This window comes from Pinus tabuliformis, chromosome 4_2 (genome assembly GCF_031772625.1).
Source record: "Pinus tabuliformis cultivar Carrire ecotype Pingquan chromosome 4_2, CPIR1, whole genome shotgun sequence".
NCBI classification, from domain to species: Eukaryota; Viridiplantae; Streptophyta; class Pinopsida; order Pinales; family Pinaceae; genus Pinus; species Pinus tabuliformis.
Genome location: NC_142304.1, coordinates 925,032,778 through 925,104,866, shown reverse-complemented (window position 1 = coordinate 925,104,866; position 72,089 = coordinate 925,032,778). Strand labels below are relative to the sequence as shown.

The 72,089-nt window shown below is 36.9% G+C and overlaps 2 pseudogenes; both read right to left on the bottom strand.

Moving 5' to 3' along the window:
- Positions 1-22,830: 22,830 nt before the first annotated feature.
- LOC149172720 (trihelix transcription factor ASIL1-like) lies at positions 22,831-23,858 on the bottom strand (annotated as a pseudogene).
- Positions 23,859-32,645: 8,787 nt separating this feature from the next.
- Positions 32,646-33,163, bottom strand: LOC149172719 (NDR1/HIN1-like protein 1; annotated as a pseudogene).
- Positions 33,164-72,089: the final 38,926 nt, after the last annotated feature.

Here is a 72,089-nt window from a genome sequence, read left to right as displayed (position 1 = left end):
AATAAATATGATGACACATTAAGAAACCAAAATTTAGACTATGGCTAAGAGAAAACCTATTTTTTCAAAAAAATCTAGGAACTGCACAAGCGAGTAGTATAGTCCAGTGTGCATGTGTGTAGTTGCTGGGGCAAAAAATGCACAAATATGCACTCTGTTGATGAATAGAAACACACAGAAATGGGAAGTCCCAGAAAAAATAAAAAATAAAGAAATCAAACCAGAAGATATGAAAGATCATAAATTTGCTAACACTTAGGTCCAACTAAAGAAAAATGATCGGAAAGAAAAACCAAGGAAATATAAGAGAATAGTAACGGTCCCCAATGGAGTCGCCATTTTGTTTGGCGGATAAATCCCTCTTGCTAACAAGAGCAATCTCCTGAGATCATAAAGGAAACTAGAAACAAACAAATAATTGAATAAATCTTTTCCTAAGCTTACCCCATTTGAATTGTAAATACAAGAGAAGGAAAATAAGGCTCTTAGCTATTCACAAAATGCTTGATGGAGATCCTTTCTCCATCCCGATGCATCTTCTCAATGGTAAAAAATATTTGCAATCATAGACATAAGAAACATCAAAGGCATATGCAATATAATAATTCAAACAAGCTTAATCTAATGATCAAGGAGACTAGAAATTGGAATCATCTTAATGAATATCAAAAGAGAAATAAATCATTCATCATTTCAGTAAGACAATACAATGGAAAAACTGATTCATTTGTATTTTCTTAAGGATAAAGAAGAGCCTTAAAACTTCTACCTTGATGTCATGAGGTTCCTCCCAAATGCCTCCAACCCTCTCCTTAGATGGTAAGCCTTCCAATCTAAATCCAACAACATAAGTCTATCTCTTTTGAACCTCCTAATCCCTCTAGCATGTAGTCAATTTATAGGCCAAGAGGAAGAAGTTTCAGATACTATAATTGGGGGATTAGGGTTCCTTGATGAGAGGGAATTAGCTCCATGATCTGAGGGGTATGGCTTGAATAGATATAAGCTAGAAGCTTTCAGTTGGGATATATTCGCCCACAAATGCTTATGGAATTCACTTTTTATTTTTACTTTTCTTTGAGTTATCTACGCGGTCTATAGTGGAAGAGAGAGCATAATTCTGCACGGGTTTCAAGGAGAGAAACTGTAAATGCATAGAAACTAACTAGGAAAAGTGCACAGGTCAAACTAAACAAGTTATGTAGCCATTTTATCCAAAATTCACATCTTCTTCAAGGGTTTTTTTATTGTTTTACCTCTAAGGGTGCGTAATGGAACATGTTTATGGATGGTGAGAGATCCATTTTAACAGTCAAGCGTCATGGTGATAAAATGATGTGTAACAAACATATTATTTATTTTTTATGCATGCAGATAACATATTTCCTCTCAAGAAATATCAAGCATAGTAGTTCTATTTTGTGCATACAAATAAGTTATTTCCTCTCAAGAAATATCTAGTATAATAAATCTATTTTAGTGCATGCAAGAACCTATTTCCTCTTTAAAGGTCTAGTGGTTCTCTTTAGGAATCATGTGAATAACTTCAAAGGAACTAATAGTCTAATTTCCCACACATAATTCCATGCAATCTCTTTTTAATAAAATAACTCAATTTCTTTATATTTTCCGAAACAAAGGTCACATGCATTCTTTATGAAAAATAACATGACTTAAAATATTTTTGTGCATGGAACTTGTGTTCTTTTAACACAATCGCCATTCCTTCTATGCATAAAAACAAAATATTTTCTAAAAAAAAACATGGGTTCTTTTCTATATGCAAATGTTTTATAAGCAAGTTTCCAAGAAAATAATCTTGATTCTTATCATTTAATGCACAAGAATCTTTCCAAAAATAAGCTTAACACAATATATAATACTCATGCATGCAACTACATATTTTCCAAAAGAAAGCTAATCACAATAGCTAATGTTTATGCATGTGAATCCATGTTTTTTCTTAGGAAAGAAACACGACTCCTTTACATTTTTACTACATTTGAACACATGCTCTTTCTTAAAAAAACAAAGCTTCCTTAACTTTTAATGTATATAAGTACTTATTCCTTTTCAAGAATCTCTAAGAACCTAATATTTATCGTCATGCCTCCAAGAATAGGAATCTACATTTTTTTTGGTATTGTTTGTTTGTATCCAATCATGTTAACGCATGTAGTAATAAATTTTCACTCGTAAAAGAAGGTTCCTCTTTTTCCTACCTACTACGCTTATTAAATAAGAAGAATGCAACAATTTCTATCACTAAGTTTGCATACATAATTAATTCACATGAAAGGTAAGAGAGTACATACTCATATAAATATTCCTAGGCAACATATCAATATGCTCAGAAATTCTCACCAAACCATCTAAGAATTTCAATAATGTGAGGTTAGAACCCATGCCATAATAAGAAATAATATTCCCTCTATTCTCCACAAGGAAACAAACTCCAACACTTCCCTCCTTCTTTCGATTTATCTCTTTCATTAAAAAGAATGGCAGTATTCCTATTCCATTGCCATTGAGACAATAATGTGTCGCCATCTCCCGAATGTGTTCCACAAATAGGTGAATGTCGAGGCAACTTATCTCCCTAAATTTTTCTATATGCCTAGCTTAGTTATATGCTTTTGTGATTAGAAGGGAGAAATAACTAAAGGATAGGAGGAGGGTATCCCTGAGACTCCCTTCCCCTCGATATTTTTTTTTAAATGCTGTCTTTGATCAACGAGTGATCTAATGATCCAAATGGATGTTGGTGGCCACCCACCTATCCCACTTGGATCCCCATAACTATCTCTTTTAGTTTTTCAGTTCCTGTAATTGTAGCACAATTTACTATTTTTAGCAGTTTTTCGGGTCTTGAACTTCTGGAGCCATTTTGAGGCCCTAAACGACGCTTTTTGGGAAATTTGGGAACAACATGGATCCATTGACTTATGTTTGTCTTCCCAAAGTTATAGTGCTCGGATAGATCTTTCTAACGAGCTATTGTACACGTCAAATGAAGATCGGGTGCCAAAGTTACAACCCCAGGAAGTTGATGTACCAACTTACCCAAAATGGGGCCCACAATTTGGCGTTTCATCTTCTAGGGTTAGGTTTTGGGATGTTAATGGTTTTCCATTGTTTCTTAACAATAAATAGGCCTTTGAGCCTCATTGTAACATAGTTCAGAGGCATGTAGCCGCCACATCTCTTCTCAGAGATAAGCTACCATTGCCCTAGCTGGTTTATTTCCATTTCTATTTGTAAGCATATTTCAGTATTTTACAGTAATGAAATGAAGTATTATTTCCGCTGCATATCTGTATTTATGGTTATCTCTTTAATTTTTTGCGTTCCTATATAAATCCGGATCAATGGTATAAGAGCGGTTTGCTTTTTCTTTGTTTTTCTTTGCATGTCCCCAACGAGGTTATGATATAAGGAGTTAGGGCTTGAACTAGTCAAACCTTTGCAAGACCAGCCTCGCAAATCCCAATGGCCTCCATGGTGGATGAAAAGAAAGACGAGGGGGTAGGAGATCCTATCAAAATCTTACTCAAAGAAGCCCTCGAGCGACAAAGGAACGCGATGATGGACAACTTTGCGGAGATCCTTCAGTGGCTACCCAGGGGCGATGCATCGACTTCCAACAGCTACTCTAGAAATGCCACACCATTTAAGGTACAAGTTAATTTTGAGATCCCCATATTCGAGGGTCAGATAAACGCAGATGTTGTCGATAAATGGTTAAATCTGCTAGAGGGTTATTTTTTTTGTTCATGATTTTTCCAGTCAGGAAAAGATTATTTTCACTCTTCTCAAAGCAGCCCCCCATGTCAAGGACTAGGGGGAAACCTACTACGAGCAGAAGGATGAAAATACAAGCTCACTATTTTCAACCGCACCCACTTAGAATTCATTCTGGATGCCATCAACGAGCAATACTACACTGTCAAAAGCTATAAGGAAAAATACATAAAGTGGACCACGCTGCGGCAGGGAAGGGACCAAGATGTGCCAGAGTTCACAAACATTTCTCGTACCCTTCGTACATAGTTGGGTATCAAGGATTCTAAGCTACATTTGGTACTCAAATACCGTGACTGTCTACACAAGTACATCCAGAAAGAGATGGAGTTCCTAAGAATCTCCTCGCTCGGAACGACGTACCAATACGCTGTCAAAATCGAGCAGAAGTTTAAACAGAAGAAGTAAGACTTTGGATCTACAAATCCGAAGACCAAAGGACAAAGCCAAGGCGGAGTGACCCAAGACAACCCGTCGAAGCTGCAAGAAAATAACAACACCATGAAGTCGAAGAAGGACATAGGAAAGTGGTGTTAGTTCCACAAGAGCCCCACTCACGACATAAGTGAGTGTCGGACCAAGCAGTCGCTGGTGGCCGAGTTGAAGGCTTCAGAATCAAATGCATGTTCCGACCCTGAGTCAGAACCCGACAAGGGGAATGGCAAAGGGAAGCAGATCATTAATGCGGAGCCCAGCGTCACTATCTCCACCACAAAGATTAAAAGAATAAGCCCAAAGATACATAGGAGGGAGAGTGTCTTTTCCACTCATAGATGTGGGTGAATGGTTCTCCGCTGTAATTCATTGTTGACAGTGGGAGCCAAAAGAACCTCATTTCAGCAGAGGTCTTGAAGTGGTTGGGCCTACCAACTACACCACACCTGTAGTCGTACAGTATCGGGTGGCTTCACGAAGGACGAGACCTTCGAGTTTTCTAGCAGTGTTACCTTCCCTATAGCATCAAACCCTTCACAAATGAGGTATTGTGTGATGTTACACCTCTGGATGTTTGTGATGTACTATTAGGCCAACCATACTTGTGGAGGCGACATGCTGTGTATGAGTCAAGGCCTCATGCTGTCATTACTTCTTTATGTAATTCATTATACAGGATATCAGAGGTAGCCCCACCTACCACCACCTCTTTGATCATGTCGGTTTTAACCATGTATAGAAATTACCTGCATACCAATTCTAACACACATAAAATAAGCAATGCGAGAGCATAACACATAAAACACATATACATAAAGATTTTCCCTTGGATCCCAAAACCGGGACTACCAGATTGATTTTTCATTATGTTCCTTTCAATGCTACAATACATATTTATACATGCCAAAGCATCCAATACAATGGACCGAAAAACCATCGTGTCCAAAACCATGGACCGAAAACCATCGTGTCCAAAAACATGTGTGAAAATCATGCACAAAACCATAGGTGGGTCCGCCCAACCTAACATGGGATGCAAAACCAAAATTTCCCGGGGCGCTGCCTCGGACCCCATAAAGTGGGGTTACGGGTGCCCCTCAAACCCCCTGTGACCTCCCCCCCCCAACCCCCAGTTAACTACATGGGCTAGTCATGGAAAGAATATAACACAACCCCAACATTCTCCCACTTGTTGTTTTCTTTCCATAGGGGGCTACAAGAGAGCTTAGTCATTTATCCAGCACTGCAACACCCATTGCTTCTCTACACCAAGAGAACTTCTCCTAGCTCATAGATTTTTTCAATGCATCTGCAGTATTCTTCAAAGTGTCCACCTTTACCAACAACACCTTTTTGTCTTCTATCATATCCCTCACAAAGTGATACTGAACATTAATGTGCTTTGTCTTTGAATGATATGCAGGGTTCTTTGACAAGAAAATTGCACTTTGGCTGTCACATTCTATCCTTATAGCTTCCTGTACTAACCCCATACTTGAACACAATCTCTACAACCAAACTACTTCCTTGCTTGCATGAGTGGCTGCCATGTATTTTGCCTCTATAGTTGATAGTGCCACTACATATTGCTTCTTACTCATCCAACTCACTGCACCTCGAAATAGGTTAAACACATAACCCACTTGTAGATCTTCTATGATCCAGATCTTCAGCCCAGTCTGCATCAACAAGGCCACAAATATCTAACACTCTGTCCAATCCTGGTCTTCCTTGGTAGCACAAACCATAATCACTAGTGTCACGCAAATACCTAAAAACCCGCTTCACTATTCTCCAATGCTCCTTTCCTGGTTTTGACATAAACCTGCTCAATACTCCCACTACATGTGCAATGTCTAGTCTAGTACAGACCATTGCATACATCAAGCTGTCGACTGCACTTGCATATGGAACATGGGACATGTCTTCTTCCTCTTCTTTTGTCTTGGGACACTGTTCAGCATATAACCTCACACCTATAGGAATAGGAACCTTCATCGATTTACTATACTGCATATTAAACCTCTACAATATTGTCTCGACATACTTCCTTTGGTTTAACCAGAGCTTCCTCTTTGCCCAATCTCTTTTAATTTCCATGCCCAAAATATAGTTTGCAGCAGCAAGATCTTTCATGTCGAATTTGGAGGACAATTGGGTCTTCAAATCCTGGATAAATTCTTTGTCATCTCCAACCAACAACATATCATCCACATGCAAGACCAGATAAATAACATGGTCACCAATTAATTCAAAATACACATAGTGATCTGCTTTGCTTTTGGTGAAGCCAAGTCCCCGTATAAATGTATCAAATTTCTGATACCACATCCTTGGTGACTGTTTTAACCCATACAGAGACTTCTTTAACTTGCATACCGTTATTTCTTACCCTTCACTGCAAAGCCTTCAAGTTGCTTCATGTAGATCTCCTCTTCCAGATCCCATGAAGAAATGTTGTCTTCACATCCATCTGTTCTACCTCAAAATCAAAAGCAGTAGCAACAGATAAAAGTAATCTAATAGAAGTTACCTTGGAAACAGGAGAAAAAATATCACCAAAATCAATTCCCGGCACTTGGGAATAACCTTTTGCTACCAATCGAGCTTTGTATTTCTCCACTTTTCCTTATGCATTTGTCTTCTTTTTGAACACCCATTTGCTACCAATGGGTTTCCTTTCAGCTGGCAACTCCACTAGATCCCAAGCCTCATTTTTGTGCAAAGATGCCATTTCATCAACCATGGCCTCTTTCCAGAATTTTCCATCCTCTGAATCCATTACTTCCTTCACAGTTCTGGGATCATCATCAGTGACAAACAAAGTAAAATTTGAACAAAAAGTAGATGGGCTATACCTTTCTGGCTATCTTCTTTCTCAAACTGATCTTCTCACAACCAGAGTTTGTGGCTCTTCATCTTCTGATTCCTCCTCTGCTATAGAGTCTAATTCTTCCTCCTTTAGCTCAAACTCTATCTTCTCAAGTTCCTTTGGTTGGACTTCATGTTTAATAACATCTTTCACCTCTCTGAACACCACATCTCGGCTATACACAACCTTCGTTATTACTGGGTTCCAAAGCTTATAACCCTTTAAACCATCCTTATACCCAATAAAGATGCACTTTTTAGATTTACTATCCAACTTGGTTCATTTATCCTTTGGAACATGTACATATGCATCACATCCAAATACCCTTAGATGTGAAAGAGAGGGTTTCTTACCAGTCCATACCTCTTGTGGAGTCTTATCCTCCAACGCTGATGAAGGTGACCTGCTGACTGGGTAACATGCAGTATCCACCGCCTTTGCCCAGAATTCTTGTCCTAACCCGGCACCACTGAGCATGCCTCTTGCCCTTGCCATCAACATATTGTTCATTCTTTCTGCAACTCCATTTTGCTGATGTGTATATGGAGTAGTCTTCTGCCGTGCTATACCACACTTCTTACAGAATTCTTCAAATTCCTTGATGCAAAACTCTCCACCATTATCTGTTCTCAGCACCTTTATCTTCTTCTCTATCTAATTTTCCACGAGAGCCTTAAATTCTTTAAACCTGTCATAGACTTCAGATTTATTCTTAAGGAAATATATCCATGTATTCCTTGAGAAGTCATCTATAAATGATACATAGTACACAAACTTACCCAGTGATGGAACCTTCATAGGTCCAAACTGTGCACAAGCTCTAATATATGTTTCACCCTCTTACTACCAGAGGGGAAACACACTCGATTCTGCTTCCCATATACACAATTTTCACAGAAATCAAAATCTAGAGAGCTATTACTCATACCTTCTACCATACCTTTACCATGAAGTATTCGAAGGCCCTTCTCTCCAATATGTCCAAGCCTTTGATGCCACAACATGGTATTTTCTCCAAAGACCACTAGATTTTCTGCTCCACTTTCAGGAACCATAGAACTATTGCACCATCAATAATAGTGCTACCTTGTAGCTTGTACAGAGTTCCAATCTGAACTTCCTGCATCAATACCAGTGCTCCCCAAACCATTTTGTAGGTATCCTTCTCGAACACTGTTTTTACACCTGCATCATCCATCTTGCTTATAGAAATAAGATTTCTGGCTAATGCAGGAATATGTAGAACACCCGGAAGTGTTCTAACCCTTCCACCTTGCAACTTCAACTTTACTTTTCCGTGACCAACGATTCTAGCCTTCCTGTCACCCCCAAGAAGACATCACCACCATCATATTTCTCATAGTTGCAGAACCACTCTATATGGGGAGTGAAGTGAAAGGATGCATCTGAGTCAATCAACCATGCCTCATGATCTACATGTGTACTTGAAGAAGCCAAGTACACATCCCCACCTTCATCTGAGGTGGTTTTCGCCTCTACAGAAGGAGCATCATTAGATCCCTTTCCTTTATCAGGAGCTTTAGATTTATAGTCCCTTTTGAAGTGCCCTTCCTTTCCGCATTTCCAGCACACCACCTTTACAGGTTTTCCTAGAGATTTAGATCTCCCTCTAGATTTAGATCTCCCACTCGATGACTTATTTTTGTTTCTGTTTTGGGACCATCCTCATACAGTCATGGCATCACCATTCTGTCTCTCCATATTTTTCCGTCTCATCTCCTCCATCAACAAGGTTGAGACTATTTCATCAAACTACAAGGCAGTTGCATTGCTACCTATTGCAATAACCAGACTATCCCATGAATTTGGTAGAGAACACAACAAACTAATGCACTTATCTTCATCTGAAATTTCAATATCAATAGATGCTAACTAACCTACCACAGTATTAAATGCGTTCAAATGCTCTGTCACCAAGTCTCCATCTTTCATCCTCAGGTTATACAGCTTTTTCCGCAGGAATAGTTTATTCACCAGAGACTTATATTGGTACAAGGTCCCTAACTTGTCCCACAAAGCCTTCGCTATAGCTTCCCTTGATACATTCAACAATACTGAATCTGAGACACACAATCGTATTGTTCTCTTTGCCTTCCGATCCAACTTCTTCCATTCTTCATCGAACACTCCCGTGGTTTAGTACCCAGAACTACCGCGATCCACTGATCTTTATCCACCAACAAATCCTCCATCTTGAGTTTCCACAACTCAAAACTCTGATCATTAAATTTCTCGATCTCTATCTTTCCATTGCTCGCCATCATCTTTCACCACCAGAATCGATCTCGCAGATCTCCCACTGAACAGGGTCTACCACAAGCCCGAGTGAAACCCCTCAGCAACAAAGGCATCCCCTTGAAGCCAAAATTGCTCTGATACCAAATGTAGGTTTTAAACCCGTACAGAAATTACCTACATACGAATTCTAATGCACATAAAATAAACAATGTGAGAGCATAACACATAAAACACATATACACAAAGATTTTCCCCTGGATCCCAAAACCAGGAATACCAGCTTGATTTTTCATTATGTTCCTTTCAATGTTACAATACATATTTATACATGTCGAAGTATCCAATACCATGGACCGAATAACCATCGCTTCCAAAACCATGGACCGAAAACCATCGCGTCCAAAAACATGTGCGAAAATCATGCATAAAACCATAGGTGGATCCGCCCAAACTAACATAGGGTCCAAAACCAAAATTTTCCGGGGTGCTGCCCCGGACCCCATAAAGTGGGGTTATGGGTGCCCCTCAAACCTCTTGTGACCTCCCCCCCTCTAACCCTAAGTTAACTACGTGGGCTAGTCGTGGAAAGAATACACAACCCAACAGATCACTGCTAAGAAAGGCAACAAGCTCATCTCCCAGACTAGGAAATTCATTTTCTGTCTAGTTCGCTCATAAAGTAAGGGGAAGATCGTCTCCACATTCATGACCCCCGCAAAAGGTTCCTCCACGCAACAGCAACAACAGAGGGATACGGTCATGAAAGAACATAGGAACAACTTCTCCTCACCCATAGGGGTACCACACAAGCTTCAGGTGGGCAACAAAGTCTGGTTGCATCTGCAGAAAGAACGCCTTACAAGAGCCCATCATAAGCTCCGCCCACGCCGACATGGTTCTCACACCATTACCAAGGTTGTGGGAAATAATGCATTGAAGCACAGCATTCCCCCATTCCTTCGCTTGCATTGAGTGTTCAATGTGGACTGTCTTCGATCATGATTCCCACCATTACTAGACACATCAGAGATTGCAGAACAACTCACCAGGGACCAAGTTCAGCAGATGGAGGAACTCAACGCAATGGGGACCATTGGTTCCTAAGGGTAGAGGAATGATCTAGGTGGATGTTGGTGGCCACCCACCTATCCTACTTGGACCCCCAAAACTGTCTCTTTTAGTTTTTCAGTTTCCGTAATTGTAGCACAATTTTCTATTTTTAGCAGTTTTTCAGGTCTTGAACTTCCGGAGCCGTTTTGAGGCCCTAAACAATGTTTTTTGGGAAATCTGGGAGTGACATGGGTCCAGCTATTGTACGTGTCAAACAAAGATCGGGTGCCAAAGTTACGACCCAAGGAAGTTGATGTATCAACTTACCAAAACGGGGCCCACAATTTGGCGTTTCATCTTCTAGGGTTAGGTTTTGGGATGTTAAGGGTTTTGAATTGTTTTTCAACAATAAATAGGCCTTCAAGCCTCATTGTCACACAGTTCAGAGGCATGTAGCTGCCACATATCTTCTCCGAGATAAGCTACCATCACCCTAGCTTGTTTATTTCCATTTATATTTGTAAGCATATTGCAGTATTTTACAGTAATGAAGTGAAGTATTATTTCTGCTGCATATCTGTATTTATGGTTATCTCTGTAATTTGTTGCGTTCCTATTTAAATCCAGATCATCTAACTAGTTACAAGTTTGGTTCCATAATCATTTTCAAACCCTAACATGATCTTGACATCACTCAATTTAGAGCACAATAATAATATAATTCACGTTAATCATATATGCCACGTAGGCTAGCTGGAGATATTACATCTCTCCCCCTTAAAGAGAACATCATCCTTGGTTTTTATCACTAACTTTTACATATGATATAACAATGAAAACACAACCTTTTTGTTTGAAATGAAGGATATATTTCTAGGAAATATTAATAAGACAAAAGAAATCATTTTTTATCAATAAGCATAAACATTTGTAACTATAAAATAAACAATTTATACTTTCTTATCACTTAGTCACTATCAAATTCATCAAAACAAAACATAAACTCTATACAAACTTAATGTACTTACCAATTACTCTTGGAAGTCATAATCACTTTTATGCAAGCACTCTAAGAATGGTTGGGAAACCCATCAACACTCCATGGTAAGTACCCTGTAATATATGATTAACAAATTCAATCACATTAGTCACAACATTTTCAATCAAATGAAATATTTCCGAGTATCAATTATTCACGCAATGTCAAGTGATATTTTAATCATAGTAATTCCACAAGTACTTAGAGAGCACCAACCCTCTAATCATCAAAATGATAACCCACTACGCCACATGCACACTGTCTTAGATTTTTCTAAAGACATACAAATAGTACTTCTAAAAGTATTCAGTGATCACTTAGCTCTCTAATCATTGAAATGACCAATAAATTCACCAAGTGCATACTGTCGTAGCCCCTACTAAGACATCGAATTTTTTTTAGTAATACAATAAAGGAACTTACACTTCCAGTAATTCCTTCAGGAGTCATAGACTCCTTTCCTATCAATATGTACATAATATTTACACAATTATATAGAAAATTCACTTTTAACGTACCACATAACTGATTAGTTAATTTGTTCTGCTATGAGAACTAAAATGGAAAAAGGATGCTCCTCCCCACCAATGGGAATTGGTTTCCACAACCTAATCGATCCATTTTAACATCCAAACAATTATTTGACAGAGACCATAGCATGTCTAGTCTGGACTTCCATTGGTTAATGAGATCAATAATTCCAATGACCATATAGGATCCAATACAGGATTCTTCTTGGAAACATCTTATATATTCCTCTGACAGCATCCCATCTATGAGGAATTTTGGGCCTTCTCCAATAGGGTCCAAAATCAATAGAGTTTCCTCATGCATTTTCCCCTCTTCACCATTTTGGCCAACTCTTTTCCCTTACCGAGATAATCTATCTATAGAGAAAGGAAATCTTGGCAAGAAACCACCATCAACCTAAGCCCTTCACAATCTTCCACAACTGTCTGGCATGTTAAATTTCTATTTTAGCAATCTTTCCCACAATAATTTACATAATGAACCATATGCACATTATACATAAAGCAAAAGAAACTTTTATGTACATCATACATCAAACATGGCCCTCAGCATGGCTCCACAATATCTAGATTGGTAGGGAACATAACTGACATACAGGTGATATATGTTATGATTTTCTAAATAACACAATCATTCATATCATAGAATTATATTGTCTCACATATGTTTGAACTTTAAATTGCAACGTTTTACCTTTACATGTACTCAAGTTACCATTAAGCCACCCCTCCTTAATCCTGTTAGGATATTCCGACACATAGGAAATAGTTAAGTATAACTTGGTCTGGTATAGAGTTAGGTAAAGTGTGTTTCTTTACTATGTACTTTTGTAACTTACAATCCGATGGTCACGATATGTAGTGATCCAACGGTTCATTCTCTCCTCGGTATTACTGACACTTGATCCATGGCTTAACACCCGATTGGTCCATGATCTCTATTTAAAGAGCATGGAGGGTCATTTGTAGGTTAACCATCCATGAGAGAAGCTTATGTAAATTTTCATTCTTTTATTAATAAATTGCCTGAAGTGGTCGCGTTGGCTCAGGCCGTGGACTGTTTCCCTCTTTGAGGTTTTTAACCACGTCAAAAATACTGGTGTATTGATCTGTGATCTATTTGTGAGCGGTGTCCTTTGGTGTTCTGTCTGAGGAAATTACCCTGTAAATTCTGACATGGTATCAGAGCTATTTGAGGGTCGCGTCCGTTGGTGATCCAAATTTGAAGCCGGTAGAACTGCATCTAACTACCATTTCCTAGATCTACTGTTTCTGATTGCTTTCAGGCCGAGAGGACTACTCTGCTATGTTAGGAGCATCTGTTTCAGTGAGGAGCCCCTTTTGTTTTACGCGAAAAGGTTTCTGGTAGCCCTAGCTACGTCATTTTTAAGATCTAGAGGTATATAATGTTTATTTGTAGTTTCTAGTTATTTTCTCTCTGTTTATTATTTCGTTTTATTTAGGTTTTTTTATTATCAGATCTATACCTTTCATTTTTGTGTATGCTCTTTGCCCTGCGACTCTGTGCGATCTAGGCAAATCAGAAACAGAGAGGAAGGATTTTTCTCATGCATATGCTCTTTTCCACTGCGCCTTAGTGTGATCATGGGAAATCAGAAACATTGAGGAAAATATTTAGTTTCCGGGTAAAGCTAACCTCAAGCCGTAAGGCTTGTTTGTGTTTGTATGTCCTTGTTTTGGTTTTGTGTTTTTTTGTTTTGTAGGGAAAAAGAGCTTTCTCAAGCAAGCACGCAACCCAAAGCTTCAGTGACTAAAAAAAAACACCCCCCCCCCCTCTCTCTCTCTCAAACTTTTAGTTTATCTCACTTGGTCCAAAGCTAATTTATGAGAGTAGAGGTCTTGAGTTCAAGTCTCCTTTTTGTGGGGGCAGATTTTTCATTTCCGCACATTCCCGCACTTCGTCGGCATCTTCATCAACGTTTCTTCAAAAAGCCATAACTTCTTCATCCGGAAGCTGTTTTCAGAGCCGTTTTTTTGAACCAGCCTAATTTTTCGAGATCTTTCCATTGGAATGCTTATTTTCAGCATCTATAGCTTTAGTTTCTATTAAAATGGAAAGTCCATGCCAAGTTATTCTTGACAACACCAACTACTTCCAATGGTGGTCCTACATTGTGGATTTACTTAGAAGTAAAGGTCTCTACAGAATAGCCTCAGGCCAAGAAACCAAACTGAAAGATGAAGATAAGGCAGCTAAATGGGAAAATAGGCAAGATCAAGCACGTGGGTTGATAGGGATGTCTATTTCTCCAGATCTTAGATTCCATATTTCAGAACTTGATACTCCTGAGGAAGCAATGAAACAGATCACTAAAGTTTTTGGAATTAAAAATGAACTTAAAGCCCATCAACTCGAAAATGAGTTTCTTACATTGGACCCCAATAATTTTTCTTGCATTGAAGATTTTTTGTCCAAGTTCAAGACCCTTAGACTTCTCTTGGAAGGTGTTAAGGTTAAGGAAGAAGATAGTAGCCTTATCTATTCCATTCTTACTAAGTTGGGACCAGCCTATTCTGTGTTTGTTTCCACCTTCCATTCTACAAGAGAAGCCTTCATTTCTCAAGGACAAGCCTACAAGTCCCCTTCCTTTGATTCCTTTTGTGATTCTTTAATAAGAGAACAAGAAAAACTCTTACACCTTGGTCTTCTTAATCTTGGAAACTCTTCTAAGAAAGCGTTAGCCGCCCAGCAACAACCAAATTCAAAGAATCCTAAGAAGTTGTATCCTAAAAGGAATGCTCCTAAACCAAACAAGGGTCCTAAGCAATTTCAGCCTCAAAATGAAAAATCATTTCAACAAAATGATAAGACAAATAAAAACAAAGGGAAGAAGACTGATAGACATTGCAACTTTTGTAATCGAGATGGCCACTTAGAATCCAAATGCTTTAAGAAAATGGAAGCCTTGGAAGCAGCAATGAAGAAGCATAACATCCATTTGGAGCACTCTTCAACTTCAACTTCATCTTCAGGAATAGCACTTTCTGCATGTGGTTGTCAAGCATCTCGGTCTGGCTATGCACTAAATGTATCTTCTTCTTCTCATTCTCATGAGTGGCTCATTGATTCTGGAGCTTCTTATCACATGGCCAAAAACAAAGCCATGTTTTATTATTTAAATGATTGTAACACCAAAAATATATATGTTGGTGATGATAGATCTCTTAGTGTTGTAGGGACTGGAACTGTTCATATAGACAATGGTCAATTTAATGATGTATTATGTGTTCCAACCTTATCCTGCAACCTTCTATATGTATATTAGATAACTCATTTAGGTGAAGGTAAAATCGTTGAATTTTCACCTCACGATGTTGTAATTAAGGACCTAAGAGATCCTAGACAAATTTTAGCTACTGGCATTGCTGATGATTCTATAAGGTTGTATAAGTTTCACAACTTTGGGTCATCAAATATTCCCTCAGTATTTGTTGCTCATAATGATGAAGTGAGAAAACTTTGGCATGAGCGATTTGGTCACTTAAACTATCGCTCCCTTCAGAATCTATGTAAAGAAAATATGGTGACAGGACTTCCAATGGTATCTTGCAGAGATGGTGTTTGTTCCGGATGTGTACTCGGAAAACATCATCGGGATAGTTTTGAAAAACGTGCCTCTTGGAATGCCTCAGCCCCTTTATAGCTCGTGCATAGTGATTTATGTGGTCCACTTCCAGTTGTTTCATTCTCTGGATACAAGTATTTATTAACTTTCATTGATGATTTCTCCAGACGCACTTGGGTATACTTCTTAAAACTCAAGAGTGAAGTATTTAACATGTTCTTGGCCTTTAAGGCCTTTCTTGAAAAACAATATGGACATCAAATTCTTAAGCTAAGATCTGATAATGGCGGAGAATATGTTAATAAAAAATTCATCAACTTTTGCACTGAGAATGGAATTCAAATGCAACATACTGTTCCATATACTCCACAACAAAATGGTGTAGCTGAAAGGAAGAATCGCACCTTAAAGGAAATGGCTAATTGTATGCTTCAATCTAAAGGACTTGGTCTTAATTTTTGGGCAGAAGCAATTAACTGTGCAAATTACATAATAAATCGCACTCCTACTAAGGTTTTAAAGAATATCACTCTAGAAGAAGCATGGAGCTCAATTAAACCAGATGTAAGTCACTTTCGTGTTTTTGGAAGTGAAGCATGGGCCCATATTCCAGATGAGAAACATAAAGCTTTAGAACCTAAGAGTGAAAAATGTATTTTTGTTGGATATTCTGAAGATGTCAAAGGATATAGACTTATTCCACTTAAGTCCAAAAATGTTATCATTAGAAGAGATGTAAAGTTTTCTGAAAATATATCGGCCTACGAGCCTAGTTCGGCGGATATGCCACCTCTCCCTATCTCTTCTACTTTTGAAAATATTTCTTCTTCAGATGATGAAAGCGAGGAAGAAAATCCTCCCCCACCTTCTCAGGATCCTCCTTTAGCTCCTTAGCTTCCAAAATGGGTCCGTGCTACTTGGGATGCAACAGGTGATCTTGCCAGCGATCCTACAGATCAACGACGTACATGTTCTCAGTTTGATAGAGCCTCTTCTTTACTGGATCAAGCTTCAGTGAATTAGGATCCTGACACCTTTGCAGAAGCTTCAGGCCATCCAGATTGGGAAGCAGCTATGAATGAAGAATATCATTCATTATTGGCAAATGATACATGGGATCTTGTTCCTCTACCAAAGGGATGAAAACTTGTTAGATGCAAATGGGTTTACAGAACCAAGTATGGACCAGATGGGAAAGTTGATAAACATAAAGCTCGTCTTGTTGCTAAGGTTTTTTATAAGTTGAAGGCATTGACTACACTGAAACCTTCTCCCCTGTTGCCAAAATGAACTCTATCCGCCTTGTTCTTTCCCTTGCTGCCTCTTTCAAATGGGAAGTCCATCAAATGGATGTTAAATCTGCCTTCTTGCATGGGGACTTGCATGAAGAAATCTATATGGAACAACCTATTGGCTTTATACAAACAAACTCTAGCCTTGTATGTCGGCTTAAGAAATCCCTTTATGCTCTCAAGCAAGCTCCTCGAGCTTGGTATGCCAAAATGGATAACTTTCTTTTAGAAAATGGCTTTTCTAGGTGTCATTTTGACAATACTGTCTACACCAAGAAAGTGGGAAAGTCTCTTACCATTCTTGTTCTCTATGTTGATGATCTTATCCTAACTGGTAGTGATCCCAACCTTATAAACCATGTGAAGTCTAGCCTTAAAAGGAAGTTTGAAATGATAGACTTATGACACTTACATTATTTTCTTGGTCTTCAAGTCTTGCAATCCAAGGAAGGTATTTCCCTTTCCCAGTCCAAGTATGCCTGTGATATTCTACGCCATTTTCACATGGAAGACTGTAAGCCATCCCCTTCTCCCTTTCAGTCTGGAGTCAAACTTTCAGTCACTTGTACTTCCCCTGAAGTTGATGCTACCTTATATTGTCAACTTGTAGGAAAACTTTTGTATCTAACCATACTCGTCCTGACCTTTCCTTTGCTGTTGGCCTTGTTGCTCGGTTATGCAAAACCCACATGAAAGTCATTGGAAAGCAGCTAAAAGAATACTTCGTTATGTTCGAGGTACAGTTCAGTTTGGGATTCATTACAGTGCCGAAGCATCTCCTCTATTGGTTGGTTTCACTGATTCCGATTGGGCCGATGACCCTGATGATCGAAAGTCTACTACAGGTTATGTGTTCACTCTTGGTTCAGGACCTATTACATGGGCTTGCAAGAAACAAGGTGCCATTTCTCTTTCTTCAACAGAAGCAGAGTATCGTGGTGCTATAGAAGCCAGTAAGGAAGCCTTGTGGCTTCATCAGATCTTGTCAGAGTTTGGCTTTCAGCAGCAACATCCGACTACACTTTGGTGTGATAATTAAAGTGCCATTCAACTATGCAAAGATCCAGTCCAACATCAGCACAACAAACACATTGAATTGCACATGCACTTCATCGGAAAGCTCATTCACGACCATTTTCTTGAAGTGCAATATTGTTCCACAGATGATCAAGTTGCAGACATCTTTACAAAGGCTCTCACAGAGGCGAAGTTTACTAAACTTCGATTTATGGTTGGAGTTCAGGAAGTTGTCACTAAGGGGGAATAGGATCTAGTGCCTCCTTCCTTCTCCTATTGTGTCATATTTGTAAATCCTTCAATCCTATCCCAAGTTGTTCTTAAGGGGGGATGTTAGGATATTCAGACACATAGGAAATAGTTAAGTATAACTTGGTCTAGTATAGAGTTAGGTAAAGTGTGTTTCTTTACTATGTACTTTTGTAACTTACAATCCGATGGTCACGATATGTAGTGATCTGACGGTTCATTCTCTCCTTGGTATTACCGACACTTGATCTATGGCTTAACACCCGATTGGTCCATGATCTCTATTTAAAGAGCATGGAGGGTCATTTGTAGGTTAACCGTCCATGAGAGAAGCTTATGTAAATTTTCATTATTTTATTAATAAATTACCTGAAGTGGCCGCGTTGGTTCATGCCATGGACTGTTTCCCTCTTTGAGGGTTTTAACCATGTCAAAAATACTGGTGTATTAATCTGTGATCTGTTTGTGAGCGGTGTCCTTTGGTGTTCTGTCTGAGGAACTTACCTTGTAAATTCCTACAAATCCCATCAACAACATTAGTCATAAATATGCATTGTCTAAACAAGTATTCACTTTCACAACCATTTTAGTTCATGCATACACTATTGTAATGAATAAAAGTATATACAAATATTCATTAATATCTAAATGCCAATAACAGTTAGGATAAAAATCCAAACATATCCAATTCCCACAAGGTATTGTTACCAATTGACTAACAAATGAAGTAACTACCATAATCATTTATTTAAAACTTGCAATAAGCTTCAATTAAAACCAATCCATGTGTATAAGCTTTATTGGTTAGTCATGCAACACTAACTAATCAATGCTACCAACCATATTAATGCAACCATGAACAGACTCAATCAACAACTAGCTATTATCTAGTCAAGTCTCACTACTTGACTCATTGTTTAACATCTTAAGTTTTTTTTTTTTTTCAATGTCCTTTTAAAATGATCTATCGTCCTCTTTAAGGACATTGCCCATATTTTACATTCATGCATTTATTTTATATAAATAGTGCATTGTAACTTTATTCATGTTCATTTAAATCTATCAGTAATATTATCTTATATGCCAGTCAACTCCCATTTTCACTAGTGAGTTCTTAGGATTGTTAATAGGTGCAACAACGATTTTATTTTCTTCTATCCTCAATAAGATTCAAATGTCATCAACACAGTTTTGTAGCAAACATTATTAGTTACTAATTTTCAATGCAGTTATAAACATTCATCATGCATCTCATCTCAAAAGTAGTCTACTACACATTTCGATATATAGATTGTTAGAATCATACATAAGTTGATGTCCCCTAGCATCATACCTCAATCTCTTTTCCACTTACCAATTCCCAAAAGGTGACAGTGATCCAACTTTCAGCTCTGATACCGCTTGTAATAATATCACATGAAAATTGATGGAGTTAGAATTTTTTTACACAATTTGCCCATGGGTAACTATCCAAGTTACTATTACAGATTCCTCATTAACTATTAGATATAATCTTCAACATTACATAGAGTAACTTTAGTAAGGAATAATGAGTTACATAACCATTAACAACCACTATTGTAGCATATCAAAATATACGTTTTGACATAATATTGCATCATTTTGATGATTCGTTTAACTATATTATTTAATCACATATTTTGTATTATAAACAACACAAATTTCAAGGAATCATCATGACAACGCAATAAGTCATCACATCATTGAACACTGATATACCCTAAAAATCTTGTAGGGTGAAAACCAACAAACATTTAATTTTATTATTAAACACCTGTGAGGGTGTTCACTCCTCACTCAATGACTTATAAGGGAGTCCATACGTTAGCCATTGTCATAAAATATTACAAGGAAATATCATTTAAATACAACATATCTAGTTACAATAATCATGATATCATTTACCCATAAATATTCAATATCTTTGTTGCCTCATGGTTCCATCAATGGGCCATCCCGCAACTCACACTCACCTGCATGGACCATTAGTTCTTTACCTACCACAATACCACACATCATATATCCTTTGCACAAGTCACCCTTCTTCCCTCCATTGTTATTGTAAGCATATGTTGATATCATGATTACAAAAAGTATTAATCAACTAATAATCAATCTTTAATAGTAATTCTTCAACATATACTCACGTGCATACATGAAATGTAAATATAATATCACAACATGCTTCTTCTAATGACACTTGTCATGCATTAATTATAAGAAAATAATTATCAAAGCATGTCAAAATAAATACCACCTTACTATGATCATTCTCGCACAAACACATTCATTTTCATAAAGTTAGCCCTTCAGCTTCTTCTTTGTGCATGTAATAGATACTATAATCGTGCATGTAAATGCAGGTCCCTTCTCCAAAGCATCTTTCTGAATATAGAGGTATTTAGAAACTCTATTGTACACACAAATAAATGCTCTATTCTAAAAGAAATCTAATGTGTTAGTTATTATTTCTTGTGTGAACATATATGTATTTTTCCAAAGGAAATCTAATGCATTTATTGCATGCAATTACTTGTTCTCCTTTCCAAGGTCTAACATAACAATTATTCTTTTTTGCATGCCAATTCTTGTTTCTCTTCAAAAAGTCTAACATAATAATTATATTTTTTTCACCATATTTCTTTTTAAAGAATCCAACATCATAGGTGTACTTTTCATAGATGCAAAGATCATATTTCCTTTCAAGAGATCAAAATTTCTATTTTTCATGCAAACAAATAACATATTTCTTTTGAAGAAATATCAAACATAATATTTGTCTTTTGTGCATGTAAATAACTTAGTTCCTCTCAAGAAATATCAGGCATAGTAGTTCTATTTTGTGTGCACGAATAACTTATTTCCTCTAAAAAAATATCTAGCATAATAAATCTATTTTAGTGCATGCATGAACATATTTCCTCAAGAAATATCAGGCATAGTAGTTCTATTTTGTGTGCACGAATAACTTATTTCCTCTAAAAAAATATCTAGCATAATAAATCTATTTTAGTGCATGCATGAACATATTTCCTCTTTAAAGGTCTAGTGGTTCTCTTTAGGAATCCAATGTATAGGAATCATGTGAATAACTTCAAAGGAATTAATAGTGAAACTCCCCACACATAATTCCATGCAATCTCTTTTTAATAAAATATCACACTTTATTTATCTTTTCTCAAAGAAAGCTCCAATGCATTTTTAATGAAAAATAACATGATTTCTTAAAATATTTTTATGCTTGAAACATGCGCTCTTTTAACACAATCACCATTCCTTCTATGCATATAAACATAGTGTTTTCTAAAAACAAACATGGATTCTTTTCTATATACACATGTTTTATAAGCAAGTTTCCAAGAATAATCTTGATTCGCCCAAAAATATTTCAAAAAACACTTAACACAATAGATAATACTCACGCATACAACTACATATTTTCCAAAAGAAAACCAATCAGAATAGATAATGTGAATCCATGGTTTTTCTTTACGAAAGAAAAACGAATCCTCTAACTTTTTACTTTTTTACTACACTTAAACACGTGTTCTTTCTTAAAAACATATAACAAGGCTTCCTTAACTTTTAAGGCATAAAAATACTTATTATTTTTCAGGAACCTCTAAGAACCTACTTTTCGCTGTCATACTTCCTAACATAGGAATCTATTTTTTCGTCGTCATACTTCTCTTTTTCTTTTTTTTTTGGGTGTTGCCTGTTTGTATCCTATCATGTTAACACATGAAAATAAGTTTTAGTTGGTAAAAGCAGAATTTTTTTCCTATTTATTATGCTTATAAAATAAGACCATATAATTAGTGTTTTTTAACGCTTAGTTTAATAAAATATTTTAATGTAATGATGTGTTGTATGTACTCCAAACAATAATAAAATTGTAAAATAAGTTATATGAATATTTTTTAAATATTTTTTTTTTTTTAATTTTTGTAATATAATTAAACATTTTTTTGGTAAATAAAGATTATACACACATACATATATATAATTGACATTGAAGAGAATGATAACACGTTAATAATTTATTAATTTTTTTTTTTTTTTTCTCGAAGGTGGCAAAACCTATCAAACTCAGGTGTCAAACCAACAGTGAGGACAACCATCTCTCGCTGCTATCCGCGAATGTCGATTTGACTCATCACCGTTATCAAGGAAAACCACGCCACCTGTAATAACCCGCTGGTGGTCCGTAAGGGAGCAGGCTTTCACTCTTGCCAGATGCCTCTGGGTCTTGGGCCGTTAACGTGTTTCCTTACGTCCGAGGAAGACGAGCTCTTATAGAATGATGATTTTTTTTTTTTTTTTTTTTTTTTTTATAATACTCATATTATAGTACACATATCATGTCATTAGAATATAGATTGATACACTGAGAGTTGTATAAATTGTACAAATGTTTTTATTCTCTATTTCGCAACAGTGTGATAATACATTCACAATGCATTAATGTTAACATTAAATCTAAATTCATCAAAAAAAAAAAAATAAACAACAAAATATATATATATATATATATATATATATAATTTTTCTACGTTTATTTAATGATAATGATAATATAGCTGCCAATTATTTCATGTTTGCCCTAGATCCGTTATTACATCAACAGCAACGCCCACTGAATAAATGAAGGAAAATAGATCCCCAAGGATTCTGGCATTTAATGTAACGGACCGGAAGGCATTAACTGCAATTTATTTTCTTCTGAATCTGAAGATGCATAGCTTGAAGAAACTGAAATGGAACTGAAGTCGGAAACGCCACCGCTGCCGTTCTTTCTTCTCCTCTTCCGGAGTCTCTGACGAGCTCTAGATTCATCTTCATGAAAAGCTCCATTTTAGCGACTTCGATTCGGCTATAAACCTCTGAAAATCCCACCAAAGCGTCCGCCAGAGCCTCGACTGGGTTATTACCATTGCTAGCGGCCTGTATTTGACTATTAGCGCCCGACTGATCAAAGCCGAGCCCTTTGGATGACTTCCTCCGCTTACAATTCTGCGGCTCCAGTAATTCCACTCCGTTCTCATGACCTACAACATTCAACACAACATCGCAAAGCCCGTCCGTGCTTTCCAGCGAACCCTTGCCCTTGTCTTTCGAAGCAATAAGATCAAGCCGGTTATTATTATGTTCATTACTGCTCCCATGGATACCGTTCCTGTTATTCATAAAACTATGGTGCTTATTGCGGTCAGTTTCGAAGGCTTCCTCGAAAAACAACGGCTCCATGAGCTTGAACGAGTGGCAGTCCGAGATAGCAGTGTCGTTTCCGTTTCTTTTCAGAGAGTGCATGATCTCATCCAGTTTCTCGTATAATGACCACTCCACGTGACTCCAACCTCGAAACTCCGCTTTCCGCTTCTTCATGATCTCATCCAGTTTCTCGTATAATGATCACTCCACGTGACTCCAACCTCGAAACTCCGCTTTCCACTTCTCCACCTTGTAGCGCCTTTTCAAGTTGTCCACTTTTTCTCTGCACTGCTTCATAGTTTTTGCAGTTTTGGAACCCTTGTACTGTATGTTAATGTAATTGATGATTTCTTCCCAGTCTTTCATCTTCAGGTAGCCTTTGCCTCGGGAACATTTTTCGGCATAGCTGTCCAGCAGGCGGGACACTATCTCCGGGTGCCATTCGTAGCGGGAGCTCAGGTTTGCCTGTCCAAAGTAATCCTCGTCGCAGCCCATGGATTCGAACCCTTTAACTCTTTCAATGTTCGCACTTTTTGAAGCAAATTTTCAGCATTTGATGCATTCCTTGCGTCGATGTGAGTCGAGTCTGGCCAGCAGATCGATCCCTCTACAACAAGACACTGAACTAGAGTTTCTGCTCCTTTCAGAAAGAAACTTGGTGTTCCGTCATTGGACAAATATTTTTCTGTTTTCTATTTTGTGACAGAAATATTTAATCCGATTAATTGTAGTGGACCAAAACAATTTGACATCCTACGATCACCATTCGACGGACCTATGCGCTTCATTTACTTGGATTAAATGTCTGTCAAGTTGGCCGCCAGAACTTTGGCAGATGGTCATATCGAATGGCTTATATGGTCCTATGGAGTGAATTCCTCTTTTTCTTGATTTTTCAGTTGACTCCTTGGTGTTGGATTCTAACTCGAAGTAAACTACACTCAACAACACGTTAATTAAAACCCTTTTTTATTATTCCCTGCCGCATCAAGGTAATAACGTATTCACAATGTATTGTTGTTGACATTAAATCTAAATTCACACAAACTTAAACCACTTTTTTAAATCTAATTTTTCTACATTCTAATTGGTTAAATTGTTTGGGGTCTTATTTCGTAATGATAGCTATATTTAACCATCATTATTGCATGCTTACCCTAGATCCATTATTATGTATGTATATCATCATTATTGCATGTTTACCCTAATCGATTATTACATGTGTACCACATGCATGTTTACCCTAGATCCATTATTACATGTGTACCACATGTCTAGGTAGATTTTGTTTTAATAAAATAATTTAAATTCTCTATCACGTAAATTCAATCGGCTACCACCATCTCAAGTGAGAATGAATGATATGATGGTGTTCAGAAATGGTGGCGTTTAACAAATAATGAAGCTCTAGCTATTAAATATTTATATTTATTATGTTGTGCATTAAATTTTTTGGGGTCTTATTTCGTAATGATAGGTTTAAAAAGAGGCGGAGGAGTTGCCCAAAAAATTATGGAAATTCCAGTTATATTTAGAGAAAATCTGGTAAGGATTTTTGTAAATCTAAGTTATAGTTGTTAAACTTCAAAATTTTAGGTGTCTTAGACGTTTTTGATGGTGCTGAATCCATTTCCACCATGCTGAATCCATTTCCACCATCAAAAACACAATTCAAACACTGCCGCTACAAGATGTTTTGAAATTTTTTTCTCGGATTCCGACCACTTTTGGCCGTCCGGGCAATTCCTCTGCCTCGTTAGACAACTCCTTTAACAAATAACGAAGCTCTAGCTATTAAATATTTATATTTATCACCATACATTGACGGATACCATCATTAATCATTATTGCATGTTTACCTTAGATCCATTATTACGTATGGATACCACCACCATATATTGACAGAGACCATCATTATTGCATGTTTACCCTAGATCCATTATTACGTATGGATACCATCATTATTGCATGTTTACCCTAGATCCATTATTACTTGTGTACCACATGTCTAGGTAGATTTTGTTTTTAATAAAATAATTTAAATTCTCTGTCACATAAATTCAATCGGCTGCCACCATCTCAAGTGAGTGAGAATGAATGAAACCATATAAATAATTTAAATTCTCTGTCACATAAATTCAATGGCTGCCACCATCTCAAGTGAGAATGAATGAAACCATATAAATAATTTAAATTCTCTGTCACATAAATTCAATCGGCTGCCACCATCTCAAGTGAGAATGAATGAAACCATATGATGGTGTTAAGAACTGGCACCATCTCAAGTGAGAATGAATGAAACCATATGATGGTGTTCAGAACTGGCACCGTTTCAAGTGAGAATGAATGAAACCATATGATAGTGTTCAGAACTGGCGGTGTTTAACAAATAACGAAATTTTGGCTATTAAATATTTATATTTATTATGTTGTGCATTCGTCCATCAACAGTTACTCTAACATGTGTTACTCTAACATGTGTCCATGGATGCAGTTGTACATAATTGATTTATTATGTTGTGCATTTGTCCGTCGACAGTTACTCTAACATGTGTCCATGGATGCAGTTGTACATAATTGATTTATTGATTTATTATGTTGTGCATTCGTCCGTCGATAGTTACTCTATGGGGTTGTACATTGCATTCATTACTCTAACATGTGTCCATGGATGCATTCATCGACAATTACTCTAACATGTGTCCATGGATGCAGTTGTACATGATTGATTTATTGAATTTGTAAAACTTTCTCTTATATCTATTCTTTGAATGATAAAAGTTTACGCACTCGTAGAATAAATCATGTGTAAGAGATAAAGTAAATGAAATTATTCATTAGTCAACACTTACTCTAACATGTGTTACTCTAACATGTGTCCATGGATGGGGTTGTACATAACTGATTTATTGAATTCGTAAAACTTTCTTTTATATCTATTCTTTGAATGATAAAAGTTTACGCACAAAATAAATCATGTGAAAGAGATAAAGTAAATGAAATTATTATTGAATTTAACATGGCATCATGATGCTAACTTCAAAGTTTTCCGAGTTGCGATAAAGAAAAAAATTAATACCTCCACTTACTAGTGTTATAACAAAGTTTTTAAACTTTAATTATAGTTATTCTTATCAAATTCTACACTTGACCAGTGCTAGTGAGGCCCACGTCCCTATGGTATTCACTGGCATTGATTGCATGGGGGATGGTTGCACACCTGCAAAGGAGAAACAAGATAAATAGATTACAAGATAAGATAAATAGATTACAAGATTTCAGTAAGGACATATCAAATGTTTACATTTGAGAAAATTGTAATTTTTATTATTATTATTATTATTTTAATCTAATTTTTCTAAGCTAGATAAGTCGTTGTTTCAATAATATTTAACAATATTTAACATGACATTGCCAATATAAATTAACATGTCCATAAGTGTGTACCAGGTACAATTAACATTTTTTATATAGTTTTTTCAAATTAAAAAATAAAACCCATAAAAATTGTATATTCAATGCTTTACACCAATGAGAAAATGGAATTTTGAATTTAATTACAAACCATTTATGTTTATGGTACATAGTAATTAATATATAATGTTATTTTTCAAACTATTTATATTTATTGTACATAGTAATTAGTGATATAGTATATAGTAATTAATAATAGAGTATGCATTACACAATAAGATGGGAGACATTTCAACCAATCAAATAATATTTGAGATAAATATAAATAAATTTTATTTAAAAATAATAAATTTAATTTCATAATGTTAAAATTTGAATAGATTTTAAATTTTTTTACTCAAAAAAAACTAATAGCTAGTGAATGAAAAACTGAATACATTATATATCCTGCCTTATATCTTGCCAACAAGAGATATAATAAGCATACTGCAACAATTTCTATTACTATGTATATCCTGCCTTATATCTTGCCAACAAGAGATATAATAAGCATACTGCAACAATTTCTATTACTATATTTGCATAAATCAATGAAAAACTGAATACTTTATATATCCTGCCTTATATCTTGCCAACAAGAGATATAATAAGCATACTGCAACAATTTCTATTACTATATTTGCATAAATCAATGAAAAACTGAATACTTTATATATCCTGCCTTATATCTTGCCAACAAGAAATATAATAAGCATACTGCAAAAATTTCTATTACTATGTTTGCATACATAATTAAAGTCGATAAAAAACTAAATACCTTATATATCCTGCCTTATATCTTGCCAACAAGAAATAGAATAAGCATACTGCAACAATTTCTATTACTATGTTTGCATACATAATTAATTCAAAAGGCAAGGTAAGAAAGTTCATACTCATATGAATATTCCCATTCAACATGTCAGTACGCTTGGAAATTCTCACCAAACAATCTAAGCATTTCAAGAATGTGAGGTTAGAACCCATGCTACAACAAGAAATAATTTTCCCTCAGTTCTGCAGAACGAAACAGACTCCTACGCTTCCCTCCTCCTAGCGATTCATCTCTTTCATTAAAAAGAATGGCAGTCTTCCAATGCCATTGACACAGTATTGCCTCTCCATCTCCCGATTGTGTTCCCCAAACACGTGAATGCCGAGGAAACTAAAATGATCTCCATGAGTTATGCTAGATGCCTAGCTTAGTTCTAATATGCTTTTGCGATTAGAATGGAGAAATAACTAAAGGATAGGAGGAGGGTATCCCTCATACTCCCTTCCCCTCGATATTTTTTTAACGACTTTCTTCGATTGACAAGTGATCTAACTAGTTAGAAATTCGGTTTCGTAACCGTTTTCGAACCCTAACGTGATCTTGACATCATTCGATTTAGGGCACAGTAATAATATACTTCATGTTAATTATATATGCCACATATGCTAGCTGGAGATATTACATGACATAGACCACATCCCTACTATAATGTATATTATAGAGTAATTTAACATGTTAATATATTATAGGAAAAGTGCTCTATGAAAATTTTATGAAAGGTTCCATGTTTAAAGTGTAACTTCTACTCATTATAATAGACCAATAAAGTTTTAGGAATGAGTTAAATGATTATCTTTTAGTATAATTTATTTTTTATTATTAATTTTTTTTGGTGGTTTAATTGACAAGTATCTTAAAAATGAAGCTTTATGTATGTTGAGATTCAAATTTACCCCGTGTGCGCAAACGGGTCATCTGTAAGTTTTGACCCAGGTTACAGGTGTACGAAATCTACTACAAAAAATTAATTCAATAACTATTATTTAGTTATCACTAACCCTATTTTTGTTTAATTATAAAAAAATTATATTATTGTATTTATTGTTTTAATATCAATTTCAAATTAATAAATTTTAAACTTTTAAAATATTTGTTTTAATAATATTAAAATTATTATTTCAAAATTTAAAATATAAGTTTTATTTTTTATAGAAATCCTTATAAGTTATAACTAGTTTCTTAATATCATCATTAAAATTATAAGAACATTTCTTTCCCTCTTGCATTTTCTTACTCATGTAGTTAATGTGCTAAATGAATTACATAATTTTCAAATAACATCTCAATTGCAATTGCTTCTCTTTTTAAACTTTTTTGGGCCATATATAGTAGCAATTGCACCAAATTTTGCAATGGAAATGCCGTAAGTTGGTAGCATATCAAAAAAGAGCATAGATGAAGAGTGAATCCTCAAAATAGATTCTTCGAGGGAACACCCACTATTTTAGAGTGGATGTTTTCATATCCTTGTGAAGCAGTAATTCAGAATGGACATTCCCTATTGGTTCAGCTTCCAAAAGCATATCACTATAGTCTTTGATTCCCCAAAACAATGCATTGTCATTTGTAAAGGCACCATCAAAGATATAAACAAGATTGGGGATATCTTAACTTTATAGCACTTAAATGATAATTTGATAAGGTGTTGTTAGAAACATTGAAGTGTGAAAATTGGGGTCTAAGTTGTTGAAATTTGAAATACTCTTTGTAGTTGAGCTTGAAATGCCATTGTATTCTAATTTGGCACATGTTAAAAGTGCAACCATAGTATAAGTTACTTTAAACTGTGACATGTAATACTTAATTTTTATTGGACAAATTTGAATATAAATGTATGCTAACTTTGACAAAGATTAATAACAAATGAGTCATCAAAAATACAATAGAAATTTAGATATAAAAAGGTATAAGAAAAATATAATAACAATTTTGAATTTTGAATTCAATTCTATCTTCTCTTATGATAATATTTTTTCTATAGATTTTAATATAATTTCATTGAATAATAAAAATGACTTAATATATATCAAATAATAAAAAATAATTAATAATATTATTGACAACAAAATAATAATAATTATTATAACTAATAATATTAATTATGTGGCATGCTTATTTTAGAATAAAGATATTTTCATTTTTTGAATAACAAAAATTATGTGGATGAGTGAGCTTTAATAAAAAGGGTATATTCTCTATCAAAATTCCTATATGGTTTGGTTTCATTTGTGGTTCAAATCATGATTTAATAAAACTAAGAGTTAATGTCATATGGCAACCTTGGCATATTTTTTAATTAATGGATACTGACAACCCTGAAGGAAAAAATGGTTCCGCTAACAGGTCAAGTCAGGGTTCAATAAAACACGAGATAAATCGGTGGCAGATACGATGAATTCCAGTGACCTACAACGTATTTTTGCATTCCCACTGGTAGACTCTTTCAACGTCATCAAAAAGACCAATGACTTCAAAGAAATTCCAATCTTTCTTCACAGTGGAAACTTTTAACATATTTTTTTAACCCTTAAAAATGACAAATAGAGTCGCCCTTTTGTCACACAGAATTGAGAGGCTGTGAAAATTCATGATCATGATAATTTTGGAGGAAGAGATTGACATTAATATGATTAACATGAATACAAAGTTAAAGCTATTTCCATGCCAACACTCGTCTCTTTTCACTGTTACAAAATACAAAGAATTTATAGATAATGTGATAACTATATCCCAAACCTTTCAATATGACTCAATATTAAAATTTCAAATCAATTTTGTTTAGAAAAACATACTTCCATCCCTTTATGTTTACATAAAAATTAAGAACATAATTTCTATTTCTTTTTGTGCATATGTATGCTGGAAATAGTTAAGTTCAAATCTGTGGCTGGTTAATTATAAGAGAACATACCTAATAAATATCCATTGAGATGATCTCATTAATTGCAGTGGTTATCTAGTCAATATCCAGAGAGATGATCTCGTTAATTGTAGTGGTTTCTTCAAAAGCTTTGGCTTCCTCCGAAGCTTTTTGCAAAGTATAGATCTTCAGAAAATGAATTAAGTAGATCGAAACTTTAACAGCGTAGTCAAACTCATGGACAAAATCATATGATAATTTCTTTATATCAAGCATATGACAATTTTTTATTATATATTGTAACAGGTTGAGCACCAAAACCTTGAGGTATTGGGAATGTTCTATAAACTGTATTCTGCCTCCAAAGTGTCGTAAGTATGTGATTATGCACAACATTATAAAAAATGCATTCGAAAAGAACCTCGTCGTATGTCATTGCAATACTGATAGTGATTCGATACCCACAAATTAAAGAAGATTATAAGGCGGCAAATTGAATTTGTGGAAAATAAAATAAAATGTATCAACTATCAAAATAAAAAGCCACTGTGATTGTGCTAAGGCCAATGCATCATTCTCTTTTGAGAATTATTTGTGAAAATAAAATAAAATTTATGAACTGTCAAAATGACAAGAGATTGTGATTGTGCATAGGCCAATGCATCATTCTCTTTTCAGAATTTGGTGAATCGCTAAAATTAGGGCACCCGGTCATCTCATCATATTGAATAAATGCGTACCACTATGAATATTTAGTCCTTAAAGTTCTTTGTAACTTACATATTATAGAGATTGCACCATTTTATTCTCTCACTAAATATTCAAAATAAAATACAAAACCATCGCAGTTGTATGAATTTTTTTTATCTCTCATGTTTCATTTTAAAATTTGCGAGTGTACAAATTTAAAAGCAAATCTGTAAATTTCCAAGAAAAGTTTGCTTGCCCCTCTAAGCCCCACTAATTGGTAAAAAACTATCTATCTTGGCCCGAGTGAAAAATAAAAAATAAGGAAACCTCCACATATTTTGTAATTACTTCAAGTGACTCGGATCCTTCATCTACTAGACTTCCTGTCACGGGCTTTGAAACATGTATATTGTTACAAAAAAATCCAACTAAAAGCTAATTTTGGAAATTGACAAGCTTGGCCAAAAAAATAATAATTTAAAAATAGAGTGCATGTCCCGTTTAAAAAATAATATACAATGGATATCAGTAATGACTATCGTAAAATAAAATGGCAATTGTAAATAAAAGCTAAGGTCAAAACTACAACAAAAATATATGCTATAAAATTCATAATCAATGAAAATTATATAAACCATAGAAAGAGCTAACATGAAAACTCAATACAAAACCTTACTCCCGACCAACCTTTTAAACAAAATGAAATATAAAGCATAAAGAAAGAAAGTCATCCATTCGCCGTGTCGACAAGGCACCTCGTGAATTTTATCTTTACAGTTAGTACTTGTTAACTATTGTTTAAATTTCACACTTGGGCTCTCTACTATGTGTATCCCTCCCTAGCAATGCCTTTGACCCAACAGGGCTTCTATTTGCATTCTATGGAAAAAACAGTTGTCCAGAATAAAGACACTGTCAAAGTCAGAAATTTGGAGATAAAATTTATGGAAAGATCCCAAATTTTAATGAAGCAGGGAAACCTCTATGAAACTAGGAAAGATAGATTGCTACATATATACATTGTATTGAAACTATTTTTCCATAAACAGGTACCTTGAATTAAGTTATTACTTCTTGTAAACTTACTACTTCTATGAAATGATGCCATCAATCTCCAATTATGAGAACTAAAAGCTTCCAATATCTGATATTAACTCAGAAAATGATCACCTTGAAATTAGAAGAAATTGAAACTTGATCACATATGGGTGTAATGCTTATCAACATCGAAAGATTGAAATAGAATTGAATGATTCAACTATACAAGGTTGTCCCTTTTTTACATATCAGTTTCTTCTATAGATGTTCAAAACTATCCCTACAATAGAAAATAAATTTCCAGCTGCACATTATGCTCTAAACTAGAAATTATAATGTCTATACCATAAGCATTACAGATAATCTGCGGTACAATAATATGACAACTGTACGACCCTCGTGATCCTCACTTCCACTTAAGTTTTATTTTAATCAACAACCCTTTCAACCTCTCGTAATTCAGGTGCTCACAGATGACAGGAGCTAGGTGAATGGAATTCCCGTATAAAATGGGAGCCAAGACAGTGATATCCTTGGGGTCTTGGTAGAAAGGGGCAACAGGCACTCGGCCTCGATCTGCTAATTGAGATATGAGGCGTAGGTGCTCTGGCTGTCATAGATGACACCGATCCTATAATTGGGGTTGTGCAACACCACGGTGAATTGCAGGCTGGAAGTGAGCAATCTGTCGCTCACATTCAGCTCGCTGACCGTAGCGTTCTGCAGGTAGAACCGTGGCTTGTGCGGATGCAACACCAAGAAGATGACGAGGATCACGAACAACACGATGAAGAGCAACGCCAACAAAACCTGCAAAAATATCCTGAAGGGGAACTCTTCCCACCAGTGGCAATGGCGGCCACAAACATTATGAGTCACACATCGCTTGGTGAACAAGGCTGGGATTTTCTGCTTAGTCCCCATGCAAAATTCTGACCATGAAAAGCACCAAATTAGCACTATAATGCTCAAAGCCCTACCACTTCTGATGCTTGGCATCAATAAGGAAATAAGAAAATTGAGTTTGAGAAAACCCAGGAAAGACAGACTCTTAAAGAATGAATTGAACACAACGTACTACTAGAAGTTTCAGTGCGCTTACAGAGAAAATTCGAGTGGGCAGTTACGTAATGAACTACCATAACTTATATCGCAACATTTATGATAACCATTTATGATGATCTATCACAACATTTATAATAATCGTTTATGATGATCGGATGGTGAAAAACTTTTTGATTGTCTAACATATCAATTCAATGGTACAAGACAGTACACGGTGGCACGAAGGAGAATTTATTTCAAATGGAAATGCCTTACAACATAACAAGAAGCACTTACAATTGAGATGTTATTCGAGAAATATGTAATTCATTTATCACATTAGCTACATGAGTAAGAAAATATTAGAGAGAAACAAACTGGAAAATCAAATATACAAGAGAGAAAGAAATTGGAAAATCCATAGCTAGAGACAAAGGTGAGAGTAACAAATTTAGAGGGGAAATATGTGATTTAGGTAATCCAATCTATGATTGATTTGGAGAATAATTCCACCACTTTTTCCCCCACCTATCTTAAGTCCAAAGAAGTTGCAACTAAAGTCTCTCCATTGACGCCACCCTAGGATGACCAAGTTCAAACTGTGTCACCCGAAGCCAAGGAGTTTACCCTGAAGTCCACATGGTATCCCAGAAAATGGGGTACAATGACAAAGGGCTTGGTTGATGTGAACAAGCAAATGTAGAATCATTTAATCGATTATGAGATTTTATGAGGAAAGTTTAGGTTTTTAGAGGACAAAATAACATCCTCCCCTTATATTGAGAGCATGATTGTGCACCCTTATAAACAGGTGCTTTAACCTAAAGGCTATGTTTACGTCACTTTTGCTTTACTGGTTTGGATCTAAGTTTCATAGGTAGGTTGTGGAAAAAAAAAGACTTATCCATCCTAGTCATTGTTATAGACATTTTTGTGCCTTCCAGCTCCAAGCATGAAATGTCCATAAACCAAGGGCTCCTAAGTCCCTAAAAGTGTTGTTCCAACCCCTAAAGGAACAAGGTCAACAAATTACAGCTTCTCCCAGAAGTTCTCCACCAGAAACTGCTCAGAATAAGTCAAAACAGGATCATTTCAGCTGCTCCACTGGCTAGCTGTGTTTCATAGCACCTAAACACACTAGTTAGGTGCATTGCAACGCACCTAAATGCACTATCAGGGTGTGTTGAGTGGGAAATGACAAATGGCAGTGTCATTCCGCGAGGTGGAGAGACAATGGAAGCTTCAAGAATCTTCTCCTATGACACTTGCCTCACTGAATTCGACCAAGGATGAGTAAGAGGCCTTCAATCTCCAAGTGGAAGCAAGAACTGACAGAGAGAAGCCACTAATCCAATCACAAGCTGAATCATCCTCCTTGCATACATCTATATATGGATCCCTCATCCTAGAGATCCAGAGGCTGGAATTTTGCACATTGTAAGGAATTACTGTTGGTTTTGAGATAGAGATCAGAGTATTGGGTGACTTATGCTTTGTTGGAGGTGAAGAGGGGCTTCTTTGCTGGGAGGTTGATGCTGGGTTAGGAATCATCGGTTGTAACTCCTCCTGGATCTTCTTGTTATATCAATAAAACTATTTGAGTTTTTCCTCCATTCTTGTGTATCATTGATGCTTGTTACATTTGCATGGTTAGCTTAAATCTGATCCTAAGCTGTTTATGAATATAGATCCATGTCTTTGTATAGTTTTCTTCTTCTGTGATCTTACAGGTACTTGGTGAAGCTGGGCATGTAAGGGAGCAGGTAGCTGGAAGCTGTCAAAGAAGAGAGGGATTGAATCAAAGGATTAGCGCAAGACACAGGTCGGTTCTTTCTATCCCCCTCTATCTTTAATTCATAAAGGAAATACAAAACTAGTTTTCTCTGTTTGTTTCTAAGGCAGCTGTCACACCTTAGTGGGATAGAGCAGTTCTAAATAGACACTTTTCGTGGTAACAAAATGGCGACCATATTGGGGACGATTGTCTAATTAGTTTGTTTGTGTATCTTTTTGTTGTTTGTTTCATAAACTTATAAGTAGCATTCGAACTGCATTTGCCATAACAAATGCAAAGTAGACATCTGATGCTTCAATCCATTCACTGGATCTGTTTATGATTTGAACAGCTGATTCACAAATGATCTAATTGCCCTTTGTGATAGCTCTTAGACCCTCCTTAGATCTACCCCTTGATTGTGCATTACTGATTGCTTTTACTCGGCCAAAAACCAAAGACTAAACTGCAAACTGTGACCCGGAACCCGGATAGAATTCTCGTTTCTGCCCCAGCGCAGGTACTATTAAGAGTTCCTACATTTCAGCGCACTTCCCAAAAGGGAAACCTGCGCTGCAATCCAGTTTCTCTGTGTTACAGGTGCGCTGATCAGCCTAACCCTGTGCAGCTGAGGTTCTTGTGATTCATTCTTTCCAGTTTTGTCTCTGAATTTTGCAGCCTGTGATCAGTATATGACTGTTTCAAACCCCTTTTCCTTACTGATATTCCGCCTCATTTGTACAAAAGAACTGTAGATGTTTTTGTGTGTTTGTTGAGTCATTTACAGTTTTCCATTGCAAAAGTATAATAATCGTACTGTCGTCCTTTGATTTAGATCTGTCGCAAGTGTCGATTTCGATCATAGGAGGAAGTTTATTTGCTGTTGATAGTCGGTTATGCTTTTACTATTGCCTTTGGTTTGAATTTGTGACTTTCTAGTGTCAAAATGAGTATTTATTTCAAAATCATAAAGTGTCATAATCATCTCTATCTTTTGATTTCGAAAAGAAGCTTGTTTGTGTTTGTCGCTTGAAAGCAAATTCAGATTTGTACATCAACTTTCTTTTTAGCATCAATACTAAGAAAGTGAAAAACAAATACATGCACATGTGCATTTGCATATTGACAGTCTGTTTGGCTTGATTTAGGAAAGTGCATTTACAGTGTGCTCTTTGCTCTTTGTGAAAAGATTGTGTCTTTCTTTTCCCCTAGTAGCTAGGATTTTCATTGCTGAAAAGAGATAAAAGTTTGTTTATCATCTTTAGATTGCATTTTAGGAATTACATCTACATCTCGTGGTGAACCCAAAAGGCAAACTTCATAAGAAAGATCAACTTAAAATAAATTCAATGAATCTAACAACGCTTTGGAACTTAACGCACAACATTTAGAGGTCTAGGCTAGAGACGTATTCCGGCGTCGTAAAGCCTGGTAACTGTTGTCCTCATTGATGGTTGGGTGATTCCTCCACTTTGAGACGATAAGTGCTAGTACGGACTTGTGCTCCCACGTACCGTCGAGTATATTTTGGGAGACCCCTATAGGCTTAAATCCTTTATCCATAGGAAGCCGTGTCTGCCGCCCTATCAATCGCAATGCACTGAACACAACATTCAGGAAGATTGACTGCCGTACCATAAAAAGTATTATGTAGTTTTGCGATTGGTTTGGTACTCCCTCTACCTAGATCTCCAGAGCAGTCCCTTTCATTTCTTTTCAGACTCTTTAACGGAAAAGGTCCATCTGAGCACTTGTCACTTCAGGCTCATTAAAAATCGAAGGAGACTAGAGTCATCTTTTGTTTTTTCTCGACTCTTAAAAACTGAAAAAACAAGTTGTGTCAAAAGTGTCTAAAATTCATTTAATTCGGAAACATACTTCCCCTTTTTATTTTAGCTGATCGAGTAATCCGCAATCGTGGAAGAAAGTCAATTGAAACCCCGTCGTTCGCGGAGGCTTACGAGTCAACCGTCTTTGTCTCCGGAATCGAAACCAGTACGGATAAAGCGAACTCATTTAACTGGTTCCAAATCTCCTATTAAAGTTAGAACAAGTGTTCCAACGACATCAGAGACTCTGGTTACTCCAAACATTTCTGGAATCCCTGCCTCTACAGAGGAAGTTCAACAACCACAGAGGGACAGTGATACTGATCCTAGTCTGAGAGTAAACACTTGTGTTACCGAACCAGTTTCATTTACAACCGGTTCGGAGAGTCTTGCTCTTCAAACATCTGTCGCTGCCGATTTCACACCTTCTTCGGCACCAGAAATATTTTACGGACCTGACGGTCTTCCCCTTCCACCTGGTCTGATTGCTATTGAAGAAATTGTAGAAGATCCTCAAACAAGTACTCCAACGCACTTTGGAGTCGGGATCACTCTATATCCTTCTTCATCAGAAGTTAGTCTACCACCAGCAGAAGCTCCTGTAGAATCGCTAGGTAATCTTTTGGATAGACTACAAATGTCTGAGCAACCGTCAACATCTAGGACTGTGTCATTTGACATAGCGACGACAGAACTCCCTGCTATCACTCCTACAATGTTCGCCAGCATACCATCTGTCCCGACTAGCTCTCAACCGCTAGAAGGAGCCCACTCAGGGGCTATTACGACAGTATGGTCCGTTCCTGTTTGTTCATCCGGAATAATATCCGGAAACTCTTATGTTGAGTCTCAACAAATTGATCCATTTGGAGGTCAATTTGGGCAGTCCGGTCCCCAAGGGCAAACAATTCCTTTGAGTTCCGGATTACCACCGTATGGGGGGCAGTATGCCCTTTCATTACCCCCTCCGGGAGGATATCCATACGTGAGTTCACAACAGCATTCAGGTTACACTGGAATTACCTCAAGTGGTTGGGTACCTATACTACCTCAACAACCAAGAGTTGTGTATTCGATGCAACAATGCGTACCTATGTCGAATATCCCGACTACGCCAGCTATTGTGATGGTGTCGCAAGTTCAAACGCTGCCTGTTGTATGCCAACCTCAGGTTTCTCAGGTTGTAATGCAACAGCCCCTTGACCCTGCGACTCAACCACAATCGCTGACTAGTGGGGCGACACAGGTCCAGACGGGTACAATTACCCCTCACCTTGGTCCAACAGTTAGTATAGCGCAACAACACATGGCTTCACAACCATGGCTGGTGCAATACCAACAACCGGAATTCCAACAAGTATACCAAGGTTCTGAGCAGCAAATCTTTGCGAATAGTGGACAGCCATACATTCAAAATGGTCAAAATCAACCATTTTACAATGGTCATGTCCACCAACCTTACCAAACATACCAGCATCAAATGCATTATGCTGGTATGCAAAGACCAACTGCTCAGGCAATCCCATCTTATCCTAGGTATGCTTCACTTAACCTGAATCAACAGTTACCCTTTGTGGCAACCTTAGAGTTACCTAACTTAAATCGGTTAACAAACGATCCAATTGCTTACGCCCCTTGGTGGCCAGCGATTCCGCATAAACTTCCATCAGATATTCCTAAATTTAATGGAAATCTGGGTGAAGATCCATCGAATCACGTGATGACATTTCATCTATGGTGTTCATCAAACACCCTAAATGATGATTCGATAAGACTTCACCTCTTTCAGAGGATGTTAACGGGTCCAGCGGAAAAATGGTACATTGAATTTCCTAGAGCTTCGTTCGACAACTTCAATGCCTTAGCCACAACCTTTTTAACCCATTTTCAATTACCAATAAGGTACGAAACGAGAACAAAACTTCTTACCAACTTCAAACAGACAACGAACACTCACATATCTGATCATATACATGAGTGGCGACGTCGTCGTAGGATGGTAAAAACATACATCCCCGATGAGCTATTAGCTGAATGGTTTATCAAGTCATTACTACCTTCCATCACGGAAGATGTGGCAAAGGGGGGAGTCGTAACAGAAGAGCAAGTTATCGCTCGTGCACAATATCTGGACTTGATTTACACTCAGTCCGGCACGCTCTACGACAAAATACCTGACGCCCCTAGACCGGAATTCTCAATTCCTCCTCCTCCTAAATCAAACAATGACTCTCATGCTGGCGATAGCGTGATTGGCACGACAGACACGAAATCGACAAAGGCTACATCCAAAAAGGCCCGTAAGATTTCAGGTCAAAATGCAAAAGACAAACTTCTTGCTTCGGAAGTAAATGTCGTATCGACAGATAAAGGCAAAGAAACCAAACAACTAGGAAGCAAGAAGAAGGGCAAAGGGAAGAAGAAGAAACAGGAGGAATCATCACCTGAAAAATCTTCTTCAAACCCTCCTGGAAATAGGAAACCAAAATTTCCATGCTTTATATGCGATGAGGATCATCGGACCTCAGACTGTACATACAAAGCTGAGGTTAAAAAATTCTTCAAGAGTTCAAAAACCTCTGCAGTGTTAACTGATCCGTTTCCAAATCCAGGAACAAATCTGGTTAAAAGTGGAAGTGCTTCCCTGTCTCAAGTGCTAATGTTGTCGGTTTCAAAACAGCAAAATGATGCTTTGATATCGACAAGGAACAAAGATTATGGGAATCCACAGCTGTCGAACAATAAGGATAAAGATCAACCAAGTAGTTCGACAACAACTTCGACAGAAGTTGTGCCACCCACCATTCCTAAATTAACGATAAAACCGCCAAAGGGAGTAGTACACAAGTCTACATTTAATCCCCGCGCTAGAGCGGCACAGCATTATAACATAGTGGAAGATTTGGCCCAATCGCCATCCGCTATGTCGACCCTTGAAGTACTACAAAATTGCCCATCCCAAAGGCAGGCTTTATTATCAGCCATTGGTGGGATTGACCCAAAGGATTCCAATCTTGTATCCTTCGATCATAAAGGATACGATCCTTAGTTACCAGCTCAACTAGCTTTCCTTATTCAAGTGAAAGCCCTCAACAAAACTGTTCATCGAACAATTATTGATGAGGGGGCATCTACATGCATTATGTCGATGAGTTGCTGGAAAACTTTAGGATCTCCAACCTTTTCACGATATTCGATGACATTGAAAGCATTCGACGGAAGGACATATACCCCATATGGTATCCTAAATAACTTGAAAGTTGAACTAGGAGGGAAAACAATAGAAATAGATGTTGAAGTCATCGATGGGAATCTTGATTACAACATCCTACTAGGAAGACCATGGATATATGCCATGGCAGCTGTTGTGTCGACCTATTTAAGAAAGATTGCATTTCCCTTTCAAGGAGGGATTACAATCGTCGATCAACAAAACTTCCTCCCCAATGGTTCTCAAGTTACTGGAAGCATTCCCATGATCCATGGAAGCCCCCATTCGCTTCAAAATATCGGAGTAGGCCTACTAAAAGATCCTATACTAATGGGAACTTTCGCTCTTCCACCTCCAATCAATCTGGCGGAAGTAGCAACGATAGGAACCTGCAACATGATATCTTCTACAAAGATCTCAGAAAACGATATCGACATGGATCATGCAGTGGTTTTGCCCCCAAGCCCAACGGAAATATTATAGCAATCAATGTTCCTAGCATGGGAGGCAAACCCAAATCAACGCTCATCAAGCGTTTGGATAGATAGGTCTAGAGAATATGGTACTCCTTTAGATCCTTGGTCACGAGTGCATGTCACCGACGAAGGAATTGTCCAATCTATGGCAATTGAATGAGCACCATGGAATGATTCCCACCATCGTTCTCTTCTTCCAGATTGTGAAGAAGATACTCAAAATGACCTTTATCATCCTTCAGTCTTTGATTTTCTGTCAAATACTGTAAATACGGTGGATTCCGAGCGAAACTTATCAAACATTGAAGAGACTATAGCCATAAATATCTCGACCAAACCAGATGTTGTAGAGAATATTTATGTTGGCAAATGTTGTTCTCCTTCAGAACTGGAAATATATAACGCTCTTTTTCGTGAATTCATAGGTGTCTTTGCTTGGTCATATAGTGAAATGCCAAGCATTGACTCAAGTATCGTTGAACACGAAATTAAGATGCATCAGGATGTCAAACCAGTACGACAACGGCTAAGGCAGGTGCACCCCAAGAAAGTCGCTGCCATTAAGGCAGAAGTTGAAAAACTTCTACATGCTGGTTTCATCTACCCAGTTCCTCTAACCGATTGGGTATCAAATATTGTCCCTGTTATGAAAAAACAAGGGACAATTAGAGTGTGCGTCGATTATGGGGATGTAAATCAAGCTTGTCCAAAGGACAACTACCCTACACCCTTCATCGACCAGATAATTGATCAATGCGCCGGATGCGAAATCTTTTCATTCATGGATGGATTCTCCGAGTATAATCAAATAAATATCCGCCCAAAGGGCCAGTCAAAGACTGCATTTATTTGTCCGTGGGGCACATTCGCATACCAAAAATTACCCTTTGGTTTAAAGAATGCAGGAGCGACGTTTCAGAGGGCAATGAATTATGCCTTCCATGACATCAAAAACATCGTTCAACCATACCTCGACGACCTTTCGGCTCATTCGCAAAAGCGGACTGATCATCTGCAGCATCTAAGAGCGATATTTCTACGTTGCCGACACTACAAGATACGACTCAATCTGCACAAATGTGTGTTTTGCGTCAGTTCTGGTCATTTACTTGGATTTGTAGTCTCCAAGGATGGGATTCGTCTGGACCCCTGTAAGGTCCAGGCAATCATAAATTTGCCTCCACCTTTGAATTTGCTTCAGATTCAAAAACTCCAAGGGAAAGCAAACTTTCTGAGGAGGTTTATTCCAAATTACGCAGAACTTGCTAAGGGTTATACACATCTTTTGAAAAAGGAGGTACCCTTTTTCTGGGATCAGGTTGCGCAAGCTTCCTTTGATGCTTTAAAAGATTCCCTGATGAAAGCATCATTAATGTACGCCCCTGATTATCAAAGAGACTTTAACCTGTATCTGGCTGCAGCAGATACGACCATCGCAATGGTTTTAGTTCAAGAAGTTGATGGAATTGAGCATCCTATATATTATTTAAGTAAAAACTTAAATGATACAGAAAGCAAATATTCTTACGTTGAAAAGCTAGCGCTTGCAGCTGTTCAAGCGATACAAAGATTTCGACACTATGTCCTCTTTCGGAAAACTACCATTCTGTCAGATTGCAACCCCATGACTTATATATTGTCACGACAGTTACTGGGGGGCAAATAATCAAAATGGATAGCAATCCTGCAAGAGTTTGACCTGGAATTTGTAAAATCCAAGTCAAAGAAAGCTCTAGTTTTCGCTGAATTATTGTGCGATCTCCCATCGTCGTCCAACGATGAAACATCCGAAGAATCAATCGTGGATGAGAGTTTGTTTCTGATATCTACAAGCAATGAGTGGTATGGAGATATAATCATTTATCTCCAAACCCAAAAATTTAGGCCAAACACCTCCCGCTCTGAACAAAAACGTATTCGATACCAAGCAAAAGACTACATGATCGTCGGTGATACACTTTACCGTCGTAGTATCGATACAGTTCTGAGAATGTGCCTCACCCATGAGGAGGCCGAAAAAGTCCTGAATGAGTGTCATTTAGGCGCATGTGGGGGGCATCAATCTGGATATGCTACAACACAAAAATTTTTACAAGCAGGATACTTCTGGCCAACAATGTTCAAAGATTGCATAACCGCAGTCAGAAGTTGCCATGCTTGTCAAATTTTTGATAGAAAAACCAGAAGACCACCCGCACCTCTGCAGCCAATAGTTGTTGTTGGGCCATTCGCCAAATGGGGCATCGATTTCATGACATGTAACCCCACCTTGACCGGGGGGCAAGGGTATATCATAGTCGCAGTTGACTATTTTACCAAATGGGCCGAGGCGATGCCTACATTAGATAATACTGGTGAAACAGCTGCCCTATTCTTTTTCAATCATGTAGTCGCCAGATTCGGCGTACCACAGGCTATAGTCATAGATCATGGATCGCATTTTCGCAATCACATGATGGTCGAATTAGCTGCCAAACTAGGGTTGTCTCACGACAGCTCTACTCCATATTATCCGCAAGCCAACGGACAAGTTGAAGTGATCAACAAAGTCCTGAAACGCATGCTGCAAAGGATGATCGGAGTTCACAAAAGAAGATGGTACCTAATCCTGTACTTAGCCTTGTGGGCTTACCGAACATCGGTAAGGGATGCAACCGGGTTCACACCCTTCCAACTGGTATATGACCTGGAAGCAGTCTTACCAATCCAATGTGAAATCTCGTCTCTCAAACTCGTAATTGATCTCCTCCCCAGAACTTCAGAAGAAGAAGCTCATTTCTTGGAATTAATACAATTGGATGAAACTCGTCGTGACACCTCTTTGGCTAACGAAGCCCATAAGAAACGAGTTAAGGCGCAGTTCGACAAAAATGTCAAACCCCGTGTCTTCTCGGAAGGTGACTTGGTCTTGCTTTACGACCAAGAATCCGATAAATTGGGAGCAGGTAAATTTAAGTCTTTATGGATGGGCCCCTATATTGTTAAACGAGTGTTAGCAAAGGGAGCCTACGAGTTAATGGATTATGACGGAATTCCACTGGCACAACCCTGTAATGGGTTGTACCTCAAGTGTTACTATGTGTAATGGTAACCAGCATGCTTTTGTTATGTTTTTGTTTTCGCTAAAGTATTTGTTTTGGTCAAGTAATCCACTTTTTACATTTATTGCAGATGTCAAACCTATTGGAGCCATGTGTTGGATATGCCGACGGAGCGAGTCGTAGTTCGCGGAACCTGTTCTCCGCAGCCTGGGCCATTTTTGATCCAATCGACGAGTTAGTAAGTCTCAAAGGTGTATCTATTGGTCGATCAACGAATAACATCGCTGAGTATAGCGCGTTGATAGAGCTTCTCTCTGATGCCATCACTCATGGTATACGCCGACTAATTGTCAGGCTAGACTCACAACTCATAATACTACAACTCAATGGTATATATTCCGTCTGAAACCCAGCTATTTATCGCATGTTCCTAAGGGTTAAGATTTTGGAAAGACAATTTGATCTTATTCAATATCAACATATTTCCAGAAACTTAAACACATTAATTGACTCATTAGCAAACTATGTGTTAGATAGACATTTGCAACATTTATAAAAAGAAACATATCATCAGTGTTTTGCATGTGGATCATGTAACTCAACCAAAATAAAACTCCGAAAATCAAAAATATATATAATTGTTTATGGTTTACACATAATGTTCTGTAACCAAGACAAAATTGGTCAAATGACCCAAAAACTCAAAATGCTAGGGGGCACCCTAGTCTAATGATGCTCGTGATAGCAAGTCACAGCCTGTGCGATCATGCGTAAGAGGCAAGTCCATCGTCTGGGCACACCAGTAGTATGCCGCTGTAACCGCAAAGGTAGCTCGTCGGTCCTCACATCCGGAATACCAAGAGTGAGGCCCTCAACCTGGTCCTGCAAAGCTGTGAGAGTCTCGGCCACATCGAGGTCACAAAGAACAACTCTTCTGACGGCCTCTCCTGTTGGGGCAGCAGCTGGTACTCTCAGGCGAACTACTGGACGAACGGGACCAACATCTGCATGTACACATGAGTTTGATTAAAGTCTTGATAGAATAAAGCACAAGGACATTATAAGCAAAAAACATAAACAGCTATATGGTCAAAGATTTTATCAATGGCGCCCCACTGCTCGCCATCCGGTAGTACTAAATCTGGATCACCCCAGAAGTCCATGCCAACGTATGGATACTCAGAATAAACCATCTCTTGACGATCAAACCACCTGAAGAAGGTATCAGAAAATGAAATCTGAGACTGGCCAGCATGCCTAGACATATGGTCAACCCATCTCTGCATACGTGGTTCAGTAGGAGAAGGTAAATCGAGTGCAATGTACTACGGCTGCATCAGTGGTATCTTCTCCAAGGCAAAGGCGGTCAAAATAGAACCATACCCAAAGTTCTTCAACCTCCCGTTCTTTATCTTGGTCAACTGTTCTTTCATCACAAGAAGTACTGCGTCGCACCAGTTGAACACCTTCGGTTGGAGGCATTCCAAGGCATGCTGCATATAAGATCGGTTGGCTACATGAAGAGACGCACTATCGGCCATCCTACCAAAAGTAAACAGAATAGTCCTAAGGGACCTGTTAGTGACATCACAGATGATGATCTTGCCGTCTTTACTCGGCTGAGATCCTTCTCTGCAATACCGGCGGACATAATCTCTCACAGAATCGCCTCCTCGGGCCGAACCTGACAAAGAGATGGGGCACCCCGCCTCGATAAGCCAGTCAAGAAATAGATGTCTACTGCAATCAAGGGGATAGATTTGCCCCTAATCTAGAAAACCTGATTGGTAGGATCCCAAGCATCGAGCAAATATTGCAGTAAGTTGATCTGCTGTCGCATGCTAGAAATGCGGAAGAACTCCAGCAAGCCACAATTCCGCAGCACGTTCATTGTAACTGGATCATGTAGGGCAACCATGTCCTCTTCTTCATGCTCACGTTCTCACCATGTAAGAGTCATCTTACTCCAAAGATCTCTGAAAACAAACAAGAGAGGAGTTAGATCATAATTTTGGTAAGAAACAGGCAAAAATTCCATCAAAAATTGTGCATCAAATTCCCTTTTTGCACCCAACGCACCTGCAGCAGTGTTCTAGGTGCGTTGAATGTCAGATAGCCTTTAGACAGGCCAACATTCAGCGTAGGTTTCGATACACTGAGGGTGCGTTGATGGCAGAACGAGTTCCTCAAACCCCAGGGGCTCAGAAAAGCTAGGAATCAAGCTCAAAATGCAAAATAGAAACCATGAAATGAAAGAGCTTAGGTTTAGCTCCTACCTGGTCCAGACGGCGCCGAGAATCGTCCACAGAATCTCCCGAAATCAATTGATGAAAATCGAGGGAGAAAAGCACCTCCAAAGCTCCAACAAACCAAGTTCAAATGAAATGGTAAAATGAGAGGTAAAAACACTTTTTCATTACTTTTACGTAGTTCAAAGTAAAATATTAGCGTTTTAACTCGTTTTCAAACAAATATTGTTCATTTTTGACTAGTTTGATGAAGCAGTTGAAAATATAGTACGCTCTTTGAAAGGACAAAGCTATTCATGGTAAAATCAAAACAAGACCATCTAATCGAGCAGTGTTACCGCGAGGTTCAAGCTCGTTAAAAAATAAACCCGGACCGAGAAAATGTTTCCACCCGCGTTTAAGCTCGTTAAAAAAATGAACTATTCCCCGGTAAATAACCACCGTGAATGTAGTACTTTAGCCATTAAAGCCTTGGTCGTGTTTGCACCGTCACCTCCACTTTTTCATTGGCCGATCATTCACCTCCATTTGATTGTTTAACCATTTTGAGGAACAGCTGCGAAGAGTGATTTCACTAGCCATCCTTGTGACACTTCCATGATTGGAAAATTCCAAACCTTACCTGGAATCAGCTGCTACCCTTTTTATCACTCGTTCCTCAAAAGACGAGTCTCCTTTAAGCTCTTTTCAACTGACTCATAAAATATGAAAAGATTGCTGAGCCATTGGCCTCTCCAGCTCGTTAAAGGGACAAGAAGTTCTATCCCTCCTCTAGATTTTAATCTTTTTGGACCTGAGGGATTATTACACAAAAAGATCGAGCGCTTGTTTTGTTCGGCTCGTTAAAACTATTGAAAATTCATCCCTTCTGTATTGTTTTATACTTTTTTCGGAGTTAAGGGATTAGATGACGAAAAAGGAATTTTGGAGTTACCTTTACGTACCTTTTCAGACTCTCTAAAAATGAAAAGGACCGAGTTATCTTTGTCGTTAAACTCGTTAAAAAGATTAATAGCGACAAACTTGTCTTTAGACGAGAACGAGTTTCACTATCACTAGGCTCGTTAAAACATAGCGATGGGTTTGCCCGAAGGGCAAATTATAGAACAAGCATATGTTATCCTCCTCAAGCTTGACAAAAATAAAGAGGTACTGGTCAGCAATGACTGGGGAAAAATTTGGAAGAAAAATCAAAGAATCTTTATTCGTAGCAAGTCGCTCTTGAACATGACACTTCCACTCCGTGTCCGAGTCGGGTTGGGTTGTTTCGTTCACCGGTCACATCGCCATGGTCACGCCATACCATCCACATTTGGGGTTAATGCTACCAATCCATCACATAAGTGTCGCCGACATGTTCAAGAGAAGTCATCCAGAGAAGTCACCTGTGTCCCACCCACTACCATACATTATACTCCATACTTTCATGACCGCCACCCTGAACCGTATATCATCAGATTGTTTTCACCTCCATCAAAATCATTTGCTCCGTTCTGTGTCATTGATGTGGGATTCATTAAGGCCCTCCTATGACGGATCACTTCTTGTCAACATCAGCTCATTATCCAAGAAGTTGATCTAGGAACACCCCATTCAGTACATTGAAGCTTGCATGCCTCAATGGCAAGTTTCTCACTTCCGGCGACAGGTTTACATCAATGACCTTCAACCGAAAGATTTTGCGTGGTGTTCGATGCCAAGTCCTCTATTCACACCACGTGAATTGTACTGTAGTACCTTGAGGATCATTATCATTATCGGTGATTCCTCTCGCGCTTGTTAACAGTTTACATCATTGACTGGTAATCAAGCGATGTCTTTCCATGTTCGACTTCAAAACATTTCTCACATGGATCGACTTGTACTTCGAGTGAAGATCGGACGATATTGAAGACCCCGGATCTAGTTTCATCCATCCGGGCTGCGATATATATTTAGGGAAATAAAGACATTGTAATGTACAGCATTGCATCACAGATAATCATCCTACCAAAAGGATGATGGCTCTATTAGAATCATCAGTCTACCCTGAGACGATTGTCTGTCCTATGTACATGAAAATGAATTTATAAAGCTGAGCATGGGAATGCCCGCCTCAGCTAGATCATGAAAAATAGTATGAAGATAATGTATTGTATTGTATCTTATTACAGGTCTCCTCCCAGCATTGAAAGAACTTCGGATCCTCATAATAAAGCATTTCACCCGATTAACGGCCTCATACTTTAGGGGGCAACTGTTATAGACATTTTTGTGCCTTGCAGCTCCAAGCATGAAATGTCCATAAAAAAAGGGCTCCTAAGTCCCTAAAAGTGTTGTTCCAACCCCTAAAGGAACAAGGTCAACAAATTACAGCTTCTCCCAGAAGTTCTCCACCAGAAACTGCTCAGAATAAGTCAAAACAGGATCATTTCAGCTGCTCCACTAGCTAGCTGTGTTTCATAGCACCTAAACACACTAGCTAGGTGCGTTGCAACGCACCTAAATGCACTATCAGGGTGTGTTGAGGGGGAAATGACAAATGGCAGTGTCATTCCGCGAGGTGGAGAGATAATGGAAGCTTCCAGAATATTCTCCTATGACACTTGCCTCACTGAATTCGACCAAGGATGAGGAAGAGGCCTTCAGTCTCCAAGTGGAAGCAAGAACTGACAGAGAGAAGCCACTAATCAAATCAGAAGCTCACTCATCCTCCTTGCATACATCTATATATGGATCCCTCATCCTAGAGATCCAGAAGCTGGAATTTTGCACATTGTAAGGAATTGTTGTTGGTTTTGAGATAGAGATCAAAGTATTGGGCGATTTATGCTTTGTTGGAGGTGAAGAGGGGCTTCTTTGCTGGGAGGTTGATGCTGGGTCAGGAATCATCGATTGTAACTCCTCCTGGATCTTCTTGTTATATCAATAAAACTATTTGAGTTTTTCCTCCATTCTTGTGTATCATTGATGCTTGTTACATTTGCATGGTTAGCTTAAATCTGATCCTAAGCTGTTTATGAATATAGATCCATGTCTTTGTATAGTTTTCTTCTTCTGTGATCTTACAGGTACTTGGTGAAGTTGGGAAGGTAAGGGAGCAGGTAGCTGGAAGCTGTCAAAGAAGAGAGGGATTGAATCAAAGGATAGCGCAAGACACAGGTTGGTTCTTTCTATCCCCCTCTATCTTTAATTCATAAAGGAAATACAAAAGTAGTTTTCTCTGTTTGTTTCTAAGGCAGCTGTCACACCTTAGTGGGATAGAGCAGTTCTAAATAGACACTTTTCCCGGTAATAGGCATGTAACTATACTTCCATGCCAATACATCCTAGAACTCTCTAAGAAGCTTGGTATACTTAGCTATGTCTTCGGGGGTCATATTTGACCCAAGTTTCAAGATTTTAGAATGGTCTTTAGTACTTACATTCATTTCTATAGTCTCCTCTATATGGAGTCAATTCCCATGTTAAAAGGTCTCGAGTGTGGGAGGAATCTCTATGGATGCCCTAAATCAAAAGAGTTACTTATGTATAATAGTGATGCCAGTAAAGTATCCCTCAAGGTCCAGGTTATATGTTAATCATTCATATGGATAACAAGAATGAAGGGTAGGTAACTCTACCCTGGGCATAAAGAGGAGATCACTATCAATCCCTATGGCATCAAGTGATTTTATAAGGAGATCCTCCTTATCAGGCTATAAGGTGATAAGACATGGTAATGAACAAGGAAAAGGAGGATATGGTATACACTCTATGGGATACATAAATCTTGGCACATGGGTACTAGCATAGAATTTGAAATAAAAAACATCTAATAACTTTCTAGCATGAGGCATATAAGCTTGAGAAATATGAAAACACTACAAAACACAGCCTATTATAATAAAGGGAAAAGCCAAAAGAAGACACAAAAGTCAATTCAATAGTATAAGAATCAAAAGGTGAAGGTAGAGGTAAAGGCCTAGGCCTGAGTTATGATCTTAAGGGGTAAGGCCAGTGTTTATGGTCATGGTTAGGCTCAAGAGCCACTAGATCGATTGCAACAATATGAACAAGATGGATTGCCTATTCTATAGAAATGGGCTAGCAAGTGGTTGAATGTAATTGTATTGGCTGATCTGGTGTTAGAATCTCAAATGCAAAACTCACCAAGGCCCACTAGATCAAAAGGGAGGTTGAGTGCTAATTCAGTCTCTATAATGGGACCATGCAACTGGTGCTCAAGACCATATAGAAATGGTAACTTATCTGTAAAATGATACAACTCCTCAACTTTGGATTGAAATTGAGTAGGAACTGCCATAATATGTAAGGGTGTATTGTGCTACTCAATCAATGCTATAAACTAGGTGTAGAAATTCTCTACGAATCTCGTTTTGAGACTATGTAGAAAATCTGATTGTAGGTTAACCCGATAATGAAATATACATCAAAGCAGAATACTATAACCTACTTCTACTATCAATTTGCGGAAGCTTAAAGATCAAGTTGAACACATATAACCAGAAGAAGAAGAATCAATTGCACAATACACATGAGAATACATTGGGGAAAGCCTCAGCTAAAAACCCAACTATATGTATTATCATACAAGGTGGAAATACATAGGAATTATACAAAGCCTTAGCTCTCATAGCTAGCCAGCTCTCAGTACAATCCTCATAAATGCTCACATGAAATCTAGGCTTCTCTTAAGCCTTCCTCTCTGCCCTCCAAGCTCCTATTTCCTTGCGTTGTTCCTCTGGGATGATTCTCCTTCAACCAAGTGGAACACTATCTCACACAATCCTCAAGGAATGATTCCTTATGCATGCATGAGTTTTCTTTATAGGAAAACACATGTAACTGATAATACATTATCCTTGAATTTAATCTCAAATGGGTCTTTCTCAGAATAGACATGCATGAGTTTCTAATGAGGGAATCTTGAGTGAACTGGAGTAGCACTAGTTGGTGCATGCATGCATCAACTGATTGTTAACTCTCTATTAGTTCCTCAAAAAGTTTGGAACTAATTTAACTGGACTTAACTCAGTAAACTGAGTTAACTAATTTCAACTCAAATATAACTCAATCTTATCTCCTTAATTTAAGGGATAACTCTTGCATGAATTTAGAAAGACTTCTAACTTGAATTTCTCCAACTAATTAATTTGAAACCGATTAATTAATTATTTCCAAGTAGTTTGTTAAGACTAAATTCGATTTTAATTCACACTTTAATTCAAGGACAAATTAAATTGGAATATTCTTGTTGCCACATTTCAACACTCCCTATCAACAAGAAATGGATTATCTGCCACCCCAATCCTGTCTCTATGGAACTCGAATTTACACTTTGACAATGCCTTTGTCAAAATGTCAGCATCTTGCTCCTCTATCGAAATATAAACTGCAACAACATGATCCTCCTCGATCTGTGAAAAGCCACATGCAACAAATCTTGCCTTATGCTTCTCCACACTACCATCAACAGCTTGCTTTACCTTGTAAAGCCATCGGGAACTCACAAATGACTTGTTCTCCAGTCTTCGAACCACGTCCCAAACACTATTACGAACTGTGGAGTCATACTCCTGCACCATAGCATCAACCCAATTTGGCTACTACACTGCTTCCTCAAAGGAAGATGGCTCGGTCTTTGTAGAAATTTTCTACAAATCAGCTAGCTCTGATACCATGTAGAAATTTTTCTACAAATCAGCTAGCTCTGATACCATGTAGAAATTTCCCACCTGTAGATCACCTGGTAATGCAATGTACTAAAGCAAAACACTTGATCTACTTCTACAAACAATTTAGCAGAAGCTTAATCGAACATGAGCAACATCAATAAGAACACATATAACTGATATGGAGAAATCAATCACACATAACAAAGAAGAAATATCCAGGGGAAAGCACCAGCCTATAACCCCATATCTGTATTAGCATACAAGTGGAAATATGTCTGGATTACACAAAGCCTTAGCTCGAAAGCTATCCAGCTCTCAGTAAAATCCCTCTGCTGCTCATAGACAGCCAAAGGCTTCTCACAAACCTTCTCGTCTGCCCTCCAAGCCTCCTATTTCTATGCACAATTTTTCCTAGGTCCTCCAGCTGCAACTTGTGTGATTCTCACCTCACACACAACACTGACCTCTGAAATAATTGCACAAACCTGAAGGAGATAAATCCTCATCATGGATGAGCTTCCTTTATAGGAAAAATATTCATCCAACTAATAGTACACTGTCCCTTCTCTAATCTCAACTGGGTCTCTGTCTGAACTGCCATGCATCAGTTATCCATGACAGAATACTCAATTATCTGAAAATAACAATTGTCACATGCATGCAAGCATTAACAAACTATATCTCATTAATTTAACAACTTGTTAAATTAATCGAACTGAACTTGACTAAGTTAAACTAAGTCAACTGATCCTCTCAATATAGAACTCATCCTTAATTCCTCAAGGAGTGGAGCAAATCAAGGACACATTCCCCAATCAGTGGAGAAATTATTGCATGTTCTCACAAAGACTTCAAGTTTGATTTTCCTTAACCAATTAACTCATGGAGAATTAATTAATTAATATTCAAACTGCTGGTAAGACCAAATTCGAATTTTACTTCCTATTTTAGACCAGGGACTATCTAAAAATAAGAAGGGACCATGAAATGCTATTTTTAGAAGATGCTATTTTTAGCAGTTTCACCTCTCACCCAAGGTGGCCAAAATGTTCATTGGCCAAACTGCTACTTTTAGCAGTGCTATTTTTAGCACTTCTATTTTTGGCATTTCTTCTTGCACATTTTTCAACACTCCCTCTCAACAAGAAAGGCTTCCTCTCGAACCCAATCCTGTAACTCTGGAATGTTCTGCATGCAACACATCCACCAGGTCCGCTTGCTCCAACAGCACTTGGAACAAAAACACTCCCAACTGACCACTCTCTTGGGATAGAAACATACTTTGATGCTGAAGCTATACCTGCTTCTGACAAGTGCTCCCTCTCTGACATCTTTGCTACTACAACATCTCCGTGCATCTCGCACCATTGCACACCTCTTTGTGCCACCTAGCACTGTGCAACACACTTGTGCCTCTTGCATTGCTGCAGCCTGCATGCTATGTGTTATCTTGAGATTCCCTGCACTGTAGCTCTCTCTGCCACTCCATCCGCATCTGTCTCTACCCTATCAATCAATTCCTACTACTCCACATCAGGGCTCCCGTAGCAAGGTCTTATCCAAGAGGTTGGGTAACTCAAGGATCCTGCCCCTCCTCCTTGGGACGATCACTCTACATCGTCCCACATCCTACGTGGAGGTATGGCTCCATGTGATCCCTCTGCCCACCTAGCTCGAAGTTTCCCCCTACTGGAGGTCTCTACATGAGTAGATGTCTCTACTCGATCTCCTCTCAACTTCTCTAGTTGGTGTTGCTCCACAACCTCCTGAAGCTGCTGCACCAATCGTGGCTCCCCCACAATCGTCTGAGACTTCTTCTGGCGTTGCATGTTGAGAGGTACTTTACTCTCCCTCTCAACCACCAAGTATCTAACCTTTGCCTTGCTCCTCAAGGCTTTGCATGCATCTTGTACCTCAAATGCATACAGGTTCTTGGCTAGCACACCAATCTATTTCCACTTTCTTACCGTCATGAAATTTTCTAGAAAAAGAGCTGATTTTAAATCAGCGATATCTCCCTCATCCGAACTCCGATTCAGCCGATTTGTTTTTTGATTTTGGGTATTTTTTCGCAAGGAATCTAAATTTTCTATTTGTTTATGAAAATTTTGTACAAAAATTTCCATATCTTCTCTGCAAACTCTCGGCCCAAAACTCAAAACTTTGAAATCTCCTCTTAGTATACTCTTTTCTCCTTGATCACCTTTGCTCTGATACCATGTAGAAATTTCCCACCTGTAGATCACCTGGTAATGCAATGTACTAAAGTAAAACACTTGATCTACTTCTACAAACAATTTAGTGGGACCTTAATCGAACATGAGCAACATCAATAAGAACACATATAACTGATATGGAGAAATCAATCACACATAACACAGAAGAAATATCCATGGGAAAGCACCAGCCTAAAACCCCATCTCTGTATTAGCATACAAGTGGAAATATGTCCAGATTACACAAAGCCTTAGCTTGGAAGCTATCCAGCTCTCAGTGCAATCCCTCTGCTGGTCATACACAGTCAAAGGCTTCTCACAAACCTTCTCCTCTACCCTCCAAGCCTCCTATTTCTATGCACAATTTTTCCTAAGTCCTCCAGCTGCAACCTGTTTGATTCTCACCTCACACACAACGCTGACCTCTGAAATAACTGCACAAACTTGAAGGAGATAAATCCTCATCATGGATGAGCTTCCTTTATAGGAAAAATATTCATCCAACTGATAGTACATTGTCCCTTCTCTGATCTCAACTGGGTCTCTATCTAAACTGCCATGCATTAGTTATCCATGAGAGAATACTCAATTATCTGAAAATAACAGTTGTCACATGCATGCAAGCATTAACAAACTGTATCTCATTAATTTAACAATTTGTTAAATTAATCTAATTGAACTTGACTAAGTTAAACTAAATCAACTAATCCTCTCAATATAGAACTCATCCTTAATTCCTCAATCAGTGGAGAAAATCAAGGACACATTCACCAATCAGTGGAGAAATTATTGCATGTTCTCACAAAGACTTCAAGTTTGATTTTCCTTAACTAATTAACTCATGGAGAATTAATTAATTAATATTCAAACTGCTGGTAAGACCAAATTTGAATTTTACTTCCTATTTTAGACCAACGACTGTCTAAAAATAGGAAGGGACCATGAAATGCTATTTTTAGTAGTTTTACCTCTCACCCAAGGTGGCCAAAATGCTCATTGGCCAAACTGCTACTTTTAGCAGTGCTATTTTTAGAACTTCTATTTTTAGAATTTCTTGTTGCACATTTTTCAACAGTCTAAACACATTCCCCAATAAGGGCCATGTATCCAGCGTACCTCTCAGGTGACCTCCTCTGTCTGCACTAAGAAGATGGTGATCCCACATTCTCTCTCACATCCTTCAACAATCTGTTAGCTTCTCTTTTGCGCTTCCGTTCATGTCTGGAAGACTCTGCTTGAGTGGATGTCTCCACTCCTGGAACCTCTGCTTACGGCTGCTCCACATCAGTCTAAGGCTCTTCCTCCTTAGGAACCAAAAGTTCCTCCACAGCCTGTAGTTGGAGCTCCATCTCAAGGGAAACTCGCATGGCCTTCTTCTCATCAAACTTGAGATCTTTGCGAACCACTGTCCTCTGACTGGTAAGCAACTATACCCGATAGTTGTGAGGTGTATCAGTGTACCCCACAAGTATCCCCAACTCCGCTGTCAGCTCAAGCTTCTTCCGTGCATCCTTTGTCACATGGAAATATACCGATGAGCCAAAGATCCTGAAGTGACCCACATTTGGTCTCTTACCAGAAAAATCTTCCTCTGGTGTCTTCATCCCAAGTATGTGATGTAGGCTTCTATTTTGCAAATAGACCACTTTGTTACATGCCTCAGCCCACAAGTGAAGTGGTAGGCCTTGGTCATGCAGCATTGCCTGTGCTGCCCATACAATAGTTCTGTTCTTCCTCTTGGCCACCTGATTCTGCTGTGGGTTATGAGGTGTCGTCAACTCTCGTTTAATTCCTTCTGCTGCACAGAAGTCCTTAAACTCTTGAGACACATATTATCCACTGTTTTCGATTCTCAAGGTCTCTTCTTCCCTGACTCTTTCTCGACCAAAGCTTTGAACTCACAAAACTTTGTGAAGGTTTGGTCCTTCTTTTGCATGAAATAAATCTAGCATTTACGAGAATAGTCATCAATGAAAATCAAATAATACCTTTGCATCGTTGTGGATGCCGTCAAGAATGGTCCACACACATCAGTATGAACTCGCTCTAAGATAGCCTCTATTCAACTGTCTTGATCATGAAAGGAAGACTTGGTGTACTTTCCCAAGGTACAACCTTTGCATGTGTCAACTTGCTCAAGTTTACCTTTGGGAAGTCCTGTAGATATCTTCTACATTATGTTCAAAGCCCCATGATGAAAATGGCCCAACTGCCTGTGCCACAACTCACCAATGTCCTGGCTTTCCACCAATTCTACTTTCGTACTCAATGCTGCACAATCATCTACCTCTAGTTTATAGAGATTCTTACCCCGAATCCCTATCCTCTTGGTCTAACCCGTGGCTATGTGTCTTAGGAACGCCTTTCCTTTACTGAAGACAACATCGTAGCCTTTGTCCTCCAACATCACGACTGATACCAAGTTCTTCTTCAGTCCAGGCACATACTTCACATCTGTCAAGGTGATAGGAGCTCCATGCTCCCTCTGAAAAGCAATTGTGCCCACTCTTGAAACACTATACCTTCCGTCATCACCCATATCTATGCACATCTTGAGGTCTTTCTCCTCCAAGGTACTAAATAAAATTTTATCGCCAGTCATGTGGAATGAGGCTCCACTGTCAAGATACTAGACACAACCCACCATCGATGACACCATGCATGCGATGAGGGTAAAGTCCATTTCGAACTGAGAGGCTAATGCCTCACCTTTCGATCCTTCTGAGGATCCCTTATTGGACTTCCTCGATGGGAAATTAGTCGCATAATGTCCCATCTCGTGACAATTAAAGCATCTTACTTTAGACTTGTCACCCTTCTTCCCTCCATGAGAAGAATTCAATTTGGAATGGGAAACCTTCCCCTTCCCTTTCCTTACCTTACTTTCTAAGGACATATTTTCTTCATCATCGTCCTTGGATGAAGAACCATCTCGTGTGCTCCTCTTAATCTCCTACTGAAAAAGATCCGACCACAGTTGTTCCCAATTTGATAGTTTCTCTCTTCCATTCATAGAGTCTTGGTAGCTATTCCAGCTCTTTGGAAGGCCAAGGAGAGCAAGGCTCACCATATCATCATTAGCAGTAGTTATTCCCACACTGTCAAGCTCATCTCTATAGGTGGTGAGCTTGTTCAAATATGTGGAAATAATATCTCCCTTCTCCATCTTAATTCTTCGAAACTTATCCTTGAGCGCCAATTTCCTCTGGTCGCTAATGTTCTGGTAGAGGTTCTTCAATGTCTTCCACATTGAAAGTGGAGTATCCTTCCCATGGAGACTCGAGAGAATATGGTCTCGAACTCCCTCAAGGATGATCTGTCTCGCCTTCACCACACACTTCTTCCACTTAGCCAACTCTTGTGCATTAGTTGAAGTTGGCTTTGGGATTTATTTATCAATGAAATCCTTCAAGCCATTGTCTTCTAATCCAACCTCCATTCTATCTTTCCATGCTATGTAATTCGAGCTACCTTCCAAGGCATACCTGAGTCTCAAGCCATAGAACGCCATTGGCCAACCTTGAAGTATGATATGAATTCGATTTGCACCTGCAACCCCGAACTTGAAACTTCGAATTCGCTTCCTAGTATACTATTCACAGCTCTGATACCCTGTAGAAATTCTCTACAAATCTCGCTCTGAGACCATGTAGAAAATTTTATTGTAGGTTAACTCGATAATGCAATATAAGTCAAAGGAGAATACTATAACCTACTTCTACTATCAATTTGTGGAAGCTTAACGAGCTGAACACATATAACCAGAAGAAGAATCAATTTCACAATACACATGAGAATACTTTGGGGAAAGCCTCAGCTAAAAACCCCATTATCCTTATTATCACAAAAGGTGGAAATACATAGGAATTATACAAAGCCTTAGCTCTCACAGCTAGCTAGCTCTCAGTACAATCCTCGAAGATGCTCATAGGCAATCTAGGCTTCTCTCAAGCCTTCCTCTCTACCTTCCAAGATCCTATTTCCTTGGGATGTTCCTCTGGGATGATTCTCCTTCAACCAAGTGGAACACTATCTCACACATTATCAGAACTGCACAATCCTCAAGGAACGATTCCTTCTGCATGCATGATTTTTCTTTATAGGAAAACACATGCAACTGATAGTACACTGTCCTCAACTTTAATCTCAACTGGGTCTTTCTCAGAATAGACATGCATGAGTTTCTGATGATGGAATCTTCAGTTAACTGGAGTAGCACTAGTTGGTGCATGCATGCATCAACTGACTGTTAACTCTCTATTAGTTCCTCAAATAGTTTGGAACTAATTTAACTAGACTTAACTCAGTAAACTGAGTTAACTAATTTCAACTCAAATATGACTCAATCTAATCTACTTAATTTAAGGGATAACTCTTGCATGACTTCAGAAAGACTTCTAACTTGAATTTCTCCAACTAATTAATTTGAAACAAATTAATTAATTATTTCCAAGTAGCTGTTAAGACTAAATTTAATTTTAATTCATAATTTAATTCAAGGAAAAATTAAATTGGAATATTCTTGTTGCCACATTTCAACACTAGGTATTAGAGTTATCATGTTGTATATTTTGTAATAGTCAGTGGATAAAGATGGATTCTTGGTATGCTATATGGTCTCATCTCTAGGTGTTATAAGTGAGGGAAGAATCTTATGGTCATCATGCTCAGTAGTGGGTGGCTTAACATGGTAATACATAAGTGGATCAGGGTCACTAGGGTAGCCCATTTCTATCCCTTGTAATAAAAGAGTGCCGATGGTATAGCTCACATGTAGTGTAGCCATAGGTGACCGTGCAATAGATTATAGGTTAGGGATATATCAATGATAAAACAATATCTAACCAAAGTAATGGGTCCCCTAATAATTGGGATATTCACAAAGCCTAAGGAAACAATATCACCTGAGCCATATACATGGCATGTACTGTGGGTGGCCTGAATATCATCATTATTATAATGTATATTAGGGAGGAATGGCTCACATGAGAGTAGGAAGGTGAGGAGGACATCATGCAAAATTACATTAACCTAGAGCCATATTTTACTAGGATTTGTTTGACATAGCAGGGGCTCATAGTAGCCTTGATGTATAATGCAAGATCATGTGTATCAAGTAAGTCACTATCTATAGGTAGACAACCAATGTCAAAGATGAAATGTTTACACCTTTTGGATAGCACTGATAATGTATTGGTCCTCTTAAGAAGAGGAGGAGGACTATGAAACAGATTATCTATTTTCAGATCATAGGGTGGATCTAACAACAGTGATATAGATGCACATGTTATAGGGGGCTTCTACATAGCTACATTAAGAAAATCTCGAAGTGATGGGTATAGTTACAACAGGCCCATAACTGATATGTTGGCCTTTAGGCAAGATAGGTATATGAAAATTGAGTATGGTTATATAAGCTATGCCGGAGGCCTATCGACAGGGTGTACTGGCTACGAATGATTAGGTCGATTAGAGCTTCCTGAGGTAGGCTATGTAGGAGGGGTAGTACTAGTTTCTAAATTGGCATTATGAGTAGAAGGCTGGGTAGCATGGCTAGTGCATGTAGTGATGTAAACCTCAGGGTGCTCCACCTCCTATATGGATCCAACAATGAATTTGTCCTTCTCTACATGTTTGGTTTAGCTGGACTAAGTAGCTGCTGATGATGTAGAAGCCTTACTTGATGATGATGGTTGGGAAGGCTGTGGAGGTCGTATGTGATGAGGAAGGCTATGAATATTTATGTGATGGGAATGGATTCTAGTATATTGTATTCTTAGGGTTTTAGGGGCCTTCCTACTCTTCTTCGAGTTGTTGCTCATGCTTGGATTGATAGTAGGCCCAACACTAATCAATGGTATGGCCAGATCTCTGATGGTACTCACAACATTTGTTTAGATCTGGTCTAGGTTAACCCAATGGATGGTAGTTCCAAGGTTTCTCCTACTACTGCTAAGGTGGAGTAGTGGTATCTAGCTACGAAGTGGTAGGTTGTGAGGTAGAGGTAGATGTAAGAGTTCTAGTATTAGGTGATGGTGTAGGAGGTGGAGCTGCTTAAATAGAACATTGTAAGATCCTTAGTTATTATTGTTGTTGTGGCTGTGTCAGAGGTATAGTTGGTGGAGTAGTATGAATGATAGCAACCTCAAGAGGATTAACCACACCATAACCTATTAGATTATGATCTAAGTTATGATTCTAATAAGGTTTAGGTGCATGATCAATAGCCCCTTTCTTATATGCCAAGATAGGGTGGTCATACTATATAAGATTATGGTGAATATAGTAGGCTTTGAGGTCCATCACCTTATCAATGGAATCTTAAAGAGTGGGAGGGTGGTTCTTATAGATCTCAAGTTTTAGATAATAGTGCAAAGCTTGCATAAAGATGTGGTGGAGTTCAATGTTCAAGAATTTGGTCTTGTAGCATGAGAGGGAAAGTTGGAAGTGTTGGATAAAGTGATTAGCCATATCACATTCTCCTTAGTGAAAAATATTAAGGGTGAGAACCTCGAAATCATTATGAGCGCATAGGGATAAGACAGATATGAAATACTCACACAACTAGTCAAAAGTGTTTATGGGGAGTAATTAGGCAAGTGTTGGAACTAGTTAAAGGCAACACCACAGAGAGTGCAAGGGAATATCTTAGCCAGAACATCTGAATAATATTTAAGATCCTAGCAAATAGTAGTAATTTTGACAAGGTGGGATTTCATATCCATAGTCCTATTATAGATAGGTCAAAAACAAAAATATAGAATATGACAATATGACATTATGGATCTCTCGATGTAGTAGGGATAAAAACGACTGTCTGGTGATATTCCCAAATGAAGCCTATCTCGCCAGTGGCTGGAATTTCTATGGCATAAACACTTAAGGCATGACCCTCAGGTTGTTAGAGAAGGCATTCCAATATAGTGGAAACTACTATGGAGCTCGCTATGGGATGGTTTATGGGATTGCCTTGGGTTAAGCACTAAGATACTATTTAGGATTCCCCTGAGGTACTATGGGATTATTTGTAGGTTGTGCCTCCTATGGGGTATGCTAGGTGGTGTGCTATCACAGTGGTACTAGTGGTGTCTGGGATTGCTAGTGCTCCTACTGATGCTGGCCTATAAGTGTTGAGAGCTTCTCTAGTAAGGACTAGTATGGATCACAATTACCAGGTGTAAACTAGGATTTACCCTATCAATTTTGAGGAGGTGGGAAGAAGCTAAATTCATACCATCGAGGAATGCTAAACAATTGTGTAGGAATATTGAACTGCTATGGAGTAGTAGTAAGCTATGGAATAACACCAAACTGTGGTGAGGTATAGCCAGGATATTGTTAGGGTGTACCCCAGATGAAGGGCATGGCATATCTATGGTTAGGATAAGGAGACAAAACATATGGATTTGAACTAATGGTAAGTATAACTAAAGTAAGGCCCTATTGTGGCAGTACATAAGGATTCATTGTAGGCTATGTTGGTGAGTAGCAGCCATAGAATATAAAGCCAAAGAGAAAATGAGTGTAGTGGTGTTACTCCACTTGCTAGCTTGGAGTGAACTGGGGATTATTTAAAGGGGTAGCCTGAGTGCCTAAATATAGGCTAGCCCTGAGTCAATGGAGGAGGTGGTGGAAAGGATGGAGTTTGTGTTTACGGTGTAACCAATGATTTTGTAATAAGAGTCTATGAGCTAGCTGGCTGAGATGTAGCTGGAGGAATAGAGACAGAATGGGTGATAGTAGGTTGAGTGGTTACCATGGTGGTGGGAATGGACTGAGCAATTGTAAGTGGCTATAAAGCATTAGGAGATCTAGGGCCTTGGGAGTATAAAGAAGGAGATGCACCATTATTACCATTACTAGAGCTAAAGAGATTCTTAGTGAGCTTTGTAATCTCAGGGTGAGAGTGAATATAGGAAAGCATCCTAATAGGGTTCTGGTTATAAATCCACTATAAATTATCCTACATCTCTACATCAGTCAACTGGCAAGATTAATGCTAAGTAGGATTCTCCATCAAGGTACCCGCATTAGCCTTTGTTCCAAGAATATTTGTGATCGGTGTTCTTACATTACACATCGTTTCAGTTATGCTTCGAAAATCCACTAAAAGTACTTTGTCTTAAGTGAGGTTGTTCTGAGTGTGAGATCTCTTCGACTTTCTCATGACTAAATCGATCAGTTTCAGGTCTGGTAACAACTCATGACTAGATCGATCGGTTTTGGGTCATGACTAAATTTCCTTTGAGCTTGAGCTCGGGTTACCTTCTATACTAGAAAAAACCCTATTTCAATTTCTTTATCTCTAATTCATTAACTAAGGGAATTGCAAGTGGATTGCTTCTCCTCGTAATCAAATAATGCCTATCGATTATTAGTAGAGATATGGGGGGCTATCTTTGAGAACAAAAATGAAAGATACAATATAAAATGATAATTACAACTTGAGATAATCAATAGGGAAGTGAAATTCACTAAGTGATGGGGGTCTTTCCCAAACTGAATCAAAATGGTATGCCTTCATAGTTGTTCATAACAATATCCCATAGTTGTAGTGCGCAAGGTGATGTATGGGTTGATGGCCATGAATGACTTCAAGTATTGAAATCATGATGAATGATGGATGATTTATGACTAATGTTAATGATACATGTTAAAAGGATGATGAGAGAAGGTATTGCATGGATCCTTTGTGACATGACTCTTGGCTTGAATTCTTGATTAGGGGAGGGGTTGAACATAAGATGAGTTGTTAATTATTTTTTTTTCCCTTATCTTAATTTGGTTGACTTGTAGTTTCAACATAATATTATTTTTTCTTGCTACGCGGTACCATTCCACTTGACAAGTTTTGTGAAGTGTGGACCTTATCCTTCCCGTTATGGTTTCTAGTAGAAGATTCTTCGTATTTGATCCTTTAATCATGTACCTTATATTAATTAAAGAGTCATAATATTAATTTTCCTTAATACGTGTCACCATTCCAATTCACAATTTTCACTTAGTGTGATCTTATCCTCGCCATTAGTGTTTCTAGCCAAAGATCCTTGGTATTTAATCCCTTAATCATACAAGAGTACATTTAACCTTTTATGAAATTTTCCTTTTCATTGCTTTTCAATTTGTTCACCCTTAGTAATCTTTCTTTTTTAATAGTGACAAGTGATGTTAAGATGATGGAAAAATAAAAGGGATAGTAGATGTGGAAGATCATTCTTTATGTTTAAGGAGATTTAAAAATTATCTTCAAATGGTGTTGGATAAAGCTTTAACAACTAAATATAGTTATTAACATTATTTTAGGATTTTATGTTAACAATTCAATTGTAATATGGGATTGAATTTTAATTATCACATTGAAGTTAAAAACTTCCTATTTGTGTGATGTTAATTTAATTATATCAAGACAATTATAAAGGAAGTCATTTAGCTCGAAAGTATTGAGTTCTTTCACATTTTAAGGTTTCTCAATCATCCAACAAATCATATTGACAACAATGTTTTTAGTTGGATTGGATAAATTAAAATTAAGAAGTGAGAAGGTATTCTTCACCATTTCTTAAGTAACATACCATCGTTATGAAACAATCTTGCATGATAGATAATTGGAATGTCAATAGGGATGGAAAGGTTAATTACCATTCATGAAGATCATGAAGCATTCATCCTACAGTTCTCTCACACACTTGAAGGTTATTCTGGGATAAAGTACATCAATTGATCTAGAGGTTTAGTTTTATTGTAAGTAGGATATTGGGTCCTAGTTCAGATTTGATGTTTAATTGTTATTGCTTTTTCTTGGTTGATTCCCCTTGGTTTGAATTAAGGATTTGAATTGTACTTTCAATCTATTGGATTATCTTTGCATAACCTTGGTCCTAGTGTTTTGCTGGTTTCATGTTCTTTTGGCCCTAATTCATAGATTTTGTTCGATTTGTCTCCATCTCTAATTTGTGGGGCCTAGATTTATATTGAATTCATGGCTTATGTATATGTAGTTGGGATCATGTTGGTTAGTGTGACTTAGTATTTCCAGATTCTAGTTCATGTAGCTTAGCTTGTTTTGGTTGGCTTGAGTTTTATTTCATGAAATTTATAGTTTGATTTTGTTTGTTATTCCAAAAGACCTGTAATGCCCCATTATATTCGATTCTTGGGACACAAAAATCTTTCTTTGTTTAGGAAATTTAGCTATAAATTACTAGTATATTTAACTAATATGATGGTGATGAAACATGAACTTCTATTGTGTAATTTTTTAAAATGATGAATTGAATAGGAAATTTACAAGATTATGATATCATTATTTAATTAAATATGCATGAGCTTACACAACTAATGATAATGATTTCTAAAATTTTGATAATTTGAAAGGGAAAGGCAGATACATTAATTATAGATGTTCTTGATGGTTTATCTAGAGTGATAGGAAATGATAGGGTAGTATTGACTTAAAAGTATGTAAACATTTAAATGGAATTAGGATTGATTCAAAGAAAAATAATGATTATATCAATACGTTTATTTTGATTTAGATTATGAAAATTACAAATACATTAATTATAGTGTGTACAACCATAGAGAACATACTTAAAAATTAATTCACATATGGATGATAGGGTTTTATGGGAAAGTATACTGAGTACCATCAAGAAAGGAGTAGCATCTCCATTCCCACTTACTAGCGCTCTTTTTGTAACTTGATTTGAAATTTTATATGAAATTTTACTTCGTGGTCACACATTATTGTGAAGGTATGCCACAAATTCAATCCCTAATGAAGATAACTTGAGAGACAAAAAAATAAGGTTACGATAACCTTATTTCTTAGTGATTATTACTATTCCAACAAAGAGCAACAAAATTTATTATGCTATTTTCTAACCAAGAAAAATTTTAGATACTTAAAGGAAAGTAAGTCATAGTGCATTGAAAATAAAATAAAATATTTTTTTTAAGGGTATGCAATACATGGTATTCTTGCCATCATTAATAAAATAGTAATATTGAAATAAAAAGTTAAATTCAAAAATATTAAAATAGAATTATTTAATATACATTTTTTTATTTAATGTGAAACTAATTATATGTATCTTTTATATTTTGAAAAGAGAGACTTAAATAAAATATTAGTAACTTAAATAAATACACATAGATTAACTAGTATCTAATAACAATATGAAGAAGTCATCTAATTGATCAATGATACCAATAAAAATAAATATAATTAAGAAAACGTGGATAAAATAAAATGTAGTTATCATTAATTAGTAAAAAAAATTACTAGTCCACCCATATGAAAAAAAATGATGTAATTGATCCAAAGTATTAAAACCATAAATATAATTAAGAAAACACCCACAAAATGAAATGTAGTTATTAATAATTAGGAAGAAGAGTCATATGGTGGTAATGTCACTACTCTACTTAGGTGGATCTTGTTTTTTTTTTGCATAAGATTGCAATAGAGAAACTATTGTGGCAAACTATGGATTGAAACAAATAATCGAATTTCAGATTTTTTGGAGTAATAATGATTTTTATGTGCACTGAGTGGTGACTCTTAATGAATTTTGAAAAATCATTCAACATTGTTAAGCAATCATACATTCACAATTCACCATAGAAAAGAAATTATGTAGCTTTGTTATGCATGATTATTAAATTAGAACATGCTAGCAACACATAAACCCATGTTATTGTTACAGAATACACAAAAGTCATGTGATAGCAATGTGCAAAAAAAAAAAGGCAAGACCAGTGATATTTCTACCATGTGGGTCTTATACTTGACTAAAAACACTTTTCTATGCAATAATATTCAAACATAACCAACTGATGAACTTAAATTTAAAAATATGATGAAAATACATTTAATTAACAAAATTTAAATTTAATAAATACAAAATTACCTTTATTTTGTATTTAATAAGAAAGTATTTAGAAATATCAAATATAGCTCATCTTACCTTTAAAATAAAATATGTATAACCAGATTGTAAAAAAAGAAATCATAAATCTTTTGAAATTATTTTTTGTTTTTTAAGTTTTAGTTTTTTTTTTTAATATTTTAAGTGGGACTTCTAAATTTTGTGTTAATAGACATTGCATCTTTAAGCTAATCAAAATATTTTAAATAAACCTAAGAAATTTAATATGATCTTTTATTTTTAATATTTTCATTAATGAAATGGAATTATAAATATGAAATCAAAGCTATTAAATTCAAAATTCTTTTGGAGTTATAAATTTTAATAAAAAATAAATAATAATTTAAAAAAATGATTAAATTTAATTATTTTTTAATTTCTTTCCAAATTTTATTTAAAAAATTACAAAAATAAAAAAAATCTATCTACTTTTAAACTTATTTTAAATTTCATAATTCATCATATAATAATAAAAAAATATCCTTCATTTTTTAATCTAATTCTTAATTTACCATATTAAAATATTTCAACTTGTTAAAAACTTGGACTTTTTATTGTGTGAAATATGAACTAAAACAAAGTTAGTGACAAGCTCACATAATGCAAAAAGGTAAACTTATCACATATTCAACTAACCAAACATTAAATGTTATACAATACTTTATGCTCTTATTGTTCTTTAGATAGAATAACATTTATTTTTAAATAAATAAACAATCTTTTAAATTTTTTTATAAAATTTTAATAAGATTAATTGGTTTTGAATTTGTTGGCAATTAAAATAATTAATGTGATAGATTTAGAAGACAAATATCTAAATAATTACTCATAAAAACCCCTATTCAATAAATTTTAATGAAATAAGAATGGTGAAAAAAATATAATATAAATCATTTTTAAAATTTTATTACCATTTCAAAAAAATAAGAAATATTAAAATAAAATAATTATTTAGTTTTTTTTTTTCAAAATTCTAATAAAATAAGAAAGATGAAAAAAATGTAAAATAAAATAATTTTTAAATTTTTATGAAACTTCCAATGAATTGCAGTTTTAACTTTTCAGTTTAATAAACATAAGAATTAAAAGTTTGTCTTTTTATACAATTAAGATTAAATAAGCAATTTTTTTTGTTTTTTTTTTTTTTTTTATGGTATTCCATTGAATAAAAATTGTGACTTTCTATAAGGTTGACTGGGACTTTTTATACAGTTGAAATTGGAGAATTAAAAGGAAATTTACTGTAATGTAGATTAAAAAACTGCAAAAAAAACTCACTAATTAATCAAATTAAGTTAAATAAACTTTAAATGTGACTATAATACCTTGTTCTGAGGATGAATCACATTAGTTGGTTCAAAATATCGACTCAATCCCCACAATGTGATTAATCCAAAACACTATTTTCTACATTATAGATCACAAAAATCTTAAGTGTAAAAAAAAAAAAAATATCATATTACTAATAACACTATAATAATCAAATTTTCTTAAAAAAACCAAACATAAAACAATATCTCGAAAGTAATGATATTGCACAGAAATAAAAACTAAAAATATAAAACAGTTCGAAAGTAATGAAGTTGCAAAGAAATGAAAACTAAAAATATAAAGCAGTTACCTGAAAAATGTTCTCAATCCATTAAATAGAGAAGAAGAAGCAAATCTCAATGATATTTCAAAGCAATAAAAACTAAAAATATAAAGGAGTTACATGAAAAATGTTCAGTCCATTGAATAGAGAAGAGCAAGCACCAGTTGTCTTTGAAACAATTTCAAGCAGCTCAACTTGCTCTAGATTTCTACGGAGACATCTGAAGCATCTCAAAGTATAGGAGAGAGAATTTTCAAATAAATGCAATGAGTTTTGAGGCTTTTGCATAAGCCGATCCAAAAAGAACGTGGAGAAGAACATCAAGGTAGTAATTAGAAAAATTAACCTATATTCGATGGAATAATGGAGAAAAGTGTTTATAGCGCATTTACCACGATATATGCTCAATGAAAAATTGAAGTTCCGAATTTTCCAAGTTTTATCATTGATATATAAATGTGTAATTTTACATCATAATAATAATAATATACAATTGTTTAATATTGTTTATTTTTCTCAATATAATATAAACATTTTTCTAGCCAATCTGACTTAAAATATCTCCCGAGATTTACAGAGTTGAGTTGTGTAGTATAGACAATTCAATTTCACTAGCCTTTTTTAAGAAATTGAATCCATTTATACATTCAAAAATGTGATTTAATCAATAAAAACTTATAATGTGCTAAATTAATTACAATTAAAAATGAAATAGTTACACTACACTTTTAATAATATTATTAAATATTAAATATATATTTTAATTAAATATATTTCATTACATCATTTATTGCAATTTAATTTAATTTAATATAAACTTAACTATTAAAAATTATTTTCTTTTACTTATTAATGAAACTTATATTAATTACAATGTATAAAATTCGAGAGCATGCATAATGAATATTAATTTTCTTTAATTTAATTTTATAGTAAAATACAAATCAACATATTTTCTCATCGCTATATTCATTTAAGTGGCGAACTTTGGACTCGAAGATAAACACTTCGAAGACGAAAATTTGGTACCTCATTTGAGGGGTTGTAGTGTTTTTATCCCTTTTTTATTGTTCGGATAAAAATCCTAACCAGCAGACGTAAAATTTTGATTTGTATAATTATAAACATACTAGCATTTGCACGAGATATTGCAAAGGAAATGCCGTAAAGCATAAATTGAAGAATGCAAATATTTAATTTTTAAAATAAATGAGAAATTTATATTGAAAAATATTAATTAAAGTAACATTCTAAAGCTTAATCCAATTTAAGCCATGAGATGAAAAAGCTAAAACATGGACAGTTGACATTACTTGGTAGGTCGGGGGTGGAAATTTAAGTTTAAATGCATAGCAATGTAAATATTATTATCTCATCTCATTTTATTTTGCAGCATATGTTCGTTTGTAAATTCCATGAATTCCGTTGCATATCTTCGTTTGTAAATTCCATGAATTGCATTCCATCGATTGTTTGAACCAATATTTAACTGTGCATATTATCATTTTTTGTTTTATGTACATTGTTATTATGAACTTCTCCTTCTCTCAAAGTTTGAAATGGAATTCATTCGTTCTAATTGCATGCTTCCAAAAAAAATTGATAATTTGAGTAATTTGATTAGACTTACACAAAGGGGTCTTCTCTAGTTCTGCAGGATCTTCTCTAGGATGTTATTCCAGTATGGAGTTTACTTTATATCACTGTTAATACATTATTAAAAACTATCACTAATTATTTTAATGAAAATATAGAGAAACAATTAATTTCCCCTTCCTGCACCTAAAAAATTATAGAAAGTAATGCATGCATCCCAAAAATTTATGAAAACAAGCATTTCGATTAAAAATGAATGCAATGTAACCTAAAAAACCGTATTTGTCTCATCTCATTTTGTTTTGCAGCATATGCTCGTTTTTAAATTCCATGAATTCCATTGCATATGTTCGTTTGTAAAGTCCATGAATTCCATTCCATCGGTTGTCTGAACCAATATTTAACTGTGGATATTATCATTTTTTGTTTTATGTACTTTGTTATTATGAACTTCTCCTTCTCTCAGAGTTTGAAATGGAATTCATTCGTTCTAATTGCATTCTTCCAAAAAAAATTGATAATTTGAGTAATTTGATTAGACTTACACAAAGGGGTCTTCTCTAGTTCTGTAGGATCTTCTCTAGGATGTTATTCCAATATGGAGTTTACTTTATATCACCATTAATACATTATTAAAAGCTATCATTGATTATTTTAATGAAAATATAGAGAAACAATTAATTTCCCCTTCCTGCACCTTAAAAATTAAAGAAAGTAATGCATGCATCCCAAAAATTTATGAAAACAAGCATTTCGATTAAAAATGAATGCAATGTAACTAAAAAAACCCTATTTGTCTTTGAACTCATTGGCTTGAGTCTGCTAGTGTTTGTATGTCCCAAGTGTTTGTATGTCCCAATTAATGACAGTTGAAACTTTTGACAAGAGTTCATCAAACTTGTAATGGAAACAGTCAGCTTGCAATAAAATAATCCAGTTCTAAAATGCAAGGACTAATAATGATTACGCCTGCTTCTATTTCATCTTTGCCATTTCTTTATGCCTATGTCACACCCCTATATACAAGGAATAATACGATACACCCGAGGTAAATTTTTTATGGTAATTAAATATAAAAGTTCACCCTCTAATTATTCACAACAATACGCATACATTTTGGTTTATTTACTGTGTTACAACTAACCATTGTAATTATGCAACAAAACCTTAGCTCTTAACTTCAACGCTGGTTGTGAATCACATAATACACGAGACCCGAGTTTCATTCATTAATAATCTGTAAATGGTTTGATCTTCCGTATAGTGGAGGACAGGTCCTTATCCTCTTTGATTTATTGCCCCACCCCTCCAGCTCGGATTTTAGGTCTTATCTTGAGCTTGGCGTGATCGGGTTACCGCTGTCATACACTTCTCCGGACCAGCAGTGTCAATGCATGCAGTGGTGCTGTCAGTGAACCTCGGGATCATCTGTCTCATCTACGGTGGAGGTTTTTGGTCACTGATCTGACGGATCCGGGATATTCTAAGTGTTTTACCCTCTACATGGTCTAGCTACGCAGCTCATTCTACCCATTCCTCCTTGTGTTGGCTCTGCTTCCAATCCATCATGGAGGTGCTTATGCTGCGAGAATGTCTCTTGTTGAGGTTGGATCATTTCGTGAGCTGCTTGAGGGTTCCGCGCTCAAGTTAGGGAGTTCTTGGGAAATTACCCAGGTGAGTTCTTGGGAAATTACCCAGGTGAGGTTACCCTATTTTCTAAATAACGTTGTTGTTAATGTCAACTTAGGAATTGATTTCAGTTTTCTTTTGTGTGCTAATATTTGGAATTATGCTCCGCAGGTTTGGCAAGGGCTCTTCACCACGTTGAGGGAAAAGCCTCCCGAAGATTTCTACCTCATCCTTATGGGGCCTGCGCTTCTGGGGTTTTATCCGGGTAAGCTTGTAAGGTTTCCCTCCTGCCCTAAGTTCGATGGCATCTCCTTCTTGCCTGAGGTGTAATTTCAACATTTTGGCGTACTGGGTTCTTCTACCAGGGTTTGACTCTTGTTGAAGTTTCACCAGGAACAAAGTTTGTATTTGTTTAAGCAAGACCTATTCCGGCTTGCAAGGAACCTCTATCTCCTGTTGCGGTTGGATCGTTCTGTGAGCTAATTAAGGGTTCTGTGCTCAAGTTAGGGAGTTCTTGGGAAATTACCCAGGTGAGGTTACCCCATTTTCTAAATAACGTTGTTGTTAATGTCAGCTCAGGAATTGATTTCAGTTTTCTTTTGTGTGCTAATATTTGGAATTATGATCCGTAGGTTTGGCAAGGGCTCTTGACCGCGTTGAGGGAAAAGCCTCCTGAAGATTTCTACCTCATCCTTACAGGGCTTGCACTTCTGGGGTTTTATTTGGGTAAGCTTGTAAGGTTCCCCTCCTGTCCTAAGTTCGATGGCATCTCCTTCTTTCCTGAGGTGTAATTCCAGCGTTTTGGTGTACTAGGTTCTCCTACCAGGGTTTGACTCTTGTTGAAGTTTCACCAAGAACGAAGTTTGTATTTGTTTAAGCAAGACCTATTCCGGCTTGCAAGGAACCTCTGTCTCCTGTTGCGGTTGGATCGTTCTGTGAGCTGCTTAAGGGTTCTGTGCTCAAGTTAGGGAGTTCTTGGGAAATTACCCAGGTGAGGTTACCCCATTTTCTAAACAACGTTGTTGTTAATGCTAGCTCGGGAATTGATTTCAGTTTTCTTTTGTGTGCTAATATTTGGAATTATGATCTGCAGGTTTGGCAAGGGCTCTTGACCGCATTGACGGAAAAGTGTCTCGAATATTTCTACCTCATCCTTACGGGGCTTGCGCTTCTAGGGTTTTATCTGGGTAAGCTTGTAAGGCTCCCTTCCTGTCCTAATTTCGATGGCATCTCCTTCTTTCCTGAGGTGTAATTTCAATATTTCACCTAAAAAATTATAGAAAGTAATGCATGCATCCCAAAAATTTATGAAAACAAGCATTTCGATTAAAAATGAATGCAATGTAACTAAAAAGACCCTATTTGTCTTTGAACTCATTGGCTTGAGTCTGCTAGTGTTTGTATGTCCCCATTAATGACAGTTGAAACTTCTGACAAGAGTTCAGCAAACTTGTAATGGAAACAGTCAGCTTGCAATAAAATAATCCAGTTCTAAAATGCAGGGACTAATAATGATTACGCTTGCTTCTGTTTCATCTTTGCCCTTTCTTTATGCCTGAGATATGCCTAATTCTAAAAATATCTTGTTTACATAATTTTTTATA